The sequence below is a fragment of the Anas acuta genome, chromosome 7 (genome assembly GCF_963932015.1).
Source record: "Anas acuta chromosome 7, bAnaAcu1.1, whole genome shotgun sequence".
Taxonomy (NCBI): Eukaryota; Metazoa; Chordata; class Aves; order Anseriformes; family Anatidae; genus Anas; species Anas acuta.
This window is the reverse complement of record NC_088985.1, coordinates 14,054,388-14,126,476: the sequence shown is the minus strand read 5'-3', so window position 1 is coordinate 14,126,476 and position 72,089 is coordinate 14,054,388.

Here is a 72,089-nt window from a genome sequence, read left to right as displayed (position 1 = left end):
TGTTTTATCTAAATACATTAAAACACATTAAAACCTGACTTTTGGAGGTTTCTGAAAACCTAAGTACAAATAGATGCTGTAGAGGATTTTGAGAATTGCATACCTGTAGGTGCTTTTAAAACTCAGTAAGTATCTGTCTGTTCTAAAGCACACGAAAGTCTGAACAGCATCAATGAATGCTCTGAAAAAATTTATTCTGAGGTTTACTTATACTCCTGGCCTCAAAATAAACGTGATCCTTGGTAGAGTTGGAAAGAGTCTGTGACACTCAGATGAGAGTACTTAGCAAGAGAAGCACTGAAAAATGTGACTTCTGTCGAACAAAACAAATAGGAGATACTTCAAGTCATTATCGTTTGCATCACTACGCTGACTGACTTCTAATTCATCACCCTCTCAAAATAACAAAATGAAGCTGGAAGGTCTCAATGCATTAGAGCCCTGAACATCAGCAGAGACAAACAGTTAAAGTTAAGTTTAAGAGGAAACAATGATACTTGGAGGCTTAAATGCGTCTGTGGAATGGATGTTTCACTTTGATGTATTGTGGTGCAATGCTGATTCCAAAATTCAAATCAGATTTGTATAATTGCAGTTTGGCTGAGGTTTTAAAAAGGCATCTAATGAGTTTAGATACCCAATTCCCACTGAGTTTCAGTAAGACTTGTGCTTTGGAAGTCTTGGGTTGCTGTGTTCATTTTTTTCTTCATTCTTGAAGCTTTTTTCTTTTAATGCAGCCCTAACAATCTTGTGAAGGTAAACATGCATGCTGTTACTTTGCTACCTGATGTAGCTTTCCGAAGGAATATTTTCTGCTTTGTATCTAGTGTCTGTTACTTTATTAAGCTGGTTAGAGGTGCATCGTGTTGTGATTTGGCTTCACTGGCAGTGATGGCAATTGTTTTTAATTCCATGGACCAGCAAACACAGTTTCAAGCATTTTTTGTGCACTGTAGAAATGTAATGGCACAGCATAAAACTATTCTCCTCTGTGGGACTGCTAAATGTGCAATGGAAGCTGGTTGTGCTGTTGCTTACTGCCTGATTAAATCTTTGATTTTTGTTGTGGATGTGTTATGTGATAGCCTTGGTAGTACAGCGAAGCTGCCAAGCCTTATAAATTCACCAGGTCACCAAGGGCAGTAGTCAGTGTTTATCAGCAGTGCTAAACAAAATGGTGGAAAACACTTCCTTCTTAAAGAGTTCTTTGTACCTTTCAGAATATATTTTTTTGCCTTTTCAGTTTACATTGTAAACCACAGAGTAAGACTTAAAAGATGGCCCAATTACCCAAACCCACACATTGGTCTTGCCTGAGCTGAAAAGAAAAATGGCAGAAAACGTGGTCATGAGTAGCTACATCCTTCTGTGACTTGTGTGTTCAGCAGCTGTTTTCTCATGTACTAAAATTAGAGTGGTCTCCTTTATATTTTTTATATAATTTTGAATTTTCAGACTCCCGGGGTCTGTATATTTTGCTCCATTGCTGGTCCCCTTTCCTCTTCTGTTATTGCAGTTCTGGAATTGATGTATTCTTAATCAGTGCCTCACTCACTTTCTGCTTCCTGAGCATATTTCTCTCCTGTTTTCTAATAGTTACACTTCTTTTCAGTTTGTTCTATTCGGCTTGTAGTGATGCGTTAACCTAGTTATGTGGTTAGTATTGGTTAGTAAGGCTCTATCCAGTAAAATCCCAAACCAAGGAGCAAGTGCTAGGAACTGAAGTACAGTGCAGAATGCCTTAGAGTACTGAATAGCAGTGAAAAGCAACAATGAGAAGAAGCTGCAAAGGTTTCTTAGAGAAAATCTCATAACAAGTGCAGGATCCCTGGGGACAGATTTGGGTAAGGCAGTTCCTTCATAATGCAGTTCATCTGGGGTTGAAACTTCTGCTTGGAGTTCATGACAGAAGATGTAGTTATGAAAGACAAAATGATCTTAATAGGGGAAAGCCCTAAGCAAAAGCATGGTGAAATCCCAAAGCATCCCAGATTTTACAACCTCTTCCTATAGGCTTATGTTTTTCCTGCAGAATCTAGGAAGCTTGTATGCCTTCACAGAACTCTGCAGCTCACTGTTGCCTTTAGGTATAAGTTGTAAAGACAACAGTGTGGGCATGAGTGCAAGAGATACTGAGGTTTTCGAATTGGTTCTGTTGCAATGAGATGGTGAAACTAGATGGGTGCATAAATACCCTGAAATACTACTCCCAGTGATGATCTTGAAATCAGTGACATTTCAAAACACACACACACACACAAACAAACAAACAAAAAAACCTTTGGTTTACTATCTGTTATCAGTTAGTGAACTATATCGAACTGTGTGGCAGGAAGTTGGACACTTGATATGTTCCTGACCTGAGCACATAACCAAGAAAATAATCACCTAAGCTGCTGTCAGTGAAATAACTCAGTTTTCAATACATGAGGGTAAAGGGGCAGGGTAAGGGCTTTAGAAGTCTGATATTACTTAGTCTGAAGTCAAGGCTAAAGGATTTTACTTGATGTTTTCAGTTGAGGCTCAGTGAAGAGGTATTCCTTTATTTTCTTATTTTTTAAGAAAAAAATATTTCGTGCAGTGCGACTGTGAGAGGAAAGGACATGCCCTGGTCTTCAGTAGGATTAAACAGTCTGCCCTCCTGTTCTTCAAGCAGGGTGCAACAGTGTAAGGGAAGAGGATGGAAACTGGGAAGGGACCTGGCGGTCAAACTGAAGACTGTAACAGGCACCCCGGGAAGCAGTGACACGAATGACTTCCCTCCCAGTATTAAGGAGATATGGCAAATGCATGCCAGGCATATATGCAGAGAAGACAGTAATGTACTGCTTTTACTCTGTCCTGAATGTAGGTGTTTTTTTTTTTTGTCTGTAGCAGCTTCAATGAATCAATGAATACAACATTATTCGAAGTGCAGGGGAGATAAATCCGTGCCTGTATGGTCTTACTGATGGAAAGATCCAGGAGAATTAGATGGGGGAGATAGCACAGGTTTGATCCTGATACCTGTAAGAGAAGTGTTGTGCTGGGATGGTGATGAGCTACTGCATCGTGCCTTTTCTAACTAGTTCTGTTAATGCTTTCCTTAAACGCTTGATAAAATTTGCCAAATGGCACAGTGATAAAGGCAGTGTCTGAACTGCTGTTATTTTCAGTCTGTTACTTTATTTTTAAAAAGAAAGCTTGTAGACTAATATTCATTTTTAATAAATTCATGAATATTCATTATGAAGAACATTAAGCATCTAATTTTTTATTAATAGGACACATTTGTGTTTTAATATTTTCTTTTCTATTAGCTGGTGACAAACTGAAATATACCATTTGTGCCTTGACCAACCTGAGAACCTGCTCATCTTTATTCCTGTCTTACTGCTCACAGAAAGGACAGATTGGTGGCTGAGTTGTGATTTATCTTGTAACTGACCCTGCTCTGACAACTTAGCTTCGTTTCAAGGCTTTTGATTCCATGTGTGAGGCTTTTGGGGAGAGCTGCTAACAAGGTGTAGCATCACTTTCTTATAACTCAAGCAGCTCTCTTGCACTGTGGGACAAGCTGTACGTAGAAAGCATTCAGTGCCTACACAATTGATAGTACTAGCAATTGTTTTTATTTGGTTTCTAACCAATTAGAACTTCTGAGCAAGTGTTGCAGCCCAGTTGTGCTAGGCATTGTCCATCTTTAATAGAAGAATAACTGGCATTTGATGACACACTGAGACGATAAGTGAATGCAAGAAAAATACAAGATGGTGCAAGGGTGATAATGGCCAGTGTAATACAAATCTTTAGAGAAGGCTCATTGCATGAAGAGTAGTGACTACCAAGAATAAAACAAGTGTTATTACCCTGGAAGCAGTGAAAAAAATAAATCTGAAGCAGAATTAAATACTTTCCTGCAATCTCTAATGGGAAAGAGGGATGAGGGATGAGGGCTGATGCAGAGGAATGTCATGTGGACACCAAGTCTGTCTTGGCCACCAGCCAGTACAAATGCTTAGAGGGCTGTGTCCTAAACTGTTCAGCTTCTTCAGGACCCTGAATACATAACCCTGGTGAGTGATGTGATTTCCTAACCCTGGAAAACCAGGGGAGAAATTTGTATGCATTACACCTTTCCACCTCCTTTGTTACCCTTTCATTTTTCTACACGGGAGTTGTTTACCACTTTTATCTAGTTATCTAGGTTTCTGGCAGATGCCCGGTGATAGCGAAACCATTGGTCTTTTCACCGTGTTACGCTGTGTTCATCTAGTGTGTGAGCAGAGAAGAAATAAGAACAACTAATGGTAAATCCAGCTCAGATGTTCTGGCTAAGGTTTAAAAACTATTATGTTCAGAAAGGAAGCTTTTGATTGAATTATGAAAGACATGATCTCTGTGGAAATTTTATGATTTTCCTTCTCTCTCTCTCTCTCTGTCTCTCTATTTTTTTTTTTTTTTTTTTTTTTTTTGCATTTCGGATCATGTTAATTCATTCCTCTGAGTGTCTCTCCCTTTAGTGTCTCAGATTTTCACAGATTTAGTTCCGTGCCCATTTACATAATTACCTAAGTGGGCAACTCTTTGTCGTCCCTCATACTTCCCCCTCAGGACCTCTTGATTCTGCTTGCGATCTTTTGAAGTCCGGTCCCTGATTTCTGGGGTGTAGGTATTGGCTTGGTTAACTTCAAAGAGACACACCAATATCACATTAGTCTCTCAGCTGGCCTCCAGCACACTCTATGATTGTGAGTGGAATTGAAGAACTGTACTATAGGTATGTTTTTTTCTTTTTTTTTTTTTTCTTTTTCTCCTCCAGAGCAATGGCAAAATAATTACAGATGAAGGTGAAACAATGTCATATAAGGTACCCACTCACCCCCTGTGCTGCTCAGGGGAGGACATAGAGTCAGGAGTGAAATGGAGCAAGTAAAAAAGGAGGTAGGATGGGGGGGAGGAGCGGGAGTAGTGTTTTATTTTTTGTCATTGTTGTTCACTGATGATCACTTTTTAGTTGGCAACAATTAAATTAATTTCCTGTAAGTCAAGTCTGTTGTGCCCATGATGTTAACTGGTGCATGATCTCCCTGCCTTTAGTTCAAACCCTTAAGTATACATTCATTTGCTAGTTTATAGTATCTCCTATAGCTTTAAATGTCTAGTTTGAGAGAAAAATGGAACATCAGAAGACTTCTGTTGTTCACTGTTCTGATGTCCCAAAAGAATGTGGAGATGGGGTAGATCTGTAAATGAATTGCTTCCCTAGGACTTCACTAGTTTGAAGTAGTGGAAGACATGCAAGGATATCTTGGGTTAAACTGAAACTTGACTGATGTTTTACCAGCAACACTGTCCATGTTATCTATGCAGTACTATCTAGAGGTCAAAGCATCATTTCTTTTACATTGATAAAAAGATAAATCATGTATAATTTTTAATAACTGCATATTGTTTATATTGGTTATGGTAGTTCATTTCTTGCTGTGCTACTTTTCCTACCTTATATATTTGTAGTTTATAAGCTATTTAAAGATATCATCTGGCACCAGTAATAGGTTACCAAAACTAATTATGAAAAAATACCTTGTCATCCTGATCAACTAAGCTGAGAATTTGGGGGCACAAGGAGAAATGTTCTTGGTAGAGAGGCATAGGTATTGCCAGTTTTCCTTAATAGTTAGAGATGAATAGAATCCATGTGACTTAGTTACTATAATAATTGTAATTAGGAGTTATCCTGCTACCCAGAGAACTAGTTAACCTGAGACTAGATTTGTTCACAGGTTTTCTATTGACTTGAACAGTTAGATCAATGGGGTTTTAAAGGGCACTAGATATGTTGATGACAAGTAAACTATGACTATGTCTCTCAGATTTGTTTCAGACTATTCATTTTATATATATCAGTTTTTAGAAATGTTTTCTCTTACAGTGCAGTTTAATACATTGCAGTCTCATACAGTGTCTTCTGCATGAATCAGGTTGTACTTCTTATGCAATAAAGTTCTGTAAGTAGCAGATGGAATGAAAAAAGAAATGACAAATTCAGAATTCAGACCCATGGAAACCCTTGCATGTCTCCTTTGAGAAACCAGGCTTAACCATACAACACTCCAATTAATACTGAATACTGCATATTATTTGATTACAATTCAAAAACTTTTTTTGGTGGTTCGCAGCAGAACGGCTTGATTGAAATCACCAGTTTTAATCATGATTTAAGTCAGCAGGCAGAGGCAACTTATATTTAAATAATGAATATTAATTTGCTTTTAATTCTTTTCCTAAAGAAAGTTTCAGCTCTGTTGTTGGGTATAAATAATTAAAACATACTGATTTGCAACCAGATAGATTCTTTTGATAATAATTGGTAATAATTTTGGTAATAAGGATTGTATGTTAAAGATGTACTTAAGTAATTGTCACTTGGTATACATTTATTTATAATACTAATTTTTACATTTTATAATAATAATAAAAATGATAAATGCTATTTATCTGCATAAGGATACTTAGTTACCTAGAACTCTTTTGAAGAAATGTGTCTTGTTTCATGAAATGAAAATGAATCAATTCATTAAGTTAAAGAGAATCTCCTTTAATGAGATGTGTACATAATCTTTAAAAGCACATTTGTAAAATATTTGGTTTGCATTTTCCATGGAGTCACTTATAAGAGGTATTATCTATAGTCAATTTAAATTCTGCATGCATTGAGTTTTCAGAAGTGTTCAGATCTGGAAGTAACCCAATTTCAATTTAGTTGGGCATTTTCTGCCCACTCGGAAAATGGAACTGGGCACTCAAATACATGTCTAGATGTTGTCTTGACCAACCTTCGGTGTCTTTTCCCATGTTTTGGAAAACTTTAGAATTGACTCGTTTTATCAGCATCTGCATTCCCCTCTCCCTCCCCAGACAGGAGTAGAACATTATCTCTTTGCTTTCAACTTAAAATTGGATTTCTCAATAATGATTTTTTTTCCAATGAATACCATTTTTAGTAGATCTACGCTTAAATAAAAAAGAAAAAGAAAAAGAAAAACAGAAAGAAAAAGAAAAAGATAGAAGTGGTTTATATATGATTTAAAAAATATTTAACCTTGAGTATGAATGAAAAATAGAATTTGGCACACCAATAAAACAGATTTTCAGAGGGACAAAGCAAGGCAAAACCATGTTCTTTCAACAAAGCAGCTGTTCTATACAGCTCTGCCTTTCGTGGCAGTGGCTGAACAGTACTAAAAAAGCTTCTAAGGATCCATTACACCATATTAGATCAATGACCTAGGAACTAAAGGCTCCTGTTAGCAAGCTTTGATGCAGTTGCATCTAAAAAGTCTGGTTAAAATAAATGTTCTCTGGAAAATATTGTGATTACAGTTTAATGAGGAAAGAATGCACTTTCTACCAAGTCTGTAATTATGTATTTATCTCATCTGTAATTAGAGATTTCAAAATATCTATCACTTTGGAAAATTTTAAGATAAAATATGCTATATGCTCATTTAATAGTCAGTGCTGGATTAGCAACCCCTTAATGCAAGGGAATAGTTACAATTTAAAACCGTGTTTTACTGTAGCTTATACTAGTGTTTAAGCCAGGATGTATTTCAAGAAAAGTGGTGGCGGAATCTGTTATGGGGATATGTGCTGCATTAGGTTCTAAGTTGAGCTGAAACACCTGTGGTGAAATGCTTCCTTCTATGATCTCTAGATGGCAATGGAAGAAATCATTTGACACAGAGGTTGGGCTGATAATGACGGAAGAACTGTGTGCCTTCTAGACAGTGGGGATGTACTAGGTAGTAGGGAGGTGTGCACTGAGGTGGTGCTAAGGGGATGCTACAAGAGCTGTGCAATTTCTGTGCAGTGATTCTGTCCAGAAGTTCTTCCTGCCAGTACCCAGGAGGAAGAGTTGGCATCAGGGCTTACTGCCATCATCAGTAGTGTATGCACCCACTGGAACAATCTCCCATCTTATGAGCAGGTTATTTCTCTGTGGTCTTTGGCTGAAACAAATTCAAAACAATTCACATTATCCTAATTCAGTCTAATCCCTGTATTAACTGCTGAACAGGGCTGCCTGGGGTTTTTGAGCAAAGCTGTGCAGCTTGACAGTAAGGAATCTCTCACCAGGTTAGTGGGATTTACCATCACAACAGGGAGTGTTTTTCCTGTAGCAATGCAATGGAAGAAATAAACTGATTTTTCTTCAGCTTCATGAGAGGCCAGTCCAGCTGGTGCTGATTTCAACAGCCTTGTGATGCAGGGAGAAAGGCAAATCTGCATTCTCTGCAGTAAGACCCTGGGAGTGATCTTGACTGTTATGTCAGATGAAAATTCATGAGCCTGTGCTGTCACCATGTGAGGCAGCATAATAGAATATGGCCTCATTGATATAAATTTCTGTTTTCTTCCCCTGCCACTTGTCTTTTTAGCTATTAAACAGGGTTAAGGGCCTTCATGTCACTAATATTAATAGAGAGAATCTACATCAAGTAGGCTTTTGCCCTTCTATTCCTTGGGAATTTTCTTGCAATGCTAGAATTAGAAATGAAGATGAAAGCTGAACAAAAATGGGGACTGAGGAAAGGGTAGATATTCAGTAGTTCTTCAAGAAAGAAAACTTAAGGGAGATTATATACGTAATCAGATACGAGGTGAGAGAAGGCTCTCCAAACTGATAAAAGAAAGGGGAACAAGATTTAAACTGATTTGTGGCCTGACCATGCAGAATATTAAAATAGGCTACTGCCCAAGTCCTTCTCTAATGATCTTGAATGTTAAGGGTTTGTTATTGATTTCAACCGCTAAATTGCCATTACTATAGGGATTCACTCTTCAGGCTTCTCAGCTCAGGGAACCAAACCTTTGCTTCAAGAGGATTACAGCTCACTCCTATAGACCTAATCAACATAAACCTTTAGCCCAGCAGGCAGGTGTCACAGTAGTAGTTGGTTTATAAGGTAAGTATGTACAAGATCTGAGAAGTTCAGAATTAGTAATGCAAGTCTTCTGTCATTTTTATCATTGGGCCCTGCAGGGAGGATCTGATTAAATGGATATTAAACTCCTTCGCATTAATGTGCACCCAGTTTTAATTTGCATATAATTAACAGCACAAAAAGTATAATTTCATTATTTGCTGTTGGAAAGCACATCTCATGTAACAAGCTACATGCAGTTGCCTAAGTGTGATATAAATGACTATCTCTTATCTCTTTCTTTCTTATTCTCTTTCTTGCAGCATATTAATTTAAACATCTATTTATTAGCATAAAAAGCAACATCCAGGTAGTCTCCTGTACTAAGTTGCTTCATTTATTGCTTTATCTTGTAGGTTCTTTACATAACAATAATATAACCTTATAGACCTAGTAATCTCCATGAGCACTATACAGTTTCGGTGAGGCATGTAGAGGTAAGGTACAGGGCATAAATTACAGTATAGGGATTACATTGAGAACTTGGAAGGCTTTAGTTCTAACCACCTCTTTTGGGCATCCATCTGGCATGTGAGTGGGAGCAAATCTCCGCACCTTTGTTTCCCTTCTCGCTGCTGCCTAGCTTGTCAGTTGAGACACCGGGGACCAGAATGGAAAAAGACTGGAAGAATACTTGCACTTTCACCCTGCTGTTGGACATAAATTGCTTCTGCAATCATCAAAAGTTTGGTTCCCTACTATTTTTCATTAATTAATAGGCTATATTTGAATCTACATGCTAAATATACAATTATTTCAGTTTGTTACCCTAAACAGGGGTTGGGGTCTCCTAGGAAGAAATCCTGAACTTGAATATTTCAGTAATGTCCCACATCGTTGTCTTGATGAGGCTGTTTGCAGACTAGTAATGATCTGTATTTTACCTTCCTGAGTCTTCTAGTTGCTGGTTGCTGAAAGATTGTTGGCTGCATCTGGAAGATGGTCTAGTTTTTGTCTTGTTACTAGTATCATTTTCCACAAAATATGGTATTGTGGCTATGCAGGATAAGAAAGACCTTTAGTTCAATTTTGTATGGCAATTCTCATAATCTCATATTACCAGGTATGGTGCCTGCTCCCTGCTAACTCTTGAGCATCTTTCTGCTCAGAAACAATACCCCCAAAATACATGCCATCAACATGTCTAAATGGACAGCTGTGGTGTTGTGTGCTCTTCTAGCAGTTTTAGATTTACAGCTAGTGGTTCTGTTGTCTTGTGTGTCTACAATATTGCCGCTGTTATAATGGTCATCTCTGATCTTTTGCTCAATTCAGAATTTCTTAGATCTCCTTTATACAAAGATAAAACACTCAAATTTTAAATTGAGAGAGCAGCAGAGGTGTAATTCTAAGGAATATTCCTAATTATGGAGTACTTTTTCTCCCTTTGCCATGAATATCTGGAATGGCAGTAAAGTTGGAAAAAAATCAGCAAAGTGTAGAGAACAGACATGAAATTTATTGTTTCTCAGTTCTGGTACAGACTTTTGGGTGATATTCAGGCAGGGCATGATTAACACTCTTTTTCCATCTATAAAATGATTAGAATGATTCCATTTTATGAAACAAGATAGGAATGTGTAATATTCAAAGGTTTACTACAAAAGCATAAAATGAGGAATAAACTTGTATTTGTAAAAAGGATTTTTCTAAGTTTATAATAGTCACTAAAAGCTATTAGCCTCCTTTTATACAAGGATTTGGAATAGCATGTGTGAGAAACCATTCAGAAATGGTGGAATTTCTTGTGTATATGTGGTTTAAATAAACCTTCAAATGACCTGAACATTCCTTGATGGAGTTCTTTGCAGAGTTGACTCCTGTATTTTTCCCCTGTTCTCTTCCATCCTTCCAGTGAGAAGTCTGAGTATTTAAATTACCTTAAATTCTCTTAAATAATCTGTAAATGCCTGATGTAATAACTGTTAAAGATAACGTACTACAGATAAAGTCTTTTATTTCCTACTTGTATGTTTTCATTCTACCGCTGCCTATTCTTAAAGATAAGAGGTTAAGGCACTGATAGGTTATTATGGTTAAATACTTAATTGCTAATTAATGTACTCATGATGCCGAGTATTTAGATAACTAGCTGCTGTTGTAGTCTCTACATCCATGAAGTTAAACATGTAGTCAACGTGATGTGGTCAGAAAATGAAAGTAATTTTGCAAGAAATTCTATATTTATGCACTCAAACCATGCTTGGATGGAAAAAAGAAAAAAAAATGATGGGACTTTCCAGAAATGCAAAATGTAGAAATATTTTGATTCAGCATATATAAACAGTGTTTGTGAAGGCACATTTCCCTGGCATTTTCATGGCATATAAAAGGGAATAGAACTTAGTCCACTAATTAAGAGTGAGAAAAGCATTTTGAGTCTGGAAACAGACTCCAGTATTTGACTCTGGATCAGAATACAGGTATTTAATATTATTTATTTATTTAACTCTAATATTTTGTGACTATTTCCTAATCAGAATAATATAGATTGAGAAGAATTTGTTTAAATATCAGCCATACACATGCTCTATGTGAGACCGAATGCTTAGTTTGCAAAATTGAGTTTTGCAGTCTAATGGCAATGGGGGCAGAAAAGTCTCAATGTTACCAGGTAGAGGAGGAACTGAAGCAGTTCACTGAAGGGCTCAGAGGATAGGTCAGCAGCTTTTATAACTGTACCAGGAGGCCAGAGCTTATGGTACTGTGGTATGAAATCCTGAAACCCTCCTTGTTCTAGTCTGGTCGCATTAATGATTTAAAGAAACCTCTAGCACCATGCAGAATTTATTTATTTATTTATTTATTTTCACCCATTGAGGCAGTTGAAATCATAATTGGAGCTGTCTGTTCCTCATTTGGATACCTAGTATATCTCATTTGCTAGCATATGGTCTCTGTACCTTATTGTACCTTGTCCTTCTTAGCACATCTTTCCTACATTGATGTGTACCTGGAGAGAAGTTGCTGCATTTCGTGTGGTCTGTAAGCAGCAGATTACTGCTGGAAAGGAATTACAGTTATTGACTAGTGTGGTCACAGTTAGTTCTGTGGGAGAGGTGTTAGGGCTAAATGATATTATAGTTCAAATAAATGGTACCAGCATAACAAGATATATAAGTAGTTGACAAATGACCAGGAAATGCAAGTAACAAGTCCTAAATTAACACATATGTTCTGTTAACAACAATCCATCTCTATCAGTGGGCAGTACAGTTGACTTGAGGGGAAGCAAGTTCTAAGCTTACTGAAAACAAGTGATACAACAACTCTAAACTGATTTTTTCTTTTCCTAAGTAGTACTGAAGGTCCTCACAGATCTCTTCCAAGTTCTCTCCTTAAAATGGAATTCTCTTACCACAGGCAGCAGAATTTCACTGAGGATGAAGAAACTTTTAGTATAGCTCTGAGGCCAGATTCTCTCAAGAATTTAGGCACTTAATTCCTACTTAAATGTCCCTAATTGTACCAATGATAAATCAGGAGTGACAGTGGTGGATGATGTCGGTAGTGATGCAGTCATACTGTTAGTACAGTTGCTATCAGTTTTTCCGGAGGGATGTTCCTCACCCAGTTGTCTTGTGCCTCTTTGTAATAAGATGTGTTATTAGTGTGCTGCCTCTGTGTGTTTCGCAGTGTGGGCTTCACCCGACACTACTATCTGCAGTGAGCTGCTCTCTCATGGAAGGGAATGGAGCATTACTCAAGGATGTTATTTACACAGTTACAGACTCCTATATTTTTAGGTCTAATCACTTGGTACCTCTGTAAGCTAAGGAGATTTCTAGTCCTGTCTGTTTGGTACTCCTACATAGCAGCTGCATATGGAATTGGAAATGGTATAGGCAGAGACTTCATTTGCTCTTGTTCTTGAGGTCACCTGCTCTATTCCTCTCAGAGGCTGTGGCTTTCAGTCTTTTGCTGCAGAGCATTAACTTTCTAGCTTTTGGAAGTACTCTGAGGGGCTTGCAGTGCATGACACATGCAAAAAGAAAGTTTCTGGGGTTCTTCTAGGCAGGACGATGCATGCTTGTTTGCAACAGAGGGAAGACTTGACTGGGTGTCCTGTGGGAAGGCTCCCTGGTTTATGTTCTCTAAAGCTGATGCATATTCTCTAATGCTGTCCTATGTAGGACTTTAAGCAAGAGCTAAGTGGTTTGATAACCTGGAAATCCTTCACTGAGACGTATTTGTCAAGACATGTAAAAGATTGTTTCTTTTTACTTATGTTTGCAGTATATACAGTGACTGCAGACCAGGGTGGCGAACTTACTCTACTCGGATATGTCTACACCTTTAGTTGAGTAAGAAAAAATGTATCTGAATTAAGGCATAAATAGAAATGAAGTACTATAAAAGTGTTATGTATTAGAAGTTTGACACACGTGCGATTAAAGTAAGTGTAGTTTAACTGTGGAAAGTCAAAGGTTCTGAAAAATCTACAAATTAAATATAACAACTTATTTTCAGGATCCAAGTGGAAACAACATATTTTTTTTTTTCCAATATTCGCTCTTCTAATTTAGTAGAGGGAAGCTTTTACATAGCTGTTGTTGCCAAGGTAACCACTTCGTTCATATCCATGTGTTCAGCATGTGTGTATCACTTTATCTCTTAGCTCTCAGAGGCAATATCATGGCATTGCAATTGGGAAATGGTTTTTTTAAAAGCGTATAAAACCTTTTAACATCTAGAAGATTCATTAAATGATCTTGCTCAAGAGAGGCTTAAATTATTCTTTTGGGGTTCTTCTATGCTAAAGCTCTGAATGTGCCTGTGTCTTATCTCATCAAACTCAGTGCAGAAGTAAATTTAAAAGTAAACAAGCCAGTGTCAATAATTTATTTCAAATGCATATATATACTGATTTATGGATTATACATACAGACATATATAAATAGATGGATTGTGCTTATATATGTATGCAGCATGCATTGATAAAGAGAAACCTAAAGGGATTTTGCCACCTTTACCTTTTCTATGGTTGATATATTTTGGTGCCAAATTCTATTAACTATCCAGTTAACTTGAGACTGGGTCACATGAGCTGTTGGTATCAAGCAGGAATACTCACAGCAGGAGTGTTCTGGTACTGCAGTGGCTTGAGAAAAACACATCATTTCAGATATGTTCCTGTGCAGCTTACACAGTGACTAGCAACAAAAGAGTGATTTTACCTATTTCAGTATTTTTTGATTGTTTCCAATGTGCTTGTCAAAGGAGTCCATGTACAGGTAGAAAAGGGCCAAAAAAAATATGGCATAGACGAGTATACTGAAATACCTCGCTTGAAACACTAACAAAATGATTTTTTAATGAAGTTGAGTAACTGCAGTTTCTATAGATGTAGAAGGACCATCATCATGCAGCTTTTGGAGTTTGCACTTAGAAATCTTTTTTAGCCTTGTGAAGGTGGGGGTGTGTGTGTGTGTCTAAAACTAGGAATCCTATGAACATTTCTTACATGAATAGTTTTTGCACTATTTGTGTGTTTTTTATTTGTATGTCTGAATTTTACCTTGGAGACTAAAATGAATTAGGCCTGGTCTTGTGAGTTGGAGAGGAAAAGAAATTGATTCAGCAGTCATTAGATCAGATCCTTTGAGTAAGGCATGAGTGTAAAACAATTAAGCTTGTCCTTAGTTGAAGTATAAAACTCCATGCTCAGCTTCATTGATCTAAAAGTTCAGGAGCTGGGTCAGTGTTCAGAGAATATTCTCAAACTCAGGAGAGAAACTGTATTGGAAAGGATCATCTTCTGATTGTAACTCAACTTTACGCTGATTAATTATCAGCATATTTGACACTGTGACTAAACCTGAACAACAGGAATTGATTAAAGGACTTGTGTCTTTTTTCTACTGTACAGTATACACGCAAAGTTAGGTCAGAAGTGAACCTGTGATACCTATGAAAGGAGAGTCACTTGGTCAATATACTGGACGAGTCTTGAGAATTTACCACACGTGGTGAAAGCAAAACTGTGTGGGCAGGTGTACAAAGAATATTTTGATAGTGTCTCTAGAGCTGTGTTGTTGCATTCAGATTCTTTCTTGACTTCCAGTGCAGTGATCTATCCTTCTGCTTTTAGCTATTTGCTTTTTGAAGTTGGTAATTAGCGTTGAGCAAATCCTCCCTAAGTGAAGTTGCAATTGCAGCATGGTATCTGTACTGGAAGATGTTCCCTTCTAGCTGGCAGTTGTGTTACCAATTGCTGCTGTGCACCAGTGTTAATTACTAGTGAGTAGGGGCTGACTTCAAGTCCAGTTGCTGAGCAAACTAACAAGCATCAGTTTCTTGCAGTGAAGCAATTATCCCCTAGAAGGTTTTTTTGTGTCCTTATTTTCAAATTCCACTCAAGTTAAATGTATACATACTAGTACTTTTTTACTTAACAACAGAAGTTGGTTTTGTTATTTTGGCTGCAACACAGTGAAAAGGAATGTGATTTTTTTTCTTTGCGTTGTTCCTGAGCACTGATAGTTTTTTTATTTCTAAATTCCACTTAGATTTTTTTCTGTTGTTGCTTTCAGGTATGACTTGCAGGGGATAAACTGTGCTTTTCTGTTGTTTGTTTTGTTTTCTTGTTGTCTGTAAAAACATGATCTCTCAAGCATTCCTACTTCCCAACTGTGTTAATGAGCAGTCGTGGTGCTTCATACTAGTTACACATTTTGTTAAGTTTGGAAAGGTAAACCCAAGTCCAGATATTCATCCTGTCTGCCTAGTATCTAGTATGGCCTGTGGCTTTTCTTGTCCTGAGTGTAATAACCTAGAAAAAAAGGATGCTGTGTGAAATTTTATATTGCTGAAAACACTTGTGTAAAAGCTAACAGAAGAATTTGTATCTTTACATGAAATGTCTCCTCCTCATAATCTGGTGTATCAGATTTTTGAGTAAAGAACCACCAAACTGTACCACTGAAATGAAGGTGGGCACTTGGCTTATGGTTGTATTGCATCTCTTGGCTTGTGGACTAAAGATACCAACTGAACTATAGCCCCTAAGTCAGAGTGCTTTCAGACATTACTGTTTCAGCTATCTGCTTGCTTTCCAGAGTTACTGCCCAGAGGCAAAGTTGTCAAAATGAGCTGTGTTAAGCTACTTCAATTTTCAGTCAGGCATATACATGCAGATGAGACCTTGCTCGCAGGTGAGGAAACCCCAAGTCCATTGGGGTGTGGTAAGATCTTGTTTGCTTTGGATCCTTCCATGAATGCCAAAATGGCTTTCAGTGTTGGCAAGGATTCCACTGGATGCAGAACATGGGTACTCAGAAGTGCTGCTCTGCTCTGGGGTCAGTACCCTCCTGCAGAGGGAGAGGGTGGACAGATGAGGGTGAAAGCACCAAATCACGCCAGGTAAGCTTGCTGGAAGATGTCTGTCAGTTTCTGGGATCAGGCTTATTGAAACTCCTCTGATTGATCCTAAAGGCCAGAAGAAACATAGGATTTCAGGTCTCAGTACAATTAAAGAATGTAAACTATATCAGTTACAAAATATTTTGTAGTGAGCAGGAGCTCAGCTCCTGGCAAACTGCAAGAAGTTGAATGAGCTATATGAGCTAAATTATTCGCTGTTTTCAGCACAAAGCTGAGCTTTAGAACAATAAATCCTGTTCTATTCAGAACTTCCTGCTGACCAACATCATGCTGAAAAATAATTCTTTTCTGCAAATGCTACTTGTGAATTTACTTCAACCATCTTTTTTATATTTGGAATTCCTGCTATCAGAACTGTCTTTGAACACTGAAGACATCAGCTGGAATGAAATTTGCAATGAATGGGGGCAGTGCACTTGGTTTGCATTGACGGCATCCAGAAATTCCAGCAATTCTCTTATCCTGCCACCAGCCAGCTCCTGCACAGCATGTCCTCCAAACTCTGAGGAGTTCTGTGCAATCTCACATGACCATATTGGACATAATTCTGCCTGCAGTCTTGAGTGGTTAGTCTGAGGTTTATTTATGTGTACAAGCTTCCTCATAGGTAAGAGGACACACACATGCACACTGCCTACAGATTCTTTGATTAAGAAAGAAAAAAAAAATGCTTGGGGGAAAGGACTATGTTCTGTAATGGAAGAAGAATAAGATATCGTATTGCTTTATGCCAGCATATTGGCATACTTCAGCTACATGTGCAAATACTGTTGTTTTAATGTCCAGACTGCTGTTATGAATACATGCATTAATGTAATGATCTAAAAATCAGCCGTATTAATGTCTTTTTTCAGTTGGCTTCTATAGGTTTTAGTTTAAGGACTTGTGTAACGTCTAGGCACACAAATAAACACAATGCAGAAACCAAACAGAAAAGCTTATTTCCAAAGCAAGATGAAAAAGGCCATCTGCTTTTTATTATATATATTTTTTTTATTTTTATTTTTTTACAAGTGTGAAGCTCTTTGTAGTTGCACATTTTTCCTAAAGCCACCTCAATACAGCCAATCTTTAAGTGTGGATGATTTAGTTCTTTGGCTTGTTTTCCTTCTGTATTTCAGGATTCCAAAGACATACTGTGTGAGAGAAAAACTCCCTCCACTGGGAAATCCTAGACTTCAGTTATAATTACCTAAGAAACTCAGTAACAATTTTATAATTGGAACTACCTAAAATAATAAGTGATTACTAACATAAAACTAATATTATGTGGGATAGAGCATTGGTGAAAGGGGATTTTCAGTCCAACGTGTAAGTATACAACTCCTAGTTTTGAGCCACCTCTCCCTTCCTGCCACCATGCCACTGGAGTTTAAAAAGAGTTTCTAAGGTATAACTAGGGCATTTTCACAGCTCTACCTATAGTGTGAAGAAAGCAGGTGATAAATAGGTTACACAAACATTTTGGAGGTAACTACATTACATTCTCTCATTTGAGAGAATGCGTTAGCCTTCTCTCATTTACTCTATCCATTCTTTTATGACATCTTCAATAAAAGGCAGTTTCCCATATCATTTTATATTTAAGAACGTTTTGTTCTGTACTTCGGTGTATCAGTTATGGCATATAGTTAGAAGGCAAACAGTTTGTATTGAGTATTCATTTGAATATTTATCTTTGAATGGAGAATTTAGCTTTTTGTTTGGAAAATCTATTGATGACATTAATGGTAATATATGACTTAGTTTTCATTTACCACTGGAAACCTGGGAATTAGGAGACAAGTAGCAATAACAAGTAGAAGAATCATGTAACTTCAACCCTGGGGAAGGGCATTTCAAGATAGCAATAAACATACTTGTGCAGTGATTATCTGTAAAGTAAATACTCAAGAAACTCCAGGTTTTCACCAAAACAGAAAATATAACAATGTCTCAACAATTGTGTTGAGACAACTGCTGTGTTAGCAATGCTTTCAGACCAGATTTGAGTAAAAAGAAATGTATGCAATTTTTAAGATGACGTAAGAAGTGATTCTAATTTCACTCTCTTATTGGCTTTGGACTTAAAATTGTCAGCCAGCACATGCAAGATGTGAGGAAAAACTTTCTCTAATGACAAACTCAGATGGCAACAGTGTTAAAGCAAATCCAAGTAAAACTTCTTAGCCAAGAGGCTGAGTGGAATGCAATGGAAGTGGCTACTGTGCTCTGTTTTTACTATGTCCTGGTGTTACGCAGGAGTTTTTCTCTTTCAAATCAAGTATTACAAACCACTTATACTAAAAGCTGTAATTTTTCTGAATATTTAATTATACAGTCAACCAACAATTAAGTGTTTCAGCTTTGGATTACAGTATATGTTCTGTATTTTGCCTCATTCATTTGTTAAGAAAAGATGCATTAGTTTTGTGAAAGTAATGGCAAGCTTTCAGCTTGCATAAACCGAACAAAAATTGTAAGGTTTCAATACATACGTTTTACGTTTGGTAGAGATAGATCTTTCTGCTGGAGAAAATAATGTGATCTCAGCAACAAAAATAATGACCTTTGAATGTGTTTTTCTTATTTTTCTGAACAGCTTATCCTTAGATATTAGTTCAGTCTAAGAATCTCTTGCATTAGTTGAAGAGGTTATGTTTGTACCCGCTCACTTCATTAGCAGATGTTACTAATTACTTGAGCTTACACATTAAAGAACCTGCAGGGGTTTAAGGAGAACAGGTTTTGTTTGTTTGTTTGTTTTTCATGGCATTTAAGCCAATCTTGTGTGTGGAAGAGTTTCAGTTGGGAACACCGAGATGTAGCTAAGTTCACACCTCTCTTGTGGGCTATGCTGTAGCTGTAGTCACATAGCCCCATTCCAGAGGCTCAGTGGAGATCCAGGTGCTCCAGGAGGGGTGATTCAGAGCAGCTTTTTGGGGCTGAAGCTGTGCCTGCAGGAGGTAGTGGTGTGCGTCCCAGTCCTTGTGTCTGCGGGAAGTTGCATCCTTGCAAGTTCTAGCCTAAAGCAGTCTTTGGACAACAAATTAAGCCTCAGTATATGGGCAACATGATGCCTTCTAAGAGTATGGGGGAGGAGAATTGCTTCTTTATGAGATGTTCAGGGCACATGAGGCAGTGCATGCACATGGTATAATTCATTTGGAGGGTTCAGGAAGGTTTCCCTAATTCATTATTTTTGTTCTGTGGAGTGGAACTGCTTTCTCACTTTTCTTAATCTAGCTGCCAGCTGTCCATAGATAGCAGTACAGTTTGACTCTCTTTCCAGAGCATGTTGCACTGATGAATTTCAGTATTAATTCCAGAAGCAAGGAGTTTATTAATGTTTTTCTCTGTCATGCTCTTGTACAAGATCTGATGGTGAGTTACCCTGGGAAATGTGAAGATGGCAGTTCTGATGACTTTCTCTGCTGGGGAGAGATGAAAGAGGAAGCCTTTCTGCTCAATCTTCCCCTTGAGCAGCTGTGTAGGACAAGTCACACACTGCTTGTCTGACTCCAAGATGAATGTTTGCCTTTTACGGGGATACTGTTGTTAATGGCATCTTACTGTCATGTACTAGATAAATCACATCATTGGGACGGTCCTCAGAAGGTTGTGTTGCTCACAGTCTTGCCAGATCCGAGTGGCTGTGTTGGACTTGAACTTGAGACACATCCCAAATATGTGCGGTTGTGCAGTTTTTGCTGATCGTATGCACATAACAAATGAAGTCAGTTGAATATATTAGAAACTGCATATACTTCAAAATATAAAGTATATAAAGTATTAAAACCCCATAAGATTAAAAAATAAAATTAAAAAAATGTCTGCAGATTGTTCATGTTGATGGAGGAATAGAGGCAGTACTAATGGATCCAGTCCACTTGGTAATGCTTTAAACAGTACACATACATGAAAATTAAAATAACCAGTGGTGATATGACTGAGCTTATCCAGTAACAAAAAGCAGTTGAACATTGAAGAATTAGCATATCAAGGATATGCCACCATCATGAACAATGGATGATCACACACTTCTGTCTTGAGCTTGAACTGATTGAAAAGATATACCCACAAATCAGATGGGTGAGATAAAAAGTATCTAGACATGTATTTCTATAAATGCTATACTATACTGCTATGATTATCAGTGGTGAACTTAAGTGAGTTTTCCATTTCTTTAGCATGTGTAATTAAACAAGAACAACCTGAGCATATTTCATCCAAAGGACTTAAACTGAATGATTTTTCTTGTTGAGATCCATACTTACTATAGTGATAGTGTATCATGGTCTTGAATTTATGTAGTTACCAGCTGAAGGATGGAGTCCCTTTGGGAAATATCTTCAGCACAGCCTCTGTTTGATGGTAGCAGTTGTTGAAAGGCAGCCCACTACCTCCCTGAAATTATTTCTTGGATAAAATATAACAAGCCTCAGAAAAGATGTTGGGCAGGGATGCTTCTTAGCACTATTGATAAGATGTTGGAGCTGCACTGGAGGAAGGGAAAACATTTCCAATACATTGTCAGGACCTAGCCAATACTAATTAACAAACCTGCGCTCCCCTTAAGTTTGGTGGCAGAACTCTTAACAAATGACTCCCGGGAGTCCATGAGGACTTTCCAGCATATTGTTGGTGACAGTCTGGAACTGTGTTGGGATAGCTCATTAAAATGTACATTGGTGTGATGGAACAGATGAAAAGAAGGAGCAGTGTAAGTGAAACTGGGAACTAGGAAAAAAATATCTTTATGGAACGTGTCCACTGTATAAATCATTGTTCAAATTATCCATTTCATTTCACATTTACCATTTGTTCCACAAAAGATTTGGGCATAGTGCATTTATAGTTGTATATTATCAGGCCCACACAGGCATTTAATTCATTTTTGGCTTTACCAGGTACTTCAGCTGGAGTCGTTATTCATGGGTCAAACACAGATTATTTTAGAGAGCAGTAACAAGACATGGGACCAGACTTCTCTCCTTGCTCCAGTCCCTTTACAAGCCTGAAGGATCTAAAAAGCTCTTGTTTCTTTGCTGGTGGCAATGCCCCTGACAGAAACCTCCCTCATATAACCTCTAGGGCAATCTTTCTGGATAATTCTTTCTAGTGTGGGGGCATGTGTGAGTGTTGTGGAAGTGCCAGAGCTTGCTTCTGTTTTCTGGCTGGTACAGGGGCTGCTGGAAGGCATAACAAACAGGATTAGTCCAGTGTCAACCTGTAAGCTGCAGAAGGACAAAACCGGGCAGTGGACAAGACTTGTGTCTCAAGAAGCATTGGAAACATAAAAGACAAATTCTGCATCTCAGAATAAGCAGTTGGTAACTGTAAAATTGAGATATTTCATTGTGGAAAAGCATTGTAAAACAATTTTGACAGTATGGGAAACCTCTAAACCTCCTCACCAAAATGTGTTTAAAAAGACCCTCTTCTGGCCAAAGGGAATTAGCTTTGCTAGTTATTTCTGTTGTTTTTATGGGGAGCTACAGGGGTTGTTGTAACTTCTGAAATCAGCTCTTTTGAGAAGTAAGTTGTGGCAGTGTAGCCAAAGCCACTGGAAAGTAAGATTTACCAGTGGTACAGATAAAATGTGTCTGTCTTCATTAGTTCCCTAACCTCTTGTCTCCAGCTACGCAGCCATAGCTTGTGTTGGGTATAGGATTGCTAGGTTATTCCTTTGCATATGTCCTTTCTTCAGCTGGGATTCTGACTTGTGCCTTCACCTTCCACAGCTGTTTTCTGTTTCCTGATGGGTTTGTCTGCATGTCTCAGAGAAATTATGCAGATTTGTTGGAGACTGTGTTGACTGTTTTGATGATGGTGCCTTGACATGAGCCTTTTTCTTAGGCTTCAGACTACTCTGAATATTGGACAAGGACTGAATGGGTTTCACTGGCTGATGAACCTCCCTGCCTGCTTGGTTTAGAAATGGAATAACAAACTGAATTAAAGCTACATGTATACCATTGTCATAGTGCTGAGTCCTCTTTACCTTTTTTTTTGCTCCCATGTCTTTCATCTGATTTTGAGGGAAAGTCAGATAAACTGTGGTGCTTTCCAGCATATTGGATTTGCTTTTCAGATGCATTTCAAGGCTAAGTTTAAGAGTAAGAATTAAATGTTGAACCTCATTGAAATAATTGGAAACTTTTGCCTTTAGGGGCAAACTGCACCAAGAATTGCTTGTCAAATCATCTGTGTAGTACTCAGACTGTGGCTCTGCATGGTTATCCTAGGCTGCAATGTACACTGCCCATATACCTAAAGAACAAGCAAGCAGAAAACAATCCCAGTTTTGATAAAGCTATCAGCAAAACCCCAGGCTTGAATCCTGAACAGAAGTGGTACTTCCATTGGTATTTGTAGACCCACTGCCAATGTAGCAGCAGCAGCAGCTTGTGTTAGCCTAGTGGATAAGAACGGTGCACTTCAGAGAGATGAGAGGTTCTTCACATGCTGTACAGCACTTTAAAATGCTAAGTACTTCCAAATATGGCAGTACTTATCTTTTCGTTTCTACAATATCTTAATTTAAAAAAAAAAAAAAAATCATTAGATTCTTGCAAGTGTTTGCTTTTATATTAATAAATCTTCAGGGAAAACATTTTTTTTTTTTTTTTTTTCTGATGGATTTTGTAATTTAACACCTGCTTTTTAAGATATTTCAAAACAGTGTTAAGCCATCGCATCCGTTTCTGTTGGATGCTATCACGTGACAGTAACAGATAACTGCTGTCTTGCAGTAATTCCATTACCATTTTATATCAATGAATACTAGAGAACAAGGATGTGTACTTCATAACAGTGCATCATCTCTAGTATTCCTTCCTTCCTGTTCCTTTTAAGGACACTGTAAAAATAACTCATAAGCTATAATGTGGCTAATCTTCCTGCCATGAGGGTGAACTTCCTTTTCAGGGTTTTAGACAGGAAATTACTGTTGATGAAATGTGTACAATTTACAGCAATGTGAAATAAAAAATAGCACTGAATAATAGAAGAGATTAAACAGACCTGTGAGCTATGGACTTTCATTTCACCCCCTGGCAAAGATGCCCTGGTCTGACCTGGTGGGTGGAGAGGCTCACTGAGCCTCCACTAGCATTCAGGCTCTTGGCTCCTTGTTGAAGGTAAAGGCCAAAACATGCTTTCACAGGAGTTGACAGGAGGGCATTTGGGCATTATGCTGGTATCAGTCAAACTCCTACACCAGCAGTCTGCAGAGGCCTACAAACTAGTCTGAGATCTGTCATATTTCCTCATAAATCTAACTGCTGTTCCTTTGTAGCTAAGTAATGGTATGTAGTGAGTTACATGTATGACAGGCTTTTGCTTGCTGAGGTTTAAGAATGAGGTATGAATATGAGGTATGTAATATTGAACTTAGTAAGAAATCATGGTTAATCAGTGACAATACACTTCAGCAGAAGGAATATGTATTCAAATATGAGACCTGCACAACTGTGTTCTGAAATGAACTGAGTTTTGCTGTCAGCTCCAATGCATCACATGTGGTAATGTAGGTATGAGTGCTTTCAAATCTGCAGTTACCCATGTTACCCATAGAGCTCCTAATAAAGGGCAATGAATGGCAGGTGATCAGAGTGAGTGTGATTTTTGCTACAGTACCAAGAATTGGGTACATGGTGCCAGTCCTTCATGGTTATTTCTCTCAAAAAACAGGCACATTTCTAAAGGCTAAATATGACATCTGGTTTGAAATTTTGTGTAAAAATCAGGGAGCTTGTGGAACATAACGTTTCCACATTTCTCAGTCTGTATTGTGAACTTGGTAGACTCGCAAACTGTTCAATCCCCAGCCAGCCGAACTACAGTTTCAATGACCTGATTTTGACATTTGAAACTTTAATTTAATAAGCAGAGTTAGTTTTAGAGGAACAATGCTGTTAAATGGAAGGGCCAGATCCAGGCTCACTGTAAAGGGGGATGGACAGAGCCACAAAGCTCTAACTTTAACACCAAGTTCTGGTACAATCTGGTAATTATTCCTTTCAGTCCCCTTACCTGTATCTAGTCCCCGTGGCTTGTCTTATTGCCATTTTACTCTTATCTTATTATTGTTACATACACAAGACTAGATGCTATTTATTAGTTGGGCAAAATTGCTCATAGCTAATTGCCAACCCCACGATGTGTTGCTTAATTTTTAAATAAGATCCTTTTGTATTCAATATGTTAGCTGCATGGAAATGTGAGGGGATATTTGATTATGGTGGTTTTACTTTCTTACTGTTTTTACATTCCTCAACTAAAATTTGAGGAAGTACCTGTTTTTGATAATGTTTTAAAAATACTTCTGCCTTGGTGAAGTTTCAAAAGCAATGATATTGGTATTCACCTTGATACATATATATATATTTTTTTCTTTTACCTAGAAGCTAGTATCTGAGGTCCTAGGAGCTGCGCTGATTTGAATAAGCTGAGAGCTGATGTTTTTAACTTTGAAATGAGCAAAGTTCTCCAAATGAGGGGTTTGAGTTGCTAGTTGCTCAAACCCCACATTTCATGCTGTCTTATACTCAAAGAAAACTGAGTAAGACTTATGAAATACAAATACATGTATTCTACACCTGTAGGACTGTCTCAGACTGGATACAAGGCTAAAATAAAATTTAAAATATTAATAAAAAAAATAAATCAGGTCATCTTAGACATACATACACCACCACTGCTGTGGAAAGCACATCTGCATTGTTGACTGTCACAGCAATCAGTATGTGGGAAAAGCGAAGAGTAAAAAAGCGATGGTGAGCACAGTACATTTCTATTATTCAGATGAAGACTTGCTTTAAAAAAATAGACTCCTTTTTTTTAAAGGGGGATGATGAACTTAAATCGTGCAATATCCTAAAGATCTCTTTAAGCGAGTATAAGTCACTGGTATAAACTCTTGATCTTCACTGGGAGGAGAAGAAGACAATAACAGATGTGGTCAAATTTCTTGCCAAATTTTTATCTTCAAAACATTGTTTATTCTTCTTATTATGGCAGAAGTGTCCTTTATAATCAGAGGTTGGTAAATACCCACTTATTTGAGCAAATTTCAGATTTCTGACTTTAATTTTGTAGCACTTGGTCTAAGATTTGTTTTACATGGCATACAACTTCACAGAGTTTTGTAATTTTGAAGATCACTTGGATGTTTCCTAATAAAAAATCAAGTGAAATGCGGATTTAGCTAAACAGTGATCATATTCAAATCAATCTATTGAAAATCAGTGAGATAATCCAGAGTTAGGAATAATGCTTTGATTATGTAATGAACCAGAAGTGCAGTGTTGCACCAGAAGGTGAATCAATTTTTAAGGATAAATTGCTTGCCTTTGTGTTGAATGAGGTCACTCTTGTGGAATACTTTCAAATAAATTTTGGTAAATACTTCTTTATTATGGAGGCTTTTAAATCATATTATAGTGATGCAAAGATCTCTTCAAGACAGACAACAGGAGATACTAAATCAGTTTACCACATGACACCAGTCGGGTCCCAGTCTGGTCCTCCCTTTATTTTTAGTCCTGTCTAAATTCTTTAACCATAAGTAAGTTATAGCAACAGGGTGCTGGGAATGTTGCTCATATCCTTGGAAATAAACACTCTGGTGTCCAGCAGTGCCAAGCATGAAGTGAACAGAGGCTGTATAATGCTTCTTCTAACACAAATGGTTAAAGACTCCCAGGAGACGATTTCTCTGTGCTCTCTATCTGGGTTTTCATTTCTGAGGCATTTACTGAAATAAGATAAGAATGATATAGCACCTGCTCTGCCCAGATGGTATGTTTGTGGGACCACATCAGATGTTGAAGATGCATTAATGGTTTTTCATTATTTATTTATTTATTTATTTATTTATTTATTTTACAAACATAGGGGAGATGATTACTTTTCACAACCAGTCTCTCTTCTCCAGCATAAATTTTTGTGTAGTTGTTCAGGAGTTTAACTATATACAAAGCTTATCAAATTCTCTGTGTCTCATTCATTGAATCTAGTCAATAATACAGCAGCATCCCTATCTGTCCACACAGACTGGTATCTATTACGTACTTTGTTAAATTCTTGGATAAGAGGACTTCACTCTGCTCAGGTACATTTACATTAAAACTCTAGAGCCTCCTATGAGTATTGACTAATGGCATATTCAGCCAGTGTGTCTTGCCTTTGACAGTGGGCCAAAGTGGGTGCCCTAGTATGAATGAGAATTGGGCATGTGTACGTGGTACCTCCCATATGCTTATGGCCATTCACTGCATGTTTAGTAATCCTCAATAGATTTTTGGTTTTCTTTCTCTTAAGTTGTACATTTTTCCCCTGAGCTGTATCTCGTTGGCTATATTTTTGTCTAGGAGTCTTAGTTACTACTGCATAGTCTTGAACCATCATAAGCTTTGAGCATACCTTGCACACTTTTCTCCCGGAGGTTAGAATTCTTGGGCGAGCACCAGCTGGTCCTGGGAATTGGTTTGTTTGCCCTGTTCTCCTTAAAATCACTTGAATTTTGGAGAGATCTTTCAGGTTTCTGCAAAAGTAAGGGCTAAAGTATGGGCCAAGTGTCTAATAGTTCAAACATCACATTTCTAATACACGATGGTCTTTTCAGTGGTCAGAACTGCCATAAATAACCTGAGTTTCCTGCTTTATCATTGAGAACTTTCTGTTCTGATTGTCATCTGGCCTGCAGATTATCTGATAGGATTTGTGTTCGTATGGATGATCCAACAGTATTCATGTACATGAGGTGTTTGAAGAAAGATTTATAGGCAGTTTGGAGTCTTTTTGATAGCTTCTCAATCTCTATATTAAAATATATACATAAAACATATGTATATAAGTAGTGTGTACCAATTTTATTGTTTTTCTGGAAATGCGTGTATATGCAGTTTTTGTCTTTTATGACTATGATCAAACTTCATTTGAAGAAATGTACCAAGAGCTAGAGAGTTCAAGCACTGCTCAGCTGTGTGTGCTAGAGAGGAGTTTCTGACAGGGAGTGAATGAACCAAGTGAGAATGATTTATATGTGAAATCCTCTCATCCATAATAGTAATAAAAAAAATATATATATATATATTATTAGAAATGTGAAGTTTGAAGTATTAGACGCTTGGCTACAAACTAAGAAACATCTGGAATCTTCGTTCACATTGAACAATTTTGGAAAAATACAGAGCCAATATTCAACAATGTGATAAAATTGAATATGTTATATTAAATATATGTTTTCTTCCATTAAATATAATGGAAGAAAATATTGAAAAAAGGAGGAAAAAGTCTTCATAGGTTATTTATAAAAGTAAGTTAATCTTATGATAAATAGGTTGTCATTAACATTCACAGATACCCTAAAAAAAAAGGAAGACGAAAACAAACAAAAAAACCCTGCATATTGCTTTTTAAATGAATTGTTTTCAAAGGAATATTTTAAAAGGAATTGCAATCAATAAAAAGGTGCCAATTTTCCAGTAACTTAGTCATAACTTAAGGGAAAACAGTGTATGTCAGTACAATTAGCATAGTATGAATCTGCTCCTCATTAGAATTACACAAATCTCATTAATATAAAATGAGAAATAATAGGAAATGGGAAATATTTCACTGATCATATGAAGCGCTGAGACCTGGGCCATATCATACTTGATTGAGGAATTTCTTTATACTTGAAAACATTTGATAATATTTTAGTAGGTTTTTGATCTGTGTTCTGAAAATAAGCAGTTCAGAATGAAGTTTCTGGTGTTCCTATCAAATCACAGGTGATTTAAAAACAGTAACATAATGAAATTAGAGGACGCTTCGAAATAATGCAAACACCTGTATTCTAAATAATGAAGTTAAAAAGCATTTCCATGTCAGTGGCTTACAGAGAGATTAGTTGAGAATGTGGGTATTTTTTTTAAAAAAAAAACAGTGCTTTGTTCTGTGAGTTTTTTGGTATCTTTTCACGGCATCTTTTGCTGTATACTGATTTTGACAAAGGATATCATAAGCTCTTCCTGTCTGCAGCCCAGCAAAATTTGACGTGCAATATTTTTACTCTTTACTTTTAGTTTTTCTGTGGAAAGAGAATATCTTTGTATAAGTTGTACTTCCATGTCTTCATTATTTGTATGTGGAATATACAGGAAAATCATCTAGATAAGTATTGTGGGTGTGATCGGTTTACTCCTTTCCTGGGGGGGGGAGGGGAAAGCAAATAACAACAACAAAATAATTCTTAAGGAAAAACTTGAGTTCTAATGATTCTAAACAATACTTGAAAGCTTGGAAATGGGGTTCAGCAGCTGAAATTCAAGGATAAATACCCATTGACTTCAAGAATTAAAAAAAAAAAACCCTCAAACAGCTGCCTTCTCTATACTTAATCAGAACCACTTGGGATTCCTCAGGCTATGAATGTTATCAGGAAAGAATGTGATTTTTTTTTTTCTTTCCACCTACATTTCTGGGTACAATAAAATGATCATGTAGCTTTTGAAGGCTATGAATGTCATTGCTTTAAATTTATAACATACAACATTAATATTGACTTGTTAAAAAGCTGTATGTTTAGTTGAATATTACTTTATTCATTTGCCCACAGGTTGATAATCACTTATGTACAGTGACAGGTCTGAAGACCACGTTTCTCCTGTGTTCCACAAAATGGATCAATAGCATTCTAAGGGCAGAGAAATCTGACCCTATGCTGTTTAATTAGTGTGCACAAAACTATTAGAAAAAATATTTTGCCGAAGTAGTTATTGATGCTCTTATATTTTCCTCTTCGTCTTCTGTGTTCCTGTTATGGCCCAGCCACTTCAGAGTAGCCTGCCTCATCTTATTCTTCCTTCCCAGTCTGAGTAGGATTTCCTCTGCTTTCTAAATGACCTGACTTGCTCATCCAGTTCTTCACCTTGGATACAGGGGCGACTGACACTGGCACAGCCTGTTTCCTTGGCCAGGCCACAGGGGTTACAATGGCATTGATTGAATGGCTCTGTAAGCATAGGCCAAGCCCCAGCATGTTGCTGTTTTTCGTGTCTCTTTGGAATCGTCAGGGTGATGACACACCTTTTTGAAGCGTTTTGACAGTTTTTTGGATTTTACATTTGTTCAGAGGTGAATTTCCGAAGCGCTGTCGGTGCCGACTGCTGTAGATGCCTGCTCATATCCTCCCACACTCCTGCCACTCATAACTATCCTGCCTCAGGCCAGGTCTCTAGATGGCATTCCAAAGTAGTTTGTTAACTTTAAACAAAATTTGAAGTGCATTCAGGAGACGTAATAATAAGAACACGCTGGTTTGAACATCCCAAGGATATTTGAAGTTTTGAAGAGCTGTCATAACTGGCCTGCAAGAGAACGGGGGGGTGAAGGAGAAAGGGAGAGTGAAAAGGGGGGGAAAACATCTCTCTGTCCCTTCTATAGATGGTCTACCTGAAGAAAAAAGGTAGAAGGTGCAATTATTAGTAGTTTCTGAGATATAGTTCCTGAAGTATGGAGTTGACAACAATGCTGAGTCGAAATACCAGATTAGTCTCATGATCATTAATGGCTCAGCATAACAACATATGATACGGAATATCCTTTTGGCTAGTTCAGGTCAGATGTCCTAGTTCTGTCCCAGTGTGCTCGCTATGAGAAAGACACAATGCATTTGGTAGATCAAGTCCTTCACCAAATCACCTAATACCACTAGGATTCAACTTTTGGTCTTCAGTTTATTACCTGCAGTGCCTTAGAGGCAAAAGGTTGCAACAACCAGTCTTCTGTATATGTTTCCCTTTACTTTTATACAGAGAAATGAAGATAAAAATAATGTATGCAAGAGAAGAGGTGTAGCTGCAAGACTGCTCAAAAAGATATATAACTCATTTCATACCCTTTCAAGAGTTGATATTCTCCCTCTTCATCCTTAAGGAACTCCTTAAACCCTCAAAACTAGAAGTAGAATTACTTCATGGTGATCTCATTTTTTTTTAGGCATGAACTTATGAAGTTGCTAATCCAGTCTTTTATCTTGTATTCACAATTATAATGTCAAGATTGAATAATCTGCCTTTATCTCCAGGGTGACAGCTATGTAGGAACTTCAAAAGGGACAGTTTTGCCAGCATCTAAAGACTCTTATTAATTACTATCATGAAGTAAAGCAGGATGAAAAATGTTATTTCTTCTTGACAGTGTTGTAAAAATATCAGTGATGAAGCAGTACATTTTAAGTACCTTAAGAATGCATTTAACTGAGATCAAGACCATTTCATCATGGTGCAGGCTAATCTCTATGAGATACAAAAGACGTGTGTGGCATTGATGGTTTAGAAAGCTCATAATTAGAAATAAAATATTTTGCTTCCATTTTTCTATTGAAATAGGCTAAGATGAGTTAGTAATAGTGTTGATATACAGGGTACAGGAAGGCTTGTATTGTTATAAGTGTCTTGTAAATAAAATTTAACTTCCATTTTCTTATCTTTTCACGTTGTGTACTCCAGCTTTATGCTGTTTTGACTGCTGTTGGACTTAAATGACCTAATTAGTGTAAAGCCAGATTATATATGTTAATACAACCTGTAGCAAGCAATGTGTTGCCAGCAGAGAATATGAAGTGTATCAACCATATGCCCACATTCCTCCAGGGCTGGGATTCTGCATTGAGCATAAGTTCGTCTTTCTGGTACTTGTGGAGAGACAGAGGCCAAGTGAAACTCTGCGGGTGGGTGAATGGAGTGGTATTTGCTCCATAGGCTACAAGAGCCATATGAAAGAACTCGTTAGGTCAAACCAGTAGTCTTAGATCCATGGCCAACAACTATGGCTACATTCTCATCTTTTAAAGTGGTGGTGTCATGCTAGTTTTTTCATAAATTATGGAAGTCTAATATAAATAAGTGCCCAAGCAGTCACCTTGGTATTACTAAGGGGAAAGTAAGTACTTCATACAGCCTAATGAAAGATAAAAATAAGGCTGAGGTTTTCAGAAAATATGTAGTATCTTATTTACTTTTAAAATCTGATTTAATATAATATACTACTATTCATATCACTAAAAACTTATTAAAAACACTAGACAACTTAAAGCTGAATTGACGTTGGTGCAAGAACGTAGATCTTCATGACTAAACACTTGGAGAATGGTAATTCTGTGAGTTTAATATTACATCAGCGAAGGTTTTGAATAGTAGTTAGTCATAGAATTTTGAAGGTTGGAAAAGACCTCCATGATCATCTGGTGCAACCATCACCCTACTACCAATATCACCACTAAACCATGTCCTGAGGCAGGGAGTGGGAAGGCTGGGCCTGCACCCGATGTCCCCTGGACGAGAGCTGCCTATGGGCTGTGTTTGCGGATCGGCCGCAGGGACAGAAGCTGTGCAGGTGCACGTTAATGGCGCCTTTATGGCCTATGCGGCACTGCGCAACAATGAAGGCACACAGTTATTGAATCACAGAATCATTAGAATTGGAAAAGACTGCTAAGATCATCTGGTTCAAACATCCCCCTGCCACAAATATCACCCACTAAACCATAAACCATGTCCTTAAGCACCAGGTCCAACCTTTCCTTGAACACCCTCAGGGGCAGTGACACCACCACTTCCTTGCACAACCTCCTCCCAGTGCCTGACCGCTCTTTCTGAGAAGAAATGTCTCCCAATTTCCAACTTAAACCTCCCCTGGTGCAACTTGAGGCCAGTCCCTCTAGGCCTATCACTAGTTATCTGTGAGAGGAGGCCAATCCCTAGCTCCCCACCACTTCCCCTCAGGTAACGGTAGAGAGCAGTGAGGCCTGCCTTGAGCCTTCTCTTCTTCAGACTAAACCATCCCAGTTCCCTCAGCGTTCCCTCAGCTGCTCTTCACAGGCCTTGTGTTCTAGGCCCTTCGGCAGCTTTGTAGCCCCTCTGAACATGTTCCAGGGCCTCAATGTCTTCCTTGAAGTGAGGGCCCAAAACTGAACACAGTACTTGAGGCCATGCTGTGGCCTCACCAGACCTGAGTACAGGTGAATGATCACCTCCCCGGTCCTGCTAGCTACACTATTCCTGATAAAAGCCAGGATGCCATTGGCCTTCTTGGACACCTGGGCACCTTGTCAGCTCATGTTCAGGTAAGCATCAATCAGCACCCCCCGATCCTTTTCCTCTGCACAGCTTTTGAGCCAGTCTCCACCAAATGGCTGTTGTTCCAAAATCCTTATGCTGCTAGTAGCTCATAAATTATGCCCTTAGGGGAGATCATCTTATGAGTATAAAGGGAGTAAGCAATTGCAGAGACTTTGGGTAAGGGGAAGAAGAACCACCCTCCCTTGTTGCTATGCTTCACATCCCCAAAATACAAGATTTGGCAGTGGTTATTCACAGTTTCCCTGCAGGAACTCCACTGTGACTGTACAAGGGATGACAATTCAGATGATATGAACCAGTCCCTGCTGCCAACAGCTGATTTTAGCAGTGCTGCTCACTTGTTTGCCTACATGTGCTGCGTTTGTGCTTTGCGATGTCTTGAAAAACATCTAAAAATAAAGGGAAGCTGGAATATTCAAGTGAGATAATACTGCCTCCTGGCAATGGAGAATCAACAAATGGAATGTTCCTTGTGTCTGTATAACTTTGTAATGGTGTCAGCAGTATGAAAACTGCAGATATAACATATCTAGTCCAGGCTTGGAGTCTCTCCCTGCGTAACAGAAGGAAATGCTGTGTGTGTGTGGCTTTCCCTGTGTACATAATTTCTTTTATTTCTTTTACTTATGGAAGAGATGAAGTTCTGAAGCAGAAGCTAAGTGCATAGATCATTGTGGCTAAATGGGGGGTCCTGCTTTTTCAGCAAAGGGACAGCTTTAAGCAATTACCAAGATGCTCTCAAGAAATTGTAATGGTTAAAATGAGTCAAGCGTGGTAATGGAGGCATTGTAGCACTTGTGCTTTCAGAAAAGTGAAGTGTACATTAGAGCTAAGGCTTGCAAAATAGTTGAATTTAGTGTTAATTTTAGTGGGATCTGTGGGGTGTTTTTTCAGTTGTGCTTGAAATTGAGAACCTTGTGTATCACTTTAGGTTGGCGTGAAAGCTACTGTTTGAGTTTATTACTGGGGTCTGTTTTAAAAATACTGAGGAAGCTTAAAGGAAGTACTGCAGTTTTTTGTTTTGTTTTGTTTTGTTTTTTAAGGTAGTTCTAGTGCCTGAATAGCTTTCTGAAGTTAAACCTTGTACCTGCAGGACATTAGCTTTGTAGTGCAAATGCCTCTTCTGAAAGTAGGTGTGAAAAATTACATGACTTGATATGTCCATAGTGGTGTCAGTACACTGGGACTTCTGAAAAGCTGCAGTCCTCAGATGAACTTGTATCAAGTGAGCCTGAGTAGTCTGTGCTGCCTGCCTTCAGAACAGTGCGCACAGCGCTTCCAACATGATTACACTTGAAAGAGTTGTAAGTGGGAGCATTTTAAGTGTTCTATTATTAAAGTGGTGCATGCAAACAGGCACAGCAAAATATCCATAATAAATCTAAAAAGAGTGACCTGTGAAATATGGAGTGTCCCAGGGTGGTGGAGCCAGAAATCATTGCTATTCAGTAGAAGTGGCAGAAGAGAGCAGCATGCGATGAAGTGGGCACCCAGCTTGAGAGGCAGAGCCTGTCCCAGGATGGAACTGCAATAGTGTTCTTGCACAGCTCTTCGAATAGCTGTACTAAAAAAACACAATTAAAATAGGTCATTTTGTGTGCGTCTGTAACAGCAATCAAAGTGCAGTGGTGGTTTAAGTGTTCTAAAATGGCTAGGCCAAGTCATTTTCTCACATGGCTGGTTTTGATATGTAAATAATAAAAACCATGGTATGTGCATTTATGCTTTTAGAAATATATGATTTGTTACTAGGAGTAAATCTAGACTTGCTTTTAAGAATTATTATGTGTTGGCTTATTTTATTCACACAGAAAATGATGATGAAACCACCCTCAGAATCCAAAAACTGGAATGGGTCAGCCTTCACGTGTGTCAGTTAATGCATCTGTCATGCTGTGGTCAGAGATGTAAGTACAAATGATTTTAACTTTCACTGTATGTAATTATTGGAGTTTTGGTCAGAACTAACAGATTGGAAAAAAAAAAAAAAAAAGTTATATTAACTAAGACAATTGCTTCTACTGATGTGGTTGATACATTCATTGTCTTATATGTGTGTGTGTATGTATTTATTTATGTATTTCATTAAGCTTGAATTACTTCCCAACTGGTATGTGAGAGGACCTTATATCACTTCTAATTTTCAGTCTTAAGCTTCTTAATCAAAATTTTAGAATAACTTCAGCTTACAGATAGAAACAAATGAAAATGTCTTTCAGTGACAGTAACTGAGGTTACATTACACATAAATATTCTTGGTAGCAGTAGAAAAAATCTTCCTTTTGCACTGACTGAATTGCACAGGCAAGAAGAACAGTGAGTTATTGCACGGCTCTACTGTAGAAACACGTGGATACAGAGGAAAAAACTTTTGCTAATATTTTCAGTTGGTTTTAAATCCTAAGTAATGTGTACTTGCCTGAACTGAAATACAGTCTAGTTTTTGCTGAACAGTTCAGTGAATTACTGCTGCAAAAAAGTGGAGTACGCAGTAGCTACTTAACCAGATTTCCCTAAAGACAGCTCTACCAGGCTTTTTGAAACTAGCTTGTCTGACTCTGCACAGAAGGAAAAAACTCTTCAGTGTCTCTTTGGCAATTTCATTCAGACCTTAAATTAATGAGCAGAGTATAACCAGTTTTCAAGCAAAAAACTGAGAGGATTAGTGAGCGAGGCATGAGAAACAGTCAATCTGAATGAAGTAATTCTCAGAGTATACATGAATACATGAATATTTGCAGCGATTTCTTTTCTCTAGATAAATCTGGATTTTTAGTTGGTGTTTGCTCAGATCATCTAAGGCAGAAGGCTGTGAAGAGCACTACACTGTCACAATATAATGCTTCGAGTTTTGGGGTGGTTCTGCTGAAGGTTTCAGGGATTTTTATGCTGCGTGTGTGGTCCTATAATTGGAAGTGTAAAATTATATCTGCTGTAAATATTCAGCCACCTAATAAAGACAAAGAATGAGACTACATTTTTGTTCTCCTTTACATCCATTTGTCTGTAGGAATTGATTCACAGTTTTAATTAGTCTGCCTTGTTTCACAAAAATCTCTTCCAAGAAGCAAAAGTTACAAGCACTTAAGACTTTTTTTTTTTTTCCTAGGTGCTGCCTTTGGTTTCAAAATTTGTACTCACAGTATTATTTTTTAGAAATGTTAATTATTAGCTCATTCAGAACTTGTGTATGTAAAATTACTGAAAGCCTGTTCTAAACTACTGGTGTACACATGTACACATGTGTGTGCTTTGTTGGGGAAATATAAATTCTTTCAAAACCTGTGTCATTTTTGTTAAGAGTATCAGGAAAAGGTCTAGGTCTACATAGAGCTGATGAGAAAATGCAATCAATGGTGTGTTACTGAGACCCTTATCTGTTGCTGGGAGAACAGCTTTTGATTTGAAAGGAACTGGGTAGTTATTTGTGTTAATCAAAGGATCTGTTCAGAAGCAGCAAATAATCCCATTTATTAAAAAGGAGGATAGTCTCCATTCAAATCTCTGGCTGTCCTCAGAGCATAAATACCTATGCTACTAAATAACTTATCTCCTTGCTTTACTATGAAGTCCTTAAACCTTCTTTATCCATGCTGTGTGCATGGATGCCTTATTCCTTGGCCTGCTCTCAGAACAAGGCAGCTACTACCTGTTGTATGAAACCTGGATGGCTTGCAGAATAGTTGGCTCCAGGGACCTATCACTCTAAACAGTATTGATATAGTAGTGTTCGATCTGTCAGTCTTTCAGTTCTTCAACACTGTCCCATGATGTATAGACCTTCAGAGATCCTTGGGGTGTGCAACATGCAATCTCACAACAATGCCATAAAGGAAAGGATCTGGCAGGCCACGCTACAGCTCCCACTACTTAGGGTACATTGAATTGGAGGAGGGGATGCCACAGGGGTTCCGAAGGACATCTGTCTGCTCCTGCTGTTGCAAAGTGAAGGCACAGCCAGCAAGCCCCGTAAGGGAGTGATGTGAGTGGCTATGACAACATGCACACAATTTAGGGCTGTCTGGACCTACCCACTGCTTCCCAGGACATCTGCTTTAGCACTGTAGCTCTAGCACTTGATTTCCATGTTGCAGTCGAAAAGAAAACAATGGAGATTCTTTCTATACATACTCTGTTTCTGCTCACCATTAGATGTAATGTAAAAGTATATCCTTCATTTCAAGGTATTGGCTGAAGGAAGACAGCAGTTCATCTGACAAAACATTTTCACATAAGTGTATCAATTCATTGCTAAACGCTGGTCTCTTCTCCCTAAGCATAGGAACATAGGATTTATAAATCATTGAAAGCTGTAAAAAGGAATCCTATCCAGTACATCAAAATGAAATAATTGCTTTTGTTTGGAAACTTCAGTTGATCTATTTTTATTTTATTTCATTTTATTTTTACACTTAAATAAAAGAAAATCAAGAAAATATTGGAAATTTCGGACTCTAAATGCATGGTAAACAGTTGCCTGCTCAGCTGCAGTATCAGAAAATCTGTTGCTGTATTATTGTCTGTTTTAAACAGTTCAGCAAAAATTATCATACTGACAAGTCCAAACCTGAGTGCTTAAATGCTGAAATGCCTGTGGTAGTAGATTTTTAATAAACACAGTAATTAGATAAATTCTGAAATACTGACTTATATTAATTTAGTTCATGGACACCCAAATCCAACAAAACATTTGCATGTAATCCCATTAAAGTCAATATAATAGAAATTATGTATGTCCTTAAGTGCTTTTTTGGATTAGGGCCTAAATATTTGTTCTTTTCCAAGAAAATGTTTTTCAGCTCCTGGCTCTTAGACACGCTAATAAAAACAAATGCTGCAACCTGAATATCTGAGTAATGAGGCGGTCACTGCACCCAGCTATTTGTGAAGCTCAGTCTTGCCATTCTGCACTTGCCTAAGCGCATCTGACTTGAGTCAAGAAATACACGATGCTAAAGAGCTGAGAGGCTGAGGAGAAATGAGCTCCATGAGATGATGCTTATGGGAGAACAGGCTATGTAACTTCACAGACAGAGGAGCATGGATGAACTATGTGAACACAAATTTTAAGTAAATACAGATTATTGAAGATTGACCATTGTAAAGCAATTCATTTTTCTGATGTCTTGCCACAGTTAAGACAGCAAGCCTTTCTCTTAAATTTCCCCAAGGAAAGGTCTTTGAATTTACTGAGGAGTAACTCCTCTAGGAAACTATACCCTGGAAATGTAAAATGTAAGAAAAAAAAATATCCTCTTAACATCAATACTGTGGGAGTGGGGCTATCAGAGAGAAAGATGAGTCCTACTCTGGAAAGGGACCCTTGAATAAGAAGGCTGAGAAGGGGTAGGTGGTAGTTGAGCACAGGATGCTGTCATTGTTGTGTGGATTACAGAGATTAGATGCCTGACAAACCTGAGATTCATGGTTTTGTTCTTAGAATTATTATTCTTGTGATGATTTGATATTTTTCTTCTTAAACCTTTCATTTTTTAGGAATGTATTTAGGACGTAGGAATTTAATGTGGATACAAAAAAAAAGTGCTTGGAAACTCCGGAAAATTATTGCAAGAGTTCTGTACTCCAAAATCTTCTGGTTGCTACATACAAGGGTTTCTACCTAGAATCCTTGTTGTAGATCACAGCACCTTGCAGGAAGATGGAAATATTCTTTCTGCTTGCCTTATATACCTGACCATCAAACATTCTACATGAAATAATTAAATACAGCTACTTGGATGCCTACAAATCTGTGTATATATTGTTCATTTTCTACTTCTGTCTTATTTGGACTTATCACTTGAGTTAAAAAACAAAAATGCCTTCCACTGATGTAGTATTCTGTTAGGCAGTTCCGTTGGTCTGCTAGCTCTCACTGTTCCCATCCACTTTCTTTTGTTTATCTGCCTTATATGCAAGTGCCTTGATCATGAAGCTCTTTACTACTTTGCTCTCAGATTTCCTCATGACACATTACCCTGCTCCAGGAGCAGGGAGTTGGTAATTTGTAGTGTTTTTTGTTTGAGTAGCAAACCTGAAAACTCTCAGAAGTAGTAGGAAGGTCACAATTTTCTGGTAAAAATAGGGATGAAACATAATGCAAAGCTCTTGTCATGAAGGAAATGCAGACATGATTCAGTCCAGATTTAAGAGTGTTTTGCAGCAGCACTGGAATAAAAAATAATGGTTGTACTTAGCTTGGACTGTAGGCACAGTGCTGTCAGGATGTTGTTCCTGTATTCATGATTCAGATAGCAAAACCTATTCAGAAGAGCTGGCACTACTGGATCTATGGCAGCTGTTGCAATGCATAATTAACGCAGCCCTGGGATACAGTTTCAAATACCATGTCAGTGCATACACGAAGCCAGCAAAATGGGCAGTACTTCCAATAGTCAAATATTTATGATTAAGTAACTTTTTGATGGTATACACATTACACATTTTCACAAAATACGGTGTGGAGAGGATGGATTCCCAAATACATTGTAATTGAGAGATTCCAGAGGAAATTAATGCAATTTTTTGTCCTCTATAAAGAGCGAGAGAATGATGAATTAATGTTTGCTTAAGCAGTTTGGGATATGTAGAGCATAATCAACAAAATGAGTAGAGAAAGAAACCTCTAGTTAGCTACTTCACATCTAAGTAGGTCAAAATAAGAGAAGGAAGCAAAAATGTGATCAACATTTGGGTAGTATGGTAAGAGTTTTGAAGCAAGCTTGTAGGTGAAAAAGGTTTCTCAGGGAAAAAGGTATGTAATATTTATGTCCAACTGTTTGCTTGGCAGGTTAAGGAAAATAAAAATGGCTCTGTTTAATATGGCTTCCTTTTGTATGTGCTGGTAGCCTTCACTGAATAATAGGAGGAGCGTCTTGTCTTTTAGGTATGAATTTGGCTCCCAAAAACTGACAATGTTATTAGAGTGTATGCTTAGTCTTCAATTATCCAAACATGTATGTGCTTGATCAGCTGAAACTGAGCTTCCATAATAAGAAATTGTCTAGGGGAAAGTCTGAAGAGAAGTTTTGTAAAAAGAGAAAAAAAAAAATCTAAATATAAACCACAGCTGTGGGGAAGATCCACATTTTAAAATCTACTCTGACTGTAGACTTCATTCTTGCAGTGCGTGTTTTTTAGAATGCTATTCCTTATTGCATATGAATTATGTAAATTTGAGTTTTATTCCCAGTGCCCACAGTAGAAAACCTGCTTCATGTGTGAAATTTAACAGATGAGATGTACAAATTGATTTTGAAATTTAGATTGTACTCCACCAGTTTTAACACTTGGGTTAAATTAACGAAGCTTTATAAATTCCAAGTAGCTCAAAACCTTTAGTGTATAGACAGATATACAGAGTATGTAGACAGATATCTATGTATAATGTCATTTCAGGACCTGAAATGTTTCTTGAAATGTTTTATGAATTTAATTGAAATAGAAAAAAATAAATTATTATCAGGCTGAAAAAAAGAGACTGTGTGTAAAATACGGGTGATACGGGTTTCCTAAATTCCTTTGGTATGTAAGGCTTTATTTTATTGATTCTTTACTGCATAGTTGACCACAGACTAGGGATAGTGGCTGAAGCTTAAGTTAAATGACGTCTCTGTCTACAAAAGATGCTTAATTCAATGGTACTAATATAAGACAAGTTTTTCCTCCAGTCATCTATGTGCCACCCTACCTTCAAACAAGCTTTTGTGAAAATCTGAGCTTGTAGCCATCAAATGAAATCCACTAAGTAAACTAGTATATGTGTTGCAGTAAACTCATTCATCCTGTTGGTAACAATTTGCACTAGGTTGTTGTAATTAAGTTGTTTCTTAAGAAGGCATGGAGTAGAGTCCTTAAAGAATCTCTTGCACAGGTATGGGTAACTTGTGGAATGAATAATCTGTACTGTCAGGAAATGGTTTAGCTGCTACACTTCATTTCAACAAGCTCTGGGAGATCTGGAGCAGTGATACAGGAAGGCCAGCTTTTCTAGTATGTATCTTTTTTGCTAGCATGGTTCTGAAAAGCCTGGAGAAATATGAGGACCATAGAGGTTCTGATAAGCATGACCCCAAATTAGGAAACGATAGCTAATGGGCTGGCACTGCAATATGCTATTCTCAATCTGGATAGTGATTCGTGGTATCTCGCTACCTCTGTTTCGTGAAACTAAGAAATTATGCTTCAAATCGAATACCTCCAAGTTTGCTTTAATATATGTATTTTATATGCTTTTTACATGTATTTTTAATATGCTTTTTAAATTTTTTACATGCTTTTTATATGTATTTTATACATATCTAATTTGTTGGAGTAGATTGTTATTTACAAATTAAAACAAAAATTTATCAGATGTGGAAAAATGAGAAGGGAGGTAGACTGCATTTAAAGCAAAACAACTGCCCCCCAGTCCCATGACAACAAAAAAGAGGGGATACATAGACCAAAGAAATGGTTTGGGGTTTTCTAAGGCACTTCTGGGTAGTTCTTGACTCCTTTCTAAACTCCTATTGAGAAGAGCACAATTTCTTGGCTTACAGACTGCAGGCTGTTGAGCAGTATCTGCCCCCTTTTTTATGAGTAGAATTTCATCTTAATTGATTATATTCGAGCTGGGTGTTCCACAGCTAACTTAGAGTGAACACAGGAAATTGCTCTTCTGCAGAGAGTAATATCTAGTTAATACATGGAATTTTATTAATAGTATATAAATGAATAATTCTATGTATTTTTAGAGTCAGGAACAAACATTATCTAGTCTAACATTACTTGAAAATGAGCAAAGAACCCCCTACCACAGGGGAAAACATAGGTGCATCTTGTTTTGTTATAGGCTTGGGTGATGCTTAAATGAGCCAGAACAAAGAAACTATTTGGAAAGAAGTTACATTAGGATTTGGTCCAGTTACTTCGTATGTGTCCCCTTTTGTTGCCAGCTGCAGAAGGCTATCCCATAATGGGTGGCCCTGTCAAAGACCATTTAGGTATAACAGAAGAAGTCTCCTAGTAAAAATGGAAGTAAATTTTTCATCTACCTACAACGAGTGCAAATGTTTCCAAAGCGCGTGCGTGTGTGTGTGACAACCAAACCCAAGAGTGCTTTGGTTTGTTTATTTATTTATTTTTTTTGTATAAAATGCTTGGAACAACCCTGCAGTGCAGTTCTGACCTTTTCATCTACCGAACTAAGTGGTAGGGGAAATTGGGTTTCCTGTCAGCTCTTACAATCTGCTATTTCTCTCCTTTTTCTTGTGGTCAATACTTGGCTTTTCTCTAAAGCCTTGCTGGGGATATTGTTATTTCAGTTAGACCATAAAGACCCTCACCTGCCACTGCCAACGTTTCCTAGCAGAAATAGATTAGCTCAAATGACAGGATCCAGGCAAAAGTTCAACTTCAATGTTTGATGCCTTATAGAAAGCTAGCAGCATGCAATACATGGCTTAGCCGCACTTCACTGTCAATATGTGTTTTATTCAAGGTTGGCTCTTCTATATATATATATAGAGAGAGAGAGAGATAATTTTAAATGCAGAGAGAATAAAATTATTCTTTCTTTTTTTATGCTTGTAAAGGAAAAATGTTTCTGGTTTGTTGTAAGATGAGATGGCAGGAAAGGACAGAAGAAAAGTAGAGGATGATGACACAAAGTATTAGAAGTGAAAAAGATTAATTAAGTGAATCAGTCTGATTTGTGAAATTGATTAAATTAGGCAAATTTCTAAACCATAAGGGAATATTATTTATTGGAAGTGATTTATAGGAGCTCAGACAGTGAGTAAGCTCATCTGTACTGCCTTTTTTTAATTGGTAAAATTCTTATTGAAATTTTTAAAATGGAAGTAGCTGAAAATTGTTAAGAATGGGATTGTGTCACGTAAAATACATCACAGGCCTAGCAGACTTGGCTTGGGGTGAAAACAAAAGCTTAGCTTCAAAATTGTGATTAGAACTGTTTTGTTAGAAAGTACAAAAATGAATAAATACACAAATGAAGATTAACCCTCAAAGTGTAGATGATTCTGTGCCTGTTGTGATCTGCAGCTCTCTCCCCCTGCACTTGTGACACTGTAATTAAGGAGGATTAATTACCACGGAGGTCTTGTTGAGATTAATGCTGGTAAGAAAAGGGGCTAAAATTGATAGTCTTCTGTATCCTGTGCTAATCCATGGACAACCTTGTGGAAAATAAATGACAGGAGGAAAGACTTAGGGGAAGCTGACTTAGCAGAGTGTCAGGGTATCAAAAGGCTTCACATGAAGAAGAGGTAGAGAAGTCTGGCACGATCTGGAAAAAGTGAAATCTGTGGGACCAAGGACTGTTTGCTTTTTTCCCCTGTTCTTCTGTTTGAATGTTTTGGAAGGAGTTTACTATTTTGCTATTTCTGAAAAAGATGCTCTAGGGAATCCTTCTCAAGGAATGTGGACTTATGAAAGGTACTGTGCAGATAAGTTATGCAGAAATTATTTTGTATATAACATATCCTGTAGATCATGACAGAGAGTAAAGAACAATAAGGGAAGAGATGATATAAAAGCTGTTATTGCAATTTTGCTTACAATAACATACTATTAATGCAAATTAAAGGCAAAGGATGGGATATCTTTATAGAGAACAGTGCATTTTTACAGAAGGTGCGTTGTGTCAGAGCTGAAGCCTTGGTTGCATGGATTGATCTTTGAGAAACGCTGCCAAAATGTTCAGCAAAAGGACAAATAAGCCATGAGAAGTGGAAGAAATAGCTTTAAGTGGGAATGCATTGGGGCCTGCCCAAGCTGCTTGGACTGCTAAGGCGAATGACTGTGCAACTGTTTTCTGAGTATTGGTCAGTATGATTTGAACTTGTTATTTTGCTCAACTTTGTGGGTTTTTCTTTTTCCTTAAAAATAGACTTGGATGAAAAGAATAAGGGGTTAAATAAAAGGACAGAACTTCGGATAAAAAAAGAACATCTACTTATGAATAAAATATTTTCAATCAATCCATAACACATTTGAAGGCTTCAACTGACCTAACTCTTTTACAGTACCAGATGATTTAATTTGACTGAAAAACCAGAAAACTCTGTTCACCCAACTGTATAATTGACTTAAGGAGTGTGAATAGCCTGTTTCTCCTTCCATTTGATTTTTCTTCTTTATTTCTGGAAAGAATGTTGTAGATAGGTGGAAGCAAAGGTCTGTTACTTCATAATGTTTGTTTTTACAAATGGAGGCTCTGTTTGTGAAAAGGTCACTGTATGACTTAAATTTGACAAGGTCCCCTTTAATAAAACCTCTAGAATGCAGTTAGGCTTTTGCTATTATTTTTGACAAAGTTCAGCTGGCAAATCATAAGTTCAGTGAGGACAAGTAAATCTAAGCTGCCCCATGCCAGCACAAGTTCTCCTGGTGCTACTGGTAAGCATACTGAAAAAAAACAGGAGCCCATGCAGAATGGTGTAGAATTATTTAGGTTGAAAAAGATCTTCAAGATCAACAAGTCCAATCATCAACCTGGCCTACCGAGTCTTATTGTTGAACCATGGCCCTTGGTGTAACGGCATAGACTCTTGGTCCGTCAGTCAGGCACAGATCATTGCTTTAGATGCACAAAAGGAAAAATAATACTAATAAAAAAATAAAAAACACATAAAACATTAATGTGGGGAAAGTGCCTGGATAGATACAGAGCAATGGAAATTGTAGAGTCCCTAACGCTGAAGAGGTGCAGCTTTTTGTAGGGAGAAGGACCAGAAGAATTACACCATTTTTAAATGCTGCTTTCTTTTGTCTGGTATAGGACTTGCAGTTTCATCACATTTTGCCTCCCTGTTGCTTTCTGGGTGCACTTAGTCATTAGTCACTGACAGTGTCCTGCAAGCCAGTAGGACCAGGGAGAGGCCAGGTCAAGGATAGGTGCAACAGACTGCTCCACTGAGAGGGGACAGGATAAAGCAGCTGAAAAGACCTGAGCTCTTACTGTGCAGAGAGGTCACAAAGGAAAGCAATGCAGCAGCTAAGCAGTCTGTTGTGAGTTTCATGTGACAGTAAGGATGCAGCCTCCATTGTCCTGCACAAATTCCTCCAGGCCTTGCTGAATGGCTTCATGGCATTTTCTAGAGTAAACACTCCTTTTAAAGAAAATTTCTTAGGAGAAAGACCCCAGAAACAGCCTATGGTCACAGCATGTTTGGTATAACGGAAGAAATACAAAATACAGGAACACAGTGGCTGCCTCAGTCTTTGCTGGTAAGAGCAATATTCAGGAAACCCAGGTCCATGAAAGCTGTGGTAAAGTTCAGAGCAAGGAATACTCTTTCTTGATTGGAGGACAGTTAGGTTAGGGAACTTCAGAATCAACAGGACTTGCACAGCTCAAGGGACTTAACAGGATACACCCACATGTGCTGAGGAAGGTGGCCAATGTCACTGCAAAGCCATTCAATTATCTTTGAAAGGTTGTGGCAATTGGGGAGGTTCCTGAGAACTGAATGGAAGGAAGTATTGCTGCCTTGAGCAGGGAGTGGTTGGACCAGACAATATTCAAAGGTTCCCTCCAATCTCAACCAGCTTGTTATTCTGTGAAATAGAGCTTTTCCAATAAGTGAATGAAACTGTTTGTACCACACTGCTACCTGAATTCTGTACTCCATTTGAGGGATGCATAGAACTAAGCAGTTACTAGAAGGATAAGGCTCTTGCTGACAAGAACATACAAGCTCTTCGGTTGAAAACCTGTCTACAGGGCTCCTTTTTAGATTACGTAGAGATGTGATGCTCTGTGGCTGATCCTGTACTTCATAAAAATCAGTGATTAAATTTCCACTGGGGATAGGATGTAACTGGTGAGCTCAGGGAGGGCTATAGTATCATAAATATAGATGTTGTCTTCTCAGGAGTGCCTCAGGGAGCAGGGCATTTAGAGTAAAAAATCTGTTTCCTGCTTGCCCTCTGTTGTTGCTCCCCCTGAAAGCTGCTGGGCTTTGTTGATCCTTCAGGGGCAGCTGCTAAAATTGCAGTGGAAACCCTACAGATAACAGACGCTATCATGGCAAAGAAAGAAGGTTGATTCAAATTCCTACATTCACTTTTTTCTGGTGAGTTACTTGAAAGAATACAGTTACCTTGTGCTCTCTGCCAGATATTCTGTTCGCACAGCCTTTCCTTCACCTTCATGTTGGCAAAATATAAGTTTGTTTCAAAACTTCACTTCTTCTGGTGCAAATATGCAAGGAATGTCTTTTCTATAGCCCTACTGTTGTTGAAGAGATTTCTGACGTCCCTGTGTCTAGCTCAGTTAAATTGTAAGTTAAAGATGAATGGTTTTCTATGCATGTATGTGAGATCTTACACGACTAGTTTTAAGCTCTATATGCTGTTATAAGAGAATGAAGAAATAACACGAAGACTTCAGTAATACTTCATAGCTGATGAATAGCAGACAACGCTTGTGTGGTAAGTGATTGAGTGAAATGCTATGGAATGGCATCAAACCAGCTCACTGGTGAGATTACTGACTGCAGAACTAGGCTTTGCTAAATAAACTGGTGTACGTTTCTTCACCTTGTCTTGAACTTACGCACTAAGTAGCTTGCATGCTCTCTAGCCAGAAATATACTGAAGGCAGAAGAAGGCTTTTTCACGGGAATAAAAAGAAATATATAAAAAATCAGGCTACACTTGTTTCAGTAATGATGAATGGATTTTGTAGATGTTCAACTGTAAGGGAGATGACTACAAACATATCCATTGCTAGGTGTTTCTGTGTGGATAGAATCATTTGTTCTAATTCAATTTGATTTTTCCCCCTTCTTTACATGACTTTAGTTGTGAAATAATGATGGGAATATTTTGATATTTCAGTGACATAAAGTTGATATTAGAAGATTTTTTTTCCAAGACAGCACTCTATTAGCTGACTTCTGTGTTTTGTCTGATACCCCTGTTACTATAAAAAGGAAAATAATCTATTCTTGAAGAGCTGTCAGAGGATTTTTTTGCTAACTTATTCCAGACAGTAGTTCTCATAGCAAAGACATCACCCTCATACTCAGATCATATTTACTATTCCTAATGAGAACAAATGTTTGTATTCCTGTTATAGTCAGTTTGCTCATCCTTAATTTGTTTATGAAGAAGCAGGACTGAATGTTCTGCAGCATCTGTGAAATATTAACAATTACTTCCCCATTACATCATTACTAAATAGTGTACCAGTTTTCTTGTGGATAGATCTGTGAATCACCAACAAAAGGAAAAGTTTTTAAAAATTTCATTTTTAACTAAATCACCCTTTACATGCAGACAGCTTTAATATTCTTTATTATAACTGCTTTATCTTTACTAAGTCTCTACAACTGCATATTGCGGCTTATGTTATGTAGCTGTCTCATAGCCATCTCCTTTGGGTGTACAAACAGATGTCTGGGTAAGCCAGAAATGAACAGTATGACTGTATAGAGGCACTGAGCAGTTGGTGAGATTTCAGAGCAGTCCACCAGCTAAATTTCCTGTTTGACAGAAAGGGGTCAGGTTGTTACCATGCAATCTCACACTAGCCACAGCAGTGCTACCCTAGGAGTACAGGAAATCAATGGTGACTGACAGATTCTAGTTGTGGGCACAATTTGCTGCTTGTCTCATTCATTGCTCTGTGATGAAAGAAACCTGCATTGGTTCTTTTGCTCGGATAAAATTGCTTCTCTCTATGTGTCAGTTCTGGTGCTTGATTTAGCTTGCAAGGGACCCAACAAACTGCTATTTCCTTCCTGTAACTGCCCGTGCCCTCCGCACTTTCAGAGGGAGGAGAGTGAAAATTCAGTGGTGGTTTCTTTTCCTGATGGTAGTTTAAGGGGTGCAGGCAGTCTCTGTGCAGAAATTAGGGGGGCACTTGAGCTGATTGCAGGTCATGTAGCCAGGCTCAGGACTACAAATGATAACAGATGTATCCCAATGTGTTCAAGAAACAAAAATGCTCTGGGAGGTGCACGAATACCAGTTGGTTATCTTGCGATGTAAAGTGTGTGTCAGTGCTGCTAACCTATTAGCTGCATTTAGGCAGATGGGTTGCAGAAATGATGTAAAATACACATGGAACTTAGTTTTTCTCTTTCAAAGCCTGTAAAACTTTCAGAGACAGACAAACCTTCAGAAAATCAGGTACTGTATGAAGCTGACCAAATTAGCTGAGGGACTTATGTGTCAATGTAGGCAGCAATATGGGCAAGTCCTTTTTATTATTTAGTTGATAGTTAAATAAGGAAGTTTCAGGTTTTTTTTTTTTGTTTTTTTTTTTTTGTTTTTTTTTATGGCTGTGACACTGAAGCACCCAAGTTGGTTGTAAAGTAAAAAAGTTCTAAGTATTAGACTCTTTGCAGTATGATACTGGATACTAGAAACATGAAGGGTATGGACTAATACACAATTGTTTGTCTGGAACAGTGAAGCTTGGGCAGTGAATGCACTAAGATTTCACTGTTTATATTAAATTTGCCTTTTTTTTTTAAGACTTAGTGGTTTCTGTGAGAGAACACAGTGGAGGACTAGTAAGGGAGGGATTCTGTATGGGTTTTATTCTTTTCAAATAGAAAATAAAAAGAATATTGAGATTTTATTTTCTATAGCTGGGGCCAATAGCTGGAAATAGCTGAGGAAGAGAGAGACTTGTATGTTAAGTCATTCACATAACACAGCTGGCTTGGAGTGAGGGGGCTGTAAGGAAAATTAAGCAAACGGTGCTAGAGTTTGCCAGATGAAGTATATCCACTTGACATGGAATAGTGTAAATTCAGTAGTGCAACAAAATGTTCAGATTTCATCACAAATGCTGGGTATAAATTTGTTCACCCATGTTTAAGAATGATCGACTTTAACTGGAACAGGTACACAGAACTGCTGTGAGGTTAATGAAAAACCTGTCTTCTGAAAAGAGACAGAAAAGAGATTGCTCATTTAACTTAGGAAAATGAATCTGAGTGGGATCTGAGTGCTGTCTATGAATACATCACAGAGTACGGTGGTAGGCAGAATGCAGTGGAAAGAGATGAGCTACTTAATCTCTGAAGGACACGCACAAGAACAAATGGGTACAAACTGGTTATGAATAAATTTTAGGTTGGAAATTAGAAGAAGGTTCCTTGCCATTAGAAGAGTCAGACTTTGGCATAGCCTTAATTAGAGTAACAGGGGCAAGAAATGACCAAGCAGATTATATTAGATAGTGGATTGCTGATAGCAGGGGATTTGAATCAGTGGATAAGAAGGTCCATTTTGGGTTCACTTCTTACGTGCCCTATATTCTTTCCTGGGAAGATAAATATAAGCTGGTCTCCATATGAAAATCATGGCATTATTCATTCTACAGTACTTTCATACATAGTTACTGCAAGAGGTATTTAGATATAACCAATCATGTGTATCACTATTACACTGTTGACATCTCAGTACTGCTAAGCTCAATACATAGAAGAGAATTTGACATAGAAGTAGAAAACTTTTGCTTTGGACTAAACAGATTGTGATTGTTCATTGAGAAATTGTAAAGACAAAGCCCATATATTTTAATTTGGCCAAAACACAAATAAGATAATTTAGTAATGAGTGTATCCAAGCTGTAGGAAACCAAAGGATGGAGTGGAGGGAAAGAAAAGATGACTTATTTAGTAATCTTTCAGGGGTTACGTTAAAATTAGAAGGCACAATGATACCTTCCCATTCTGTTTTCTCCAACCTTTTTTAATGTTCCTTTCATAGGAGATAGAGCAAAATGTAAATGATTTGAGGTGTATGGTAGAGAGCAGACTGGTTTTAGGCATGAGAGTAATACTTAAAAATTATCTCATTAGCCTGTTTCTTTTTATATCTAAATCAATGCTATGCTATCCCAAATGGATAATTCAGTTAGGCTTTGGTTTATGAGACCTAACAAGAAAGCTGAAACAAAAAAAAAAAACATACAAGTTGTGTGAATTTATAAGATGCCATCAAAGCTAGTTCATGCTTCTATTTTAACATTGATTCAGTTTACCTGATATAAAAAAATGTGCCACTTGGTCTAGTAATAGAGACAGGATAAGTGTTCAGGGTAGGTGGGTTTGTAACATATAAATAAATGTTTATATTGTTCTTCAGGGTTTACTGTAAGGTCAGCCTGGTTCAAGCTCAAACATAGATCTCCTCTGCAGGTAGGCTACAGAGGTGCTCAGTCTGTCTTCAGACCCTTCTAATATTAGCACAAAGCCACAACAGGCAGTGGGAGCAGAGTTATGCATCACAACTGAGGAGTTAAGAAAACTACTTCTGATCACCACCTATTTACTGCTTTTCAAATGAGCCCCATGAGTGCCCACATCTGTTACTGGGAGATGGGACCTGAAGGTGCTCCTTACAAGCGGAGACCACTGCTTGCCACCTCTTTGAAAGAAGTCAAGGAAACAAAACTTCTGTGCAGCTGTGCTCCAGTCTCAGCTGGGAGGGGTCATCAATGGCAAGTAATACAGAGCATAGGAAATATGTGTTTTGTCTGTGTTTGGGCATATTGGAACCCCATCCCTAAAATTAATTTTAATCACAACAATGTAAGAAGATGTGTTGATTCTTCAGGGATGAGTTCTTTCACATTGTAGACAACATCACTGCAACCTAGGCAAGTGCGCCTAGACAACTGAAATTGAAGCATTTCTGCTGAAAGTCTTCCATCAGGCACAAAAAATACAACTGTATGTAAAACGTTTGGCTTTTAATAGCACTAATGACCTTGATAGAAGGTAGTCCTAGGGATTTATGAACACCTGAGGTTAATGGACTCAGCTCCACCCAACCAATCATTAATTATGAGCCAATGCCCCAGACTTTGATCATTAGTGTTGAAAAACAAAATCAATTTTACATGGTTTAGGGCACCTTTTGACCAGCGATATCAACAATGCAGATTCTTAATTTTGAAAATGACCTTCCTGCTAGATTTTTTTTCCTTCCCCACATTTACCCAATGTTTAAGCATAAAATGAAAACGTCATATTTCAGCATGCTGTGTTTTGAAATGCCTAGTTTAAATCTTGAAGTGTGTTGATAATAGAAGCATAACTGCTTTTTTACATGGAGCACTTGCAGGTTCCAGAGTCTTGTAAATGGCAGTTGTTATCATTTTTTGAAGTATTTTCTGAAGACTTTGGACTTTGCATTTGAATTTAATAATGTTTGAGTTTAACATACTATTAATCATGTTGCTTTTTTGCATGCCATACCCCTGTAGGTAAGTACATGGTGGTTAAGGAGTTGTGTTGACACACTTGTGTCTGTTTTAGATGCAAATCCTGAATTCAGAAATACTAAGAGAATTTTCAGGAATATTTCAGTAACTTCAGTTATTCCACTGAAGACCACAGTAGCCTAATTTTTCTAACATACTGCATATAGGCTTTTTTTCAGCTGTATACAAAAAAAAAAATAAATATAGTGTACATAGTAGTAAAATATAATACTTGTTCACATGTTATAAAATACAGTCTGAGACTAAGCAGACAAAACTGATGCCACGATGCTGTTTTCATATGGGATAACATGCACATCACTAACCTTCTGAACTGCATGGGCTGGATGCTCTCCTTTCCGTGTTAGGAAGGAGTTTAAGTTTATGTATTAACTTAAACATAGCACTCCATTTCTATGATATCGATGCTAAGCTTTTTATTAATATAGATACACACAGACAGTCAAACAGCAAGAAAGCATTCTGAATAAAGAATATCTTGCAAAAAATAGCATTACTAAAACACATTTATTGAAAACACGACAAAAACAACTATTTTCTTTTACTACAGAACAGACTTTGATTTAACTCCCTATATACATATTTATATTTATTAAAAGACTGGCAGTGGAGTCCTAGCCCATTGAAGATTGTGACAAAATATCTCATCTCTTCTGTAGAATTAGAACTAAACGTGGAAAAACAAAACAAAACAAAAACTTATTGCATAAGAAGAAAGGAGACCAGAATAAAAGAATTTGCTTGAAAATTTATTAAAACAAAAATAAAAACCACTTGGCTTATTTGAGTGTCAAGGCATACTTTCTAGAAATTCAAAATGCTTTGATGTTTCTGAAAGCGTTCCTTACGTAATGTAGAGCCTGACTTAAATGGTCAGTTTGCTTGAAAAATCATTAACTTTCATACCTTTCCTCTGAATTTTCTCATGTATGAATCTTAGTTGATAATACAGCTCTGTTTCTGCTTATTTTAACTAGAAACACCTACAATTACGAAGTCTTTTTTTTTTCCTACTTAGTTTTAGATGAGAAATAGTTGAATAGTTACTCAAGTATTACACTACTGTCTGTTGTACTGTGAATAAATTTGTGAAGTTTTTGATGGTAGCACCTACTAGCTCTCGCAACCACAGGGATGCATCCCTGCTTTTACCATGGCTTTATTAAGGTTATTTTTCATAGGACAGTTGGTTTCCATGCATGTTTCTCCATAGGCTTTTCATTCTGGCTTAACTTACCAAGTAATAACTTGTTCTAATAACGTTATCCACCTGAATTCAGATGCTGAGGGAGTTGGCAGACATGCCTGCTGGGCCACTTTCCATCATCCATCAGCAGTCATGGTCATCTGGAGAGGTCCCAGATGACTGGAGACTTGCTAATGTGACACCCATCTATTAGAAGGATTGTAAGGAGGACCTGGTGAACCTCAGGCCTGTCAGCCTGACCTTGGTGCCAGGAAAAATGATGGAACAGGTCATCTTGAATGCAGTCACACCACGTGTGCTGAACAACCTGGGGATCAGGTCCAGTCAGCATAGGTTCATGAGAGGCAAGTTCTGCCTGACCAACCTCACCTCTGTCTACGACCAGGTGACCTATCGGGTGGATGAGGGAAAGGCTGTTGACGTAGTCTACCAAGACTTGAGCAAGGCCTTTGACATGGCCTCCCACAGTATTCTTCTGCAGAAGCTGGCAGCCCAGGGCTTGGATAGGTACACTCTCTGCTGGTTAAAAACTGGCTGCATGGCAGGCTCAGAGTGGTGGTGAACAGAGTGAAATCCAGCTGGCGACTGGTCACCAGGGGTATTCCCCAGAGGGTCAGTGTTGAGGCCTACCCTCAACAATAAATATCTTTATTGATGACTTGGATGAGGGCATTGCATGTACCTTCAGTTAAGTTTGCAGTTGACACCAAGTTGGAGGGAAGTGTTGATCTGCTGGAGGGTGGGAGAGCCCTCCAGAGGGATCTGGACAGGTTGGGTCGATGGACAGAGGCCAGTGGGATGAGGTTCAACATGGCTAAGTGCTGGGTCCCACACTTCGGGCAAAACAACCCCCTGCAGCACTACAGGCTTGGGAGAGAGTGACTCAAAAGCTGTGCAAGGGAAAAGGATCTGGGGCTGTTGGGTTGACCCCTGCCTGAATATGAGCTGGCAGTGTGCCCAGGTGGCCAGGAAGGCCAACGGCATCTTGGCTTGTATCAGGAATAGTGTAGCCAGCAGGACCAAGGAGGTGATGGTTCCCCCATACTCTGCTCTGGTGAGGCCGCACCTTGAGTGCTGTGTTCAGCTTTGGGCCCCTCACTACAAGAAGGACATGGAGGCCCTGGAACGTGTCCAGAGAAGGGCTACAAAGCTGGTGAAGGAGCTCAAACACAAGTCCTGTGAGGAACAGGTGAGGGAACTGGGGGTGTTTAGTCTGGAGAAAGGCTCAGGACAGTCCTCACTGCTCTCTACAGCTACCTGGGAAGAAGTTGTGGGGAGCTGGGGGTTGACCTCCTCTCGCAGTTAACTAGCGTTAGGCGTAGAGGGAATGGCCTCAAGTTGCGCCAGGGGAGGTTTAGGTTGGAAACTAGGAGACGTTTCTTCTCAGAAAGAGTTGTCAGGCAGTGCAACAGGTTGCCCAGGGAAGTGCCCAGGGAAGTGGTGGTGTCAGTGACCCTGGGGGGCGTGTAAGGAAAGGTTGGACCTGGTGCTTAGGGACATGGTTTAGTGGGTGATGGTGGTGGTAGGTGGATGTTTGGACCAAATGGTCTTTGAGGACTTTTCCAGCCTTAGTGATTCTGTGATCTTGTAACTGTGTGCTCTGTCGTGGTGCAGCACTGGAGAGGCCATAAAGGCACCTTAATGCAAGGAGAAAATGGGCTTGAAGGCAGGGCGGCAGCGGCTGAGCCCCCAGGTAGCAGCTGTGTCGACTGCACGGCTTGTGTCCCTGAGGTTGATCCTCACACACGGCCGGGGGACAGCCTTCACCTGGGGAGCAGCGTGTGCGGGCCCGGCCTTCCCCCCTTCACTCCCCTCTGCCCGGCGGGCTGTTGGTTGGGCTGGCTGGCGGTCCATAGGGCACAAAGATGGCCCCTATCCAGCTTTGGAAAAGCTCGGCTCCACTTTCCTTGTCAGATGAGGTCCTGACAGTGCCTGAGCGCTCGGTGCTGGGTGCAGCCGCCCCCTGAGGGCCGGTCGTGGGCGGGAGGAGCCTGCCCCAGCACCACCCGGTGGCCCAGCATGGCTGGTGGCATTCAGGGGGAGTCCTGCGGGGAATGGAGGGGCTCGGAGGGAGCTGCCTGGCCCCCCCTGGCCTTCCCAAGTGGTAACGCAGGGCGTCTGGTGGTAGCGAGCCGCTGTGAAGAGCTGATGGCAGAAAGGCAAAGCGAGGAGCTGAGAAGTGCATTCTGCTGTGCGTGCACACATGCATGCAGAGATAATCGCATGATTTTCCATCAGCCGAGTCTCTAGTGTGACAGAGGGAGGGAGAACAGTCACATGCATCAGCCTCATAAAATCTGCAGAAGCCCTGCTCTCAATTCAGCCATCGGCTGCTCCCAGACCTCACGCAGAGAATTACAACGAAATTCTATTTGCAGACTGACGTCCCTAATGCTGCCGTGTCCTTATGTTTACTTCGGTTAACTGTCAGCCCTTATAAAGTGCACTGTACCACAGCCACTGCTGCAGAAAAAAACCCTCAGCGTAGCTGCTTTTGGGGAGATATTTGAGAGAAACATAAATAAAAGAAGAGGAAATATTAGAAAAAAAGAAAAAAATAAGGGGGGAGGGGAATAAAAAGCTGCTTCTATGGATCTGCACATGAGATTCAAAACAGGGATCATTCAAGCCTTGTTTTCAGCATATTTCTTGGTTTAAGTCTTCACTGATAAAATATTTAACAGCCATCTTAGCACTCAGCATAGCAATAACCAAAGCACATCCAAGCTCTCAGCCTCCACTGAGACAGAATTCCAGTGACATGAAGTTTTCTTTTCCCCCTTCAGATGTGATGTGCCGTCTAGCCTAGTTCAAGGTTTAATGTGAATTCTTTGGGGGGGGAGGAGGGGGGGGGGCCATTACAGCATGTCCAGTTACTGAAACACACATGGTTTTCTGGAAATTACCAATCGAAGGATGCCACCAGCACCACTATATTTAATGCTCACATTACTGCATTTTTCTGCCTTGAAAAATGTGTATAAAACAAAGGTTACCTAATCTTGTTGTTTTATTTCTTTTGTTTGTAGTCCCTGGTTAGGATGGAATTTTGTTTTTTTGCCTGCAGACATAGAACAAAAGGCCATGTCTATACTAAGGAGTGTGCTTTCTAAGTAAAAAGGTTGGTGAAAGGAATCAACGAGGGATCTCTGGCAAAGAGAACAAAGTACCATGTAAAAGATTCCCCGTTATTCTCTGCTCTCAGGCCAGGAACTGAAATGAGGAATAGCTACAATCTTGCCTGTGTGTTAGTACTATTAATTTTAAGATCCCTCGATTTTTTTTTTTTTTTCAGATAGGAAATTAGGAAAATGTTAATGAAAAATTACATATAAGATCAACTTCACTTGTGAGGGATTTCATATAGAAATACAGTGCATTAATTGCTATACTGTCATGTAATGATAGGAGTTGGATGGTTATTGTCGTCATGGTGGTGGTTGTTGTTTTCCCCCTCCTCTCTTCGGGAATTACCAGAGGGGTCCAGCCCCAGTTCTGACTGAGCAGTATCTTTCCAACATCTTTGCAAGGTTGGCTTTCTCAGGCATTTTGTAAGAGCGGCTGTATCAGTTCTTGAGATTTTTATTAGAGCTGTCATGGTCTTTGGTGGTTTCCTTTACATGCCAGCTGCCAGAATCAGGAAATTACACCATCTATTCAGCTGCTGTTGCTAAATAAGTAAATATGCCCAACTTTTTCAGATGTGCAGCTTGTGATTTGGTGAGGCTCAGGAGCCATCAGTCCAGGGCTCCAGAACATCTTATCGAGAATGGATAGATTCTTAGGAATTTTGTCTGGTTAGGTTCTGATATAGGTTAGATGATGAACACATGCTTGTAGGTAGAGCCAAGAGTTAGACTTTTAGTTAAAATTCTCATCCTTTTCCTAGATGCTATTTCACACTGTAGTGTCTATAGGATTCAGCGTTTCAGAGCAAGTTTTCTCATGCCGGGTTATCTGTGTTGCTTACCTGTTTCTTTAGTTCTGAATTTCAGTTTTTACTTACAATGACATCAGTAAAATGTTGGGTTTTAATGGTGTGATATTTGTTTAGGTAGTGATCATAAGTGTCTCAGAGTTAGATGACAGATCTGAAGATTTTCAAATGAGCTGAAAGTACCCTTTCCTACAGACTTCCAAAGGTGTTTTATTGTTGTTGTTGGCTGGAATAACGGTGATGAACATTTTCTTATTAAAACTAATAAACTAGGCCCTGAAACTCTTTTCCATGTGTGTCAGCTGCTGCTAGGGTTTTAACGACAGAAAAGATGAAGTAGCACTACAGCTGAGTAACTTTCTATATCAGGGATATATCTGGGCAACTTAACCCAGTTGCTCAGCATAGCAAGGCCTGTATTTTTTCATCTGTAATATGGTGAGAAGCTTTGTGAATTTTTGTTTTCTAAATGAAATTGCAAAGAACTTACTTAAAGGAACATATAAAAACTGTGTTCTTCCCAAAATTCTAGCCCTTCCTATGCCAGCCTGTTGTGGTTGACCCCAGCAGGCAGCTGAGCAGCACACAGCCATTTTCCCACCCTCCCCAGGTGGGGTGGGGGAGAGAATTGCCAAGGTCCAAGTGCCAGAACCCACAGGCTGGGATAAGGACAGTTCACCGGGGAGAGCTCAAGCCGCGCACGCAAGCAAAGCAAAGCAAACCAAACCAAGGCATCCATTCACTACTTCCCATCAGCGGTGGGTGTTCAGCCGCTGCCAGGAGCGTGGGGCTCGTCTTGTGGAAGGATTCCTTGAGAAAACAAATGCCATCACCTTGAATGGCCCCCTTCCTCTTCCTTCCCCAGCAATTACAGCTGAGCATGACGCCACACAGCAGGGGGTATCCCTTTGGTCAGCCCAGGTCACGTCTCAGGGCCATGTTCCCTCCCAGGTCATGATGCACTAGTTCCTGGTGTTACCCTTCGCTGGCCAGGCAGCACGAGGAGCAAAAAAGCCCTGGGCTCTGTGTAGGCACTGCACTGGAACAGCTCAACCATTGGTGTGCTATCACCACTGCCTATGTCAAAAATCCAAAACACAGTACCATACAAGGTTCTACATGGAAAATTAACTCCATCACGGACAAAACACAGGCTAAGAAGCTGTTAAAGAGGGCTGAGCTACTCTGAGTTCAGTGTTTTTGTTGAAGGTGTCTGGTTGGATGACCAGAAAATGGGCTCAAAGAATTAGGAATCAAGAAGTATTTGGGTTGTTCCCAACATGAACCTAGGTCCATAGTGTGTGCTGGCACAAGTGGAAAGAACACTTTTCGGCGGTCAGCATTTTCAGTCATATTCTGCAGTATTGCTTCCGTATCTATATTGCTAATGACCTACACTGCTAAACTTGAAGGAAGGGTGAAAATACAATTTGATTCTCATTAGATATCTGGTAGCTGAAGGCATTGCTGTTGCTAGCACTAACTGGTTTCTTTGCCGGTAGGGTGGGAGAGAGGCAAGGACAGAGGAGAAGCAGCGCTACTCTTCCTGTCCAGCTCATTTCGAGGCCTGCGGTTTTAATGTGAGGGGAAACTTTGTACCAGCTTGAGGATTGGTTGTGGGGATGGAAGTTCATATTTATTTAGATGAGCATATGCTTTTTTACTGAGAACGCTTTGAAAAGTTCGTATCATTCCTGGGTTGTGTTGCTGAGATTATCTAGGTAGTCTGGTGATGATCTGAAGTGTTCCACTGAAATGCGTTCTTCCTTTTGAGAGAAAACATTTGCTAAGCTAAAGGCTGTTTTGAATTGAGATGAAGGTCCACTTCCTGTATTTGATTTTAGTTTCTTGCTTTCTGAAGGGCATTGTCCTCCTTTATGGAGGCTCTCCAATACCTCTACTACATTACAGCAGCTCTAATGCTGCATGAGAACCTGAATATCCAATCTCCCTAATAACTGTATTCATTTATAGAAAAACTGAAGAGAAGTGGAAATACTCAATAATGTGTACTGTATAAGGTGGGTCCCTGATCTGTCAGCATTTACCAAGCACTATCAAACCCTGTCATGCAAGTAACGTCATCTATATGCAGTGCACAAGAACGATTTTGTCTTGAGTTACAACTATGGAAATGCTAGCCACACTGAAACCCTTTCAGGGATTAAATGTGGGTCTTTATTTTCTTCATTGTTGCCTTACAAACTTCCAAGAATTTATACGTTTTTATGTCATCCTTGTTGGTAAACAGGCTTATGCTTTGGCATTAGCTCTTCTTCGTGCACACAACACAAAAAGTAATAATTTCTTCCAGTGCTAATATGTTGAGGAAATAAACCACAAAAAAGCAACATCCTAATGGTTGTACAGTGACATAGCACAAACAATGTCGGCATATGCACAAAACAATGTGAAGGAGACCTGGATTTGAGTGCCTCTGTGAACATACAAACTCTATCGTTATGTTTATTGGAGATGACTTATAAAGTGTATTTGATACGAAGGTACCCTTCAGTTTCCTAACTGAAGTCTTGTTTTTAATTCTTTTTTCAAGATAGCTAAGCTGTTGCAATGAATACTTGAGCTTACTGTCAAATATGTTTAGATTATTCTGCAGTTATGAATGTTCCACTCTGTTTTTCTAGGCAAATGAACACAGTTAATAACATTAAAATGATAAGGCATTTACTATTTACCAAAAAACATTTAGCTCTGCTGTCTCTGGGGATTTATTTGGAATATCTGTATTTTCACAGCTGCAAAATACAGGTGGCGTGGGCTGTTGTTGAATGAGTATGACATGTTTTTCAAAGGCAGAAAAATGAAGTCAATAGTCACACGACTAATTGACAATCATTAGTGAGTTGATCTTTTGCACCAATTGTTGGTTGAAGGCTTGAAAAATCTATCATTATCCCTGACAGCAAAAATTAGCCTGGTGAGATTCCAGCTCTCAGTTGACTAATTAGGTTCTCTAATGCTGATAGACTTCCACCAGGTACACCTAGGAAATACAGCCACAGTAAAAACCCTCAGACACGGATTCATTTGCAGGTAGTCTCTTTTGGGGAACTACAGTGTCAGGAGATATGTGAGCAGTCTATCAGCGGCGAAGGTGTTAAAGGCAAGAAAGCACTATCTTGGTAGCCTTAGAGAAAAGGGTGGTCATGCCTAAGCTAAAATCTCTTATCACAGTTTCAAAAGCTGTCTTCTAGATTAGGGAGCTACCAAACACTATCTTAAAATTATATACAGCATTGTAGATGCTTCTGATTTGAATTTTTACTTACAGGAGCTACTGAGTAGGACTAACTAAATATTTCTGGTAGAGCAAAATGGTTTTGAGAAAATGCTGCAAATCTGCTATGTTGCTCTAATACCTGAAAGTGGATGTAGAATTTTGCGTTGACTACTTTTTGAAAATAGCATTTCTAATTCTGTAAAGCAAAGTTATTAACAACAACAACTGTAATTAATGGATATATAGACAAATATTCAGTAACATTAAAAATGAGTTTTCAAGATAATGTGATTATTCCTGCATTTCTTGAAATCACTGTGACCAATGGACTGGTATTTCATAGCAAGAATGTGTAGGTCTTCTGGGCAAAACCTGACATTTACTGTCTTGGCTGAGACAGATCCAGCACAAATGGCATGTTAATAATGGCAAATAGCAAAATGTTAAATGAAAGGCTCTATATGACAGGCCATATGAAGATATAAGGTGGGTCCATTTTATTCAGATTTTTCTTTTGCTTCATCTAGCTATATAGTTCACTAAGCTGAGGCTGAAACAATGATGAATATTATTAAGTTAGATGGCTTATATTCTGCACCCTGATGTCTTCCTATCATTTGGGCACTCAGATGGCTTTGTATTCTAATCTATTACTATCACAGACTTCCTCTGACAACCTAATGAGTTACTGTCATTAATTTTATCTTTAATTTGACCACATCTGGGTGTTCAGTAGGGATGTGAAATTAATAATGTGCAAGTTCTTGAACACTCTTTGACATAGCGCTTTCACATAACTTATCACCTTCTCACAATGTATTTTTAAGTACATTTTTCAGTGGAAATATTGGTATCTGGCAATGTTCAAATATGTTGGTGCCAGCTTTTGTTCATTGACGAAAAATATTTATATCTTATATTAACTTTATATGTTATATAATTATATATATAATGTATAATACACACATATATTTATATATATTACTTTATATATTAAGAGAGAGTAGTGTCAAACTTGAGTGTTGGCATATTTTTTCTTTTCTTATGGTTTCCTTGCTGTACCCACCCAACAACATAAAACCAACCAAGCAAACAAAAGAGAACTAACCCAAACAGTGTGTGATGATTGAAATATCAGGAGCTGGGATTTGCCTTGTTTTAACTGATCAGGAGTGGTTGCATTACACTGCAGAGTTACTAGGATTTTCAGAGTTGTCCCATGTTCTTGTGGATGAAGCGTGTGCTCTGCCTCAGAGCCTGAGGCAGCTTGCAGTGAAGGAAGGGGATTTCCCCTAAAGGGCTTCAGTGATGGACAGCAAGAATACATGTATTTCTTGGTACAGAGCATGTTAATGACAGATAGTACTCAGGCACAGTTCAGCAAGATTAAACATAAGTTGAGAAGTGGGAAGGGTCTAGACCCAATTGCACGGCCACTCCAGCGAAGGTTAGGCTCTCCCTGCTCCAGCCACAGTGTCACAAGAAGTGGCAATGGAGAGCAGGGACACACCTGGTCGCCCTTATGCTTGCTGTAGAGTCTGCAAACCAGAGTATTCAAGCCTAAATCAAGTTTAAGTTTGTCAGGAATAAGAATGGCACGATTGTGCACTTACAGCTAAACGTGTAGTTAAGTGCTTTGCAGAAGTGGAGTTGAAAGAGCTGAGGAAGCCTAGTCCATCTGCAATCCATATGCAATCTGTATAGGACCTGCAGAAATTGATCCCGTCTTCTCAGGTTCAGTGTAAACAGACTGCTCTCTTACTAATGAATAATGGTAGTCTCAGAATGGCATAAAAGGTTTTTGTTCACTCAGTTTTTTCAGCTCAGTGATTTGTGCACTTATTTTTTTGTGTTTGCAGTAATCCTTACCGAGTAAGTGCATTTTGCTTGCAGTTGATTCTTTCAGTTCATCCTGCTGCTGTCAGTGTTTTTATTCCATAGCATGTATCAGAGTAGCTGATTTATTTAATTTGAATGCCCCTTTTGTAAGCTTTAGGTAAAAATTAAATGTCTTAGAAAAAGAAGGTAAGAATAAAAAGTCTGGTGTTAAATTCTGCTTCTGTGATTCAGCTGAAGCTAGGAACAGGCCTTCAGCAGCTGTGTACACTCCTAATTTCTTACAGGATAAGCATCAGTAAGTCACATACTCCAACACTGGTGACATATCAAAGGCTTTTTAGAGAAACAAAGTGTGCCACGTGAGAGCTAGTCCCTTAGATAATTGCAGATGCATATTGCACCAGTACTGAGAGCTTCTGCATTCCTGCCCAACCCTGGATTTATCAAACTCATTACATTGTGTTTTTATAAGCACACCTGAAATGTCTTTGGGAACATCTTACAACCTCTTACAAGAGAGATCATAAAATCTCTTATAATTTCTCAATCAATTCTCACAAATTTCCCCATTTGAATCTAGACCTGTAGGATATACTTCACAGCAAAGCTTGTTAGTTACTGCCTTGCAAAACTGTGAACATTTAAAATTCTCTGTACTTTACCTACTAGTATTTAACAAGGATGTATGAAGAAGCAGTGTGCCTTTTAATAGTTATTCATGCAGTACCAATCAGTTCCTCTCTAGCATTTGTTCCCCCCTCCCCCAGTTAATTAATCTCTTTCTCTGTTCTGTTTTAAAATTACCTAATTACCTGTAAACAAAAGGAAACATGTTTCTTTTTTTTATGGTGGAATTTAATTTTTACTAATCTTATTAAATAATAATATTAATAAGACTTAACAGTTTTCATACAAAGAAAGAGAGAACACTATAGAAAACATGAATACGTTTAACCAGTGTAAAAACAGCTTGAGCCATTTTCATTTCCACTGTGTATTATGTATTTTTTTAAAGAAGAAAATTAGACACGGGAGAATTAATTTTAACTTCATTGCTTCTGAATTATTAATTCCTTATGACTGGAGTTATTTACATACTGAATAGTTAGGCAAAGAGCAATTAGAAAGGTGTAGTTTTCTAAAACTTTAAGAAGCCAAAATAATGGGCTCTTGCTGCCTTTTTTTTTTTTTTTTTATTTGGTTTGACAGTCACATTTCCATCAGTTTTCCCTTGTGGATGTGTACGCTGTGACATGTATTCTTGCAAAGCTAGTATTGTAGCTTCCATATGCTCCACTTTTATATCTATCTCTTGACCTCCTTGTCGCACTTTAGCAATTTTGTGTTTCAACTACATATTGAATATTTCCTTTTTGGTCACCATCATCTCAAATTCAACATCTCAAATTCAATTGCCTTCCTGTAGCTCCGCTTCCCTTTCTGTTGCTCAGAATTTTGTGTTGCTGTAACCCTCTCCTGCTCGTTCTTTCAGCCCTTCATTGACTGTCTGTTTATTTTTCCATAGGATTCAGCTCTATTTGTTCCTTTTAGATTCTCAAACATTTGACTCCTAGCTGATTTCCTGACAATTTTTTTCTTACTCTGTTCTGAACTTTTGCCATGCAACTGTTCCTACTGTTCCTTTACCCACCTCCTTTCTATTCTTAGCCCTTGGACATGCCTGTCCGCAGAGTCTTACCCTTCTCAGTTTGCTTCCAAGGCTTGGTCAGTCTTTAGGGGAAGCAGAGAAGCATATAACATTGTTCTAAAATCCTTTTTGTCATCGTTCTTTGTTTCTGCAGCTATAGAAAACTGCAGTTTTTGATTTTAAAGAAATATATTCAGTGTATACCACAGGTTAAAGAAACTTCCAGGGGAAACTGAAGGCTCCTGGACACGGGTGAAATTAGGTGAGGTGATAAACGTGTCTGTAAGCAGGGCTGTGCTGGCTGTTAAATATTATCCCAGGGCAGATAGAAACTTGGCACCTGATGACTAAGGTGAACAATTAAACCATTGGGCGAAATTTTGCTGTGTTACAAGATGTGGACTATATTGCTTCAGTGAAATGTTTTAATGGGATAAGAACTGCAAACCTTCCAAACCAAGCTTTTGTCAATGCTAAATAAATAAAAGGCCTGTGGTAGGTTTGTCACAAGTTGTAATCTAAAATTGCAACTTCCTACATCAGTCTGTCTTTCAAATCCTTGCTGACTTGGATTGTCAGTGACTTCAGTTCTTATTTTATTTTCCCTAGTTTTGCAAATATTTATGTTCACCAAGGAATTTTGGCCCAGTACCTAGAGCCAATATGAAGTAATGATGTTATAAGTTACAAATACTGCAGGAAGAGAGAGAAAGGCCACGTCTTTATGCTTCAGTCTTCAAGATAATTTATAAAAGCTCTGAGACATTAGCAAAACTGTAATATTATAGTATTTTGTGTGATATGAAAGTATCTGGGGATCTCTGATTAAAAGATCTCAAAAGCTATTCAAGATTTGTTCTAAATTGCAAGAGAAAGAATACAGGCTTGCATATTATTCCTTCTTTAATGCCAGATGGATTAGTGTTATGATAATGAATATCCAAGGAATTAAACACGATTTGTCACTTGTTGCAAAGTTTTGCCCAGAATAGCAATCCATCATTGCTTTTTCATGAAAGAATTTTTATTGCTGAGTGAGATCTCAAAGATATTACTCTCTTCATAAAAATGCCTGTTGCCACTATTAACAGTGTTCTAATAATATCAAAGCAGGTTAAGCCCCAGTAGTTTAGCAGGAGTCAAGAGAGGGCCGAACTGACACTTTTAATGAGATCACATAGGCTTGCTTTAATGGGTTAATTTTGTACCACCCTCCCTCCTAGTTACCGTCATGCATGACTATTTCTCTTCCCTGCAGTGTGCAACAAGCAGATGGAACGGTCAGCAAGTCAAAATATGAAATGTTGGAAAGGTCACAGTACTACAGGATGCCACTGTCTTTCTCATCTGTCTTACAATTAGGATGTCTTGTTCTTGTAGCAAGAGTCATAATAAGGACTGTAATGAATACAACTTATATCTGTTCCTCTCAGCCAGCAGCTGAAAACAAAGGACAGGTGAATTTGTACTAATGAGGGACAGGGCAAGGCAGCTTTTATTTACATGAGCAAATGTTTCTCATTATATGCTCATACTCAAACTGGCAATTATTCAAGAAAGAAAGGATTGCAGGTCACTCCAAGACTGTTTTGAGTCTTAAACTTTTTAAGGTGGAAAAAAGTTTGGGGAACTAGAAGTGTTTTCAAAAAAAAAAATTGATGGGCATGTTTTTGATCAGTATACTGGATTTAGGTTCAGGAGACCCAGGTTCTGTCCAACAATTTCATGTAGAATGTAGTGGAAGTTATTTCACTACAAAGCAAGGTATCTTTTCTTTGGTGGGAATGGAGAATGGAAGTAATGGAATACGTTCTAATCTGTCTCTGTGTTCTCTATTTTGTTTCAATTTTTTGAATGTCTTTTGAGCCACAGTTAACGTAAGTTTGGGTGACATGTGCCAGAGCTCTATCACTGCAAAAACTGATGTCCAGTAGATCTGCTGCTCTGTGCAATAATCTCATGATTTACCAGGCAGTGACTGATGGTCATACCTGCTATTCTAGTAAGCAACTTTCAATCAGGTAAAGAGAAGAGTAGAAACAATGGCATGAAACTTGTATTTTTGAAGGCCCTGTGCTGTTGTTAGTGTCGTTACCTGGCACTACCATAGTAGTGCCTAATGCTACATGTGAGCAGTTCCTAGGCCAAAGGCACCTAAGAAGCAATGAGGAAAGCAGAAATAGAATTAGACAACCATCATAATTTCCTCTGGTTATGTAGCTGGTCAGTGGCAGAGCCAGCAATATAATGTGTTGTGCGATTTCCTGGTCATCTCCGCTATCTGTGTGAACTTACACTAAAAGTATCTGACTACACAGTTACATTTGGAGACGTTTTTTCCTCAGTGTTTCTGTCTTGAATAATTTTTAAAACATGGTGTGTTTTCTTGCTTTCTCATCATTTATGGAAAAGTAGTAGTGCATGTAAAAGTATGCATTCAACTGTAACGTGAACCATGAGAGATTCATACACAATGAGCACTTTGCATGGAGGCATAAGCCAATATATGGAAAATGAATACTAGGAAGCTAATAATCCTAGAAAGAAAATGCTAGTGTTTATTCATTTTGCAAACTTTTCACACATCATTCAATGCTGGCTGGTTTTTATACATGCCACTTAAGCAAAGCACCTCATGCATCAGGGAATCTGGTATGCCTGGTTGTGGGGCTGATTCTGTGCTTCGAAACTGCACCATGGAGTGCTAGACCTTCTCTGTCAATAACTAGAGAAATATGGGAGATAGAGAATAGCTGCATGTATTTTATTCTGATTCATGGTAGAAGCTTTACACGGTGGTAACATGAAAAGGTTCAGTGAGTGAATTTTCATTCGAGTTGCAGAAGTATAGGAGTTATGGCAATAGCAGAAATGTATAGGAGTTTTGCAAATATTTTGTGAACGTTTTACTTTAGGTGAAGAGGAAAAACTTCAGGAATTTATACAGATTAACTTTGTTGTCAGGCATGCAGTGCATATTTTTGGCTCTAGAGTTTATGTGAGGAAAAATAATGGATGATATACCAGAAACCTTTGCTGAGTTATACTCCACAGTTTTTACTAAAGCTGTACTAAACCAGGATTTCTTCTTTGTCTCTATCACCTGCAGTTCACAAGCTGAATCTCCACAATTACATGTAAGGTCCTTTGCACTGCCATCAAAAGCCTTGCTGCCAGATCAGGATCTAGTTCCTTCAGAACATCTAAAGATCAGTGGAGGGAATCTTTCCACTCACTTCAGTGGGTTTGAGTCTCACTGTAACTCACTCCTTAAAGCAGTACAAATAGAAGATCTGAGGGCAGGAGTGCATTTGCAAATCTCCTTTACCCCCTGAAATACTAGAGGTGGTTGGATTTTTATGCTTTTTATGAAACTTCTGTCCTCTCCCTCACACTTTTCTCTTTCATGCCATCTTCCCTCTAGGCTTGATTTGAACCCTTATTCTTTTTTCTCTACCTTGTATATGGTCTTTCTTTCACGGGGAGGAGGAACAGGTTCTGGTTAGCTCTAAAGACCATTTCAAAAGCAGGCACAATGTGTAGAGCTAAATAATTTGGATATTTTGTATGCTGCAAAGATACCATTCTCTGAGTTTTCCTGAGTTAGGGATTTTTTGGTTTAGAGCGCTTTTTTTTTTTTTTTTAATATATCTGGCCAATGTAAGCCTGCTAAAATTAAGCAGAGAACCAATCTGATACCTCACTTTATGCTGATAAAAGAAACACTGAAAGACCAAGCTCCCCAGTTTTTCAGGGGTTCTAGTTGGAATTTGGTTCTGTTGTAGGGTTTGACCTGAGTTTACATAATCCTTGAGCGACAGGCTGCATAGTCTTAAGGTTAAATCAGATAAACTGAATCTGCCACAAACTAGCAAAAAGCTCTTAGAGTCGTACAGTCATTTACCTTGTTGGTTGACTGACTGGCTTTTTGCTGTTGCATTAAGTGAAGGGGAAATACCACCATGGTCTTGTTTTCATTAGGTCACAGATGAATCAGTTTCCATAAAGCTTTTTCAGGTATTAATACTCGTTTCTTGCTATTGTCAGTATGAGAGCATTAGTGGGAAGGCATCCTGGTATGAAAGGGTTGCTTTATTAGGTTATGCTGTTGCTCTAAATGTTTCCTAATTATCTCTGTTATGGTAGAAATCTGAAAAAGTGCAAATTGAGTGCTTTGCATAATTTATAAAAGCTGAATGTTTCTTAATTAGTTCTGTTGGGTTAATGATACCACAGCCTCATTTTTCCATGGCCCTGAGCAATGACCTTTACCCTCCTCATTTTTAACACTTTCTTTTAGTTCAAAAACATGTGGTGACCTTCCTCATCTTGAATGATCTTAGGGAGACATAATGCTTTGGAAAACGTTACAAATCCCTTCTCCCCTCTTCCTTTGAAAGTAAAGAAATGGCCTGCTTTATGCAGGCAGAGTAAAAGCCTGATTTATACAGATCCTCTGAAGAATGCTGGTGAAGTGCATTCCTTCAGTGTTTTCATAGAAACTGATGTGAGCTGCATTAGCAGAAGATGTGAAAATGGTGAGGTGGGGGAGAGAAAACCTCTCTCAAAAGGATTCTAAAATAACATTTTGCATCCTCGAGTAATTCCCAGCTCTCCCTGGCAACCATTCATTTCTTCCGAACAGCAGAAATTTGCAATATGAAAGTGGATTGGCTTGCTTTTCCCATGGGGCTCTGTATCTCTTCATCCACCGCCTAGGGTAAAAAGCAATGCATACGTTTACAATATAAATGTGATTTAATCGACCTCCCTGTCAGCGAGAAATGGCAAGCATATCAAACAAGCCCAAGATGTTAGGAAGAAAAAATCATAAATTATTCCAGTGATGAGTTTCTGAGCAGCATTTTGGACTAGTAGATGATTCTATGTAAAGCTGTTCCTTGAAACAATAATTAAGATAATTCTGTGTGACAAGGAGAAAAATGTTCAGCTTTGTATGAAATGTGCTTTATGTTTAGCAAGCTGCATGTTCACTGTATTGATTAGAATTTCCCTTAGCTGCTGCAGTGCAAAGCTAAAACTAATTGAATGATGCACCATCTTTATTTCTAAGTCCTTATTTATTATATCCTATGCAAAATCAGTTGGCTTCTAATTCAGGAAGATGATGCCTTCCTTTATGGGTGGGTCACTCTGCATGTATATGTTAAGGTTTTCAATAACAGGAATTTTGAGCTGTGAATATACAGCTATCTGGAAAATTAGATTTTTTATTTTTTATTTTTAAATCTGATTTCTATTGCTTGAAAGACACTTGAGTTGTCCTGAGAAGAAAAGCAAAAGGATTCTTCAGTGATCAAGTGCTCACGGTGTTATGGCAATTAGCTTATCTCAGAGCCAGAATTATGTCCTATTTGTAGGCACAAGTACACATTTTCTCTATAGTCTTTATTTCTCACGAACATAAGTAATAACATAGGTGGAAAAGTGTTTTTTGTTGTTGTTGTTGTTCTTTTTGTTTGTTTGTTTTTTTGTTGATTTGTTTTGGCAGTTGGAACAGTTCCCTTCGCCAGTATGATCACAGCCAGTTCCTCCTCTGGGCCTCTCTCCCCACCAATGGATTTTTTCTTTAGTCAGATTGTCCAGATTGTCTGAAACTTCCTATGCCGTTTTTTTTTTCTTTTTTTTTCCCCTTTTTCTTCTTTGCTTTAATACTATGGGGATTGAGCCATGGGTACCTTAGTTCAGAACTCTTATCTCCATATCTTTTTCCTTTTTCTGCACAAAATCTGGGCTTGTCAATATATTAAGTTTCTGCATATTGGAAAGAGAACATGACGGGATTTTCTGGTCGTTTCCACTCATTTCACTGATAATTATTATTTTAAATATGCTATTGCAAGTATCTCTTCAGTATTAGTATAACACAGTAGTAGGAGGTGGAAGAAATCATTTTGCCTCATGTCTATAAGAAGGGAGATTTGGTACTTTGTTACCTTCTTTTATGTTATCTTCTTTCAGTCTACTTCATTACATTACTAAGAAACCGCTTTCTGTTGACCTTTATCCTCCAATTGTAATGCTTAATTTGTACATTGTTTATTTTGGACTTCTTCCTTTTTCCTATGTTAGGTACTTACAACTTTATTTACAGCTCATCCTTATCATCACTGGCTTCACATCTGCCTGGTACTGCTAAGGCTTTGGTTAAAAACAATTATGATCTGATGGATTTTTCCAAGTCGTTTCCTATGTTTTTATGTTTTGACCTGGCGTAGTATGTTTCTTTCAAACTCCTTTGACAGAATGTGTCATTTTTGAACTTTACACTTGGATTCTTGGCTCCAGCACTCTTAGAATTACTGCCTTTCTCCCCCTCTCGTGAATAAATTATAGTTCCTACCTCTTAGAGGACTGTCATACTGTCTCCTTTGCTGACCTCATGTTCTTAATTCACTTGAAAATTTCTTGTTATTTAGCTTAACCTCTTGTGTAGCTTTGCTTTCTTCCTCTGCAGTGCATTTTCTCTTTTTGTGCTCTTGGATCTTTAACGTATAATCTTCCCAATCTCATTTTGTACTTGCTATTTTACCTCTTAAAGGTCTTTATAGCAAGGTTGATATCTCTAGTAGCCTGGCCAGATTCCAGTTTAAGTAATTACATTCTGTCTTTCTAAATTCTTCTTACCCTTTAAATTGATCATGATGGTCCCTCTCTTCCTGTCCTTCACTATTGTGTGCATTGGTAAGCAGTTCCTGTGCTTCAGCCTCAAGCTTTCCTGCCACATTTTCATTTCTGATGTGTTTTGGGACAAAAGGGAAATTTAAGATCCTGTTTATCGTTATTTTAACATGTCAGCCATCCATCCTTTATGCTTTACTCTTAGTGATATATGGGTTCTTATTCACCCCTTCTCACTGTTACACAACATGTTTAATGACCTATTTGTCCTGCATAACCCTTTTGCAGTACTTTGGGTCTTTTGTCCAAAGTATGTTTCTCTCACGTCTCTTGTCATGGGTATTGAGCCCTTTTTTTTTCTCCTTATTTTCCTTTTCTTCTCTCTCCCCTACTTCCCCCTTGTTCTAGCCCCTCTTCTGTGCTTTAAAATCTTCAATTTCTAGTGAAGTTCTCTTTGTTCATGTGTTCATGGTGAGTGTTGCATATATATATATATGTGCACCGTTCATTTCACAACAACGTGCATAATGCCTTGCCCTACTGCACATGCCTCAGCAGCCATACCAGACTCTCAGGGCTGTTAGCAGTTGTATCAGCCTCCAGTAGGCTTGAGATAGGTCCATCTGGTTTTCTGATCTGTGTCTACAGCCCAAAAAGATGTATGAGAAATTGAAATGTCTTGGATCTCTGCAGCATCCGTGGTGCATAATAAAGAGAAAGGGATCCATGTCACTTACAGTCCCATTCTTTCCAATTCTGTTCTGAATTATATGTCTTGATGTAGGAATGGATTCTGCAATGGTCTGCATCTCTTGGTAACAACTAAGAGTTGTTATTAACCAGCTGCTCCCCAAATGCTTTGGAGGCTGTGGCAGAAGTACACTGATGATCAGAAACAGGATCCTCACTTCTGTTACTGTGTTGGCCTCCCAGAAAGGAAGATGACTGTGCCGCTGCTGAGTGAAAGTCATTGCAGATGAAATAGTGTGGAAGCAAACCTCTTCTCCTGAGTTTTGAATTTTTTTCTTAAAGGGAAGTTGTCTTCTAAAATGTACTGTGCCACAAAGAATAGGTGCTGATAGCTCCTAGTATAAAATAAGTGTGTTGAAATGACATGCAGAATGAATTCAATGCTGATGTTGTGTGCTGGGATGAACATACTGAGAAATCTGAAGAGCTTTCCTATTGTAGAAGAGTTTGGCTGATTATTTGACATAATCTGTATGATTCATGACAGAGCCAATGAGATAATGAGGCTAGTTAAGTTTGGAGCAATATAACCCTCTGGGACATCAGAAAGAATCTGCTTTTATCCACCCCTCTGCTCCCTGCCCACCAAATATATATATGCATATATATATATATATATTTATCTATCTGTTTATTTATTTATTTATTTATTTTCCATAAGCAACTAGAGTTTCCTTGAAAAGCAAGGTGTCCGAGAAGAAGGTTACTGCTAGGTGTGATTATGGTACAGTGAGATATGAAATGCAGTAAAATCAATGGAGAGATTGGGATGGTGATTAACTGGCTTAAAAACAGAACCACACTCATCAAAACATTTTTATCTCCCCAGATACTGTGTACAGAATAGTTTAGGGCTCATACTGTTCTGCTGTTCTTTAAATCAGTGTTTGTTAGCCATCAGTGGCTATTGACATGTATTGTATGATTTCTTTTAAGCCTCCAGTGTTCCTCAGCTCAGAAGAAAATGACTATTTTAGTTTTTCATGTTAACGTCAGCAGACCCTGTTGCAGAGTCTTATCTAGGGACTGGATCACAAAGAGTTTTCAAGAGCAAGGTATATAATTAAGCAAAAGCAATAATATATCTGTCATAACCATAGAAACAGTCTAGTTAAACTATAGGCATGAGTGTATTGTGGTGAATTTGATGCAGATCCATGTGACAGGCAGGGTGTACACTGTGTGACTGATTCAGCGATAATAATTGAAGACTTACAGAGATGCAAAGCAGCATGGGGGAGAGCGTAGCAAGTGGAAATTAAATACACTGTGGGGAGATATGCGTTTCTATTGCTGACTGGATTATTCACATATTCAAATCTAGATGTAGATCCCTCTCTTATTCAGAGGGCTAGCTGTAGCCAGCACAATGGGCTTCCCCCGCGCTCCCCCCGGCTGTGGTATGGGGAAGGAAAGGCTGTACTGTAAGAGTCATTTATAGTATTTCCTTTCATTTTCAGGAAAACGGGGCTAAATAGAAACAGAGCTTACAAATCAGCATTAAGTAGTAGGAAAACAATCTACTTGAATGATAAACGCTGTGGCATGGCTAAGGAATACAGTTAGAAACCTGGTGCATTGTTGATATTGCTGTGAGCAGATGGACCGTCAGTGCATCCGCTGCCAAACCTTCCCAAACCCCACACGCCAGACATGGCAGCATGGCAGGAAGTTGGAGAGTGAGTGGCAGCTTGCTACCTTCCCTCTAGCATTTGTTTTTAAATTCTGTGGACATATAAGTTTTTCAATACAAGTATAGAAATGTGTATATATATGTGTATGTAAAATGTAATCCTTATGAAAGGGATTATAGCAAGGACATAAGGAACGCTTATGTCCCTGTTAGATAGATGCCTGCCACTTTCTAACAGTGTTGATTGATGATGAAAACTGTGGCCAAAATGCCGACTGTCACAGTGGTGACAGCATCCTCTGCCACGGGCAGGACTGAGCAGCAGACCCGAGCACCACAGGGTGGCTGCAGCAGAAGCGCCATCCCCACCATCTGGTGGGCAGCAGTTGTTTCTAAAAGCAGCATAGTGTTCCTCTCCTGGTGGGCTGTGGCACTTGAGGGAGGCTGTGGTTTACTTATGGTGGCTATGAGG